This window comes from Bos grunniens, chromosome 28 (assembly GCF_055505025.1).
Source record: "Bos grunniens cultivar Pamir isolate PY7600 chromosome 28, Bosgru_T2T1.0, whole genome shotgun sequence".
NCBI lineage: Eukaryota > Metazoa > Chordata > Mammalia > Artiodactyla > Bovidae > Bos > Bos grunniens.
Genome location: NC_141192.1, coordinates 32,954,436 through 33,026,524, shown reverse-complemented (window position 1 = coordinate 33,026,524; position 72,089 = coordinate 32,954,436). Strand labels below are relative to the sequence as shown.

Genomic DNA, 72,089 nt, shown 5'->3' with positions numbered 1-72,089 from the left:
TAAGCACATAGCAGACTTTAGAAATCTTGTCCCATTATTTCTTTACCTAGGCGCTTGTCTAAGATCAAAATTTTCACCAGATCCTCTCCCCTAGTATCTTTAGCACATGCTCATTGTTTTCCCCATCCTTGTTCTTTCCATATTCATTAATTCACATTTCCCTGTGCCTAATCCCATTTTCACTTCCTTTGAAGTAAAAGGAAGTAGTAGTTATGTTGTCTTACCTTACTAACCCTCCTAGTAGTTATGTTGTCTTACCCTGTAATTTTTGCTTTTAATTTTGATACCTCATTATGACCTAACAATAAAAAGGATGTATGGTTATCAACTGTCTCCAAAATATTATCTTGTTATAAAGGGAGTACTCCTCTCGTCTCGTTCTCGTTCTCGTTCTCGTCTCGTTCAAAAGCAGAGACATTACTTTGCCAACAAAGGTCCGTCTAGTCAAGGCTATGGTTTTTCCTGTGGTCATGTATGGATGTGAGAGTTGGACTGTGAAGAAGGCTGAGCGCCAAAGAATTGATGCTTTTGAACTGTGGTGTTGGAGAAGACTCTGGAGAGTCCCTTGGACTGCAAGGAGATCCAACCAGTCCATTCTGAAGGAGATCAGCCCTGGGATTTCTTTGGAAGGAATGATGCTAAAGCTGAAACTCCAGTACTTTGGCCACCTCATGCGAAGAGTTGACTCATTGGAAAAGACTCTGATGCTGGGAGGGATTGGGGGCAGGAGGAGAAGGGGACGACAGAGGATGAGATGGCTGGATGGCATCACTGACTCTATGGACGTGAGTCTGAGTGAACTCTGGGAGTTGGTGATGGACAGGGAGGCCTGGCATGCTGCGATTCATGGGGTCGCAAATAGTCAGACACGACTGAGCGACTGATGTGATCTGATAAAGGGAGTACAGTTCTTTCCATTCATATAGTAATTGCTTCCCTAACTTCTCATTAGTTGAGTAGCCCCTGAGAGCAGCTTTGAGTTACAGGTATGTGTGTTATACCCCACGTAAGAGTGCTATGTGAGGCTTTTCAACACAAATGTAACAATGTATTTTTGTGAATAAGAGTTGGCATGTTAAATGCATCTTCTAGAAAAATAACTAGTGTAATTGTCTTAAGATTTGTCTTCTAAAGTTGATACTGTGTGTTATTTTTGTGAACAGCCTGATGTTTGGGACCTTTTCTCTCAAAATAAACAAGTCCTTATTAAGCCAGGAAAAAAAAAATGTTATTGAAGTATAGTTGATTGACAATCTTGTGTTAATTTCTGCTGTATAGCATGGCGATTCATTATCATAATATACGTACACCCTTTTTCATATTCTTTTCCATTATAGTTTATCACAAGACTTTGATTATAGTTCCCCGTGATATATACTTGTCATTTATCCATTCTATACACAATAGTATCCATCTGATAATCCCAAACTCCCAATCCATCCCTCCCCTACCTCCTCTCTACCATGGTAACCACAAGTCTGTTCTCTATGTCTATGAGTCTGTTTCTTTTTTGTAGATAAGTTAATTTGTGTCATATTTTAGATTCCACCTATAAGTAATATCATATGGTATTTGTTTTTCTCTGTCTGACTTACTTCATTTAGTATGATAATCTCTAGGTCCATTCATGTTGCTGCAAATGGCATTATTTCATTCATTTTTATGGCTGTATACATTTGTATTCATCTTTTTCCATTCATATGTTGATGGACAATTGGGTTGTTTCCTGGTCTTGACTTTGTCAATAGTGCTGGTATAAATATAGGGGTGCATGTATCTCTTTCAATTATAGTTTTGTCTGGTGATATGCCCAGGAGTGGGTTTGCTGGATTGTAAGGCAACTCTATTTTTTAGTTTTTTGAGGAACCTCCATACTGTTTTCCATAGTGGCTGCCCCAGTTTACATTCCCACCAACAGTGTAGGAGGGTTCCCTTTTCTTCATACCCTCTCCAGCATTGGTTATTTGTAGACATTTTAATGATGGCCATTCTGACCAATGTAAGTGTAACGTCATTGTAGTTTTGTTAAATCTTTAATTGTAAGCTCAAGTTGTAATTGCTTTCAAGAAACTATTCTTTACTGCTCTAGCTATATGACTTTAGATGAGTTCTTTATCTTTATATGCCTTAGTGTCCCCTTTGTGAAATGGGGATGAAATAGAACCAGTCTCAAAGGTTGTGAGGATTAAATCAACTAAGTGTTAATTCATATTAAATGTTATTGTTGTTCTCTTCTTTCTTGTCTTCCATTTGCTCCTAGGAGCTCTACTAACAATTACATATGTTGATTTGTGAGTTTCTTTTTCTCACTTGTTTATAATCCTGTTAGATAAGTGCATTAATTTTTCCCTTCCTAATGTTCATGTGTAAGAGAACAATATATTCAGTGATTAACTGATTGATAGAGGAGTTACTTGAGAAATAAACCTTTTTCTGCGATCCTAAAATTAATAAAAATCAGAGATGTGTTAGCCAGAATGTAAAATTCAGTTAAGAAGTATGACTGTTGCAAGAGTAAGACTTCTTTGCAAAATGAGGTAAGTTTAGAATATTGATTTGGGAAAAACTAGGAATTCATTATTAGCATAGATTTAGTATTAAACAACTCTGATAGACCAAAATGGCTGTATCAGCATTCAAAATGAAGCTCTTAAATATTTGATCTTGATGCAAGGATCACCACCTGGCCTACTTATTTCTTGCTGCTGCTGCTGCTGCTAAGTAGCTTCAGTTGTGTCCGACTCTGTGCAACCCCATAGACGGCAGCCCACTAGGCTCCCCCATCCCTGGGATTCTCCAGGCAAGAACACTGGAGTGGGTTGCCATTTCATTCTCCAATGCATAAAAGTGAAAAGTGAAAGTGAAGTCGCTCAGTCAGGTCCGACTCTTAGCGACCCCATGGACTGCAGCCCACCAGGCTCCTCCGTCCATGGGATTTTCCAGGCAAGAGTACTGGAGTGGGGTGACATTGCCTTCTCCAACTTATTTCTTACCTAGCATTAAAGATCACATTTGGAGAAACCAAAGACATGTATCAAACTGCCTGTTTTCTCCCCCTCTCTTTTTTTATTTTTTTAAATATAAATTTATTTATTTTAATTGGAGGTTAATTACTTTACAATATTGTATTGGTTTTGCCATACATCAACATGAATCTGCCATGGGTATACACATGTTCCCCATCCTGAACCCCCCTCCCACCTCTCTCCCCGTACCATCCCCCTGGGTCATCCCAGTGCACCAGCCCTGAGCACCCTGTCCCATGCATCGAACCTGGACTGGCGATTCATTTCATATATGATATTATACATGTTTCAATGCCATTCTCCCAAATCATCCCACCCTCTCCCTCTCCCACAGAGTCCAAAATACTGTTCCATACATCTGTGTCTCTTTTGCTGTCTCGCATACAGGGTTATTGTTACCATCTTTCTAAATTCCATATATATGTGTTAGTATGCTGTATTGGTGTTTTTCTTTCTGGCTTACTTCACTCTGTATAATAGGCTCCAGTTTCATCCACCTCATTAGAACTGATTCAAATGTGTTCTTTTTAATGGCTGAGTAATACTCCATTGTGTATATGTACCACAGCTTTCTTATCCATTCATCTGCTGATGGACATCTAGGTTGCTTCCATGTCCTGGCTATTATAAACAGTGCTGCGATGAACATTGGGGTACACATGTCTCTTTCAATTCTGGTTTCCTCAGTGTATATGCCAAGCAGTGGGATTGCTGGGTCATAAGGCAGTTCTATTTCCAGTTTTTTAAGGAATCTCCACACTGTTCTCCATAGTGGCTGTACTAGTTTGCACTCCCACCAACAGTGTAAGAGGGTCCCCTTTTCTCCACACCCTCTCCAGCATTTATTGCTTGTAGACTTTTGAATAGCAGCCATTCTGACTGGTGTGAAATGGTACCTCATTGTGGTTTTGATTTGCATTTCTCTGATAATGACTGATGTTGAGCATCTTTTCATGTGTTTGTTAGCCATCTGTATGTCTTCTTTGGAGAAATGTCTGTTTAGTTCTTTGGCCCATTTTTTGATTGGGTCATTTATTTTTCTGGAATTGAGCTGCAGGAGTTGCTTGTTTATTTTTGAGATTAGTCCTTTGTCAGTTGCTTCATTTGCTATTATTTTCTCCCATTCTGAAGGCTGTCTTTTCACCTTGCTTATAGTTTCCTTTGTTGTGCAGAAGCTTTTAATTTTAATTAGGTCCCATTTGTTTATTTTTGCTTTTATTTCCAATATTCTGGGAGATGGGTCATAGAGGATACTGCTGTGACTTATGTTGGAGAGTGTTTTGTCTATGTCCTCCTCTAGGAATTTTATAGTTTCTGGTCTTACGTTTAGATCTTTAATCCATTTTGAGTTTATTTTTGTGTATGGTGTTAGAAAGTGTTCTGGTTTCATTCTTTTACAAGTGGTTGACCAGTTTTCCCAGCACCATTTGTTAAAGAGATTGTCTTTTCTCCATTGTATATTCTTGCCTCCTTTGTCAAAGATAAGGTGTCCATAGGTGTGTGGATTTATCTCTGGGCTTTCTATTTTGTTCCATTGGTCTATATTTCTGTCTTTGTACCAGTACCATACTGACAAACCATTAGCCAGACTCATCAAGAAACAAAGAAGAAAAATCAAATCAATGAAATTAGAAATGAAAATGGAGAGATCACAACAAACACAGAAATACAAAGGACCATAAGAGACTACTATCAACAATTATATGCCAATAAAATGGACAACGTGGAAGAAATGGACAAATTCTTAGAAAAGTACAACTTTCCAAAACTGAACCAGGAAGAACTAGAAAATCTTAACAGACCCATCACAAGCACAGAAATTGAAACTGTAATCAGAAATCTTCCAGCAAACAAAAGCCCAGGTCCAGATGGCTTCACAGCTAAATTTTACCAAAAATTTAGAGAAGAGCTAACACCTATCCTACTCAAACTCTTCCAGAAAATGGCAGAGGAATGTAAACTTCCAAACTCATTCTATGAGGCCACCATCACCCTAATACCAAAACCTGACAAAGATGCCACAAAAAAGAAAACTACAGGCCAGTCTCCCCCTTTCTAAGAGTACAAAAGGGTCTTTGACATAGAGAGATAGATTAATCAATAATTAAATAGAACACAACTAATTAAGAGGAATATACATTTTCTTCCTGGACAACCATGTCTGAAGCCAAAAGTTAACTACATTTAAATACAATTAGAAAGCCAATTCAAAACCAATGTTAAATTCATCAGATGTTTTCAATCTTCCTCTGTTCTAGAAAAAGTCTGAAGAGGCCAGAACATTCACGATCAACAATCCAGGCAGCTTATATTCATCAAAAACAAAACACTGATTAAAGAGAGAAATACTTCATGTGAAAAAACACTTACTATGGGTATAAATCCTGTAGGTTCAAGAAAAAGACACTATAAATGTGATTCATGTGAGAAAATTTGAAATATATTTCAGAATTAATGATCAGTAATAGAAACTGTTTAAGAAATGATTGATGAAGGTATTGTATGTGGAAAGTCACTTTTCAATACCAAGCTTAGAGAATTGTCTGCTGAACTTAATGAATATAATAAAAATAGGAAGGATATCAGTCATTATGAATACCTTGCTCATCTTCAAACTTTGGAGCCAGACTCTGGATTTAATGAATCTCGAAAACATTTTTACAAGGCAGGCTCTGATAGCTAAAAGAAATCCAATGCTGGAAAAGTAATGAATATGAAAGAACTTTCATCCAAAAGTCAGTCATCATATATGAGAAAACTCATAGACAAAAGCCCTTTGGAAGCAGTGAACCTGAGGAATCCTGCAGAGTATCAAAAAATTTAAATCAGAGAACACATATAGGAGAGAATCCCTTTGGGTGTGATTCATTCAGTTACTCATCAACCATTATTGTACATTGCATAAATCAAACAAAGGAGACACCCCACGAGTAGCCTCAAAATGTGAATGCCATAATTCAGACAGCACAGCCCACTGAACATCAGAGAGCTCATACAGGACAGGAACCCAGTGAATGTAATGAATGTGAATAAGCATTTAAGATTTCAAACTTTAAATATAAGAACAATGACACAGTGGAGAATCGTTATGAGTTCACTGAGTATAGGATGCCTTATACAACAAGACTCACCTCACCCATACTCAGAGAATGCACATAGGAGAGAAATTCTATGAATGTAATCGATGTTTCAGACTCTTCAACAAAAAACATACATACTTCACAACACATCAGAGGATACACACAGGGAAGAATCCCTATGAATGTTCCAAAAACATTGGAACTTTCAGTGTGAAGTCAGCACTTACTGTGCATCAGAGAACACACACAGGAGAGAAACCTTATGAATGTACTGAATGTGGGATAACTCAGTGACAAGTGGACACTGACTGAACATCAGAGATCACACACAGGAGAGACCCTTTGTGTGTTCTGAATGTGGGAAAACCCTCTATGGAAAGTCAAAACTGATTATACATCAGAGAACATACACTGAAGAGAAATGTTATGAATGTACGGAATGTAGGAAAACCTTAGTGGTAACTCACACCTCGTTGGATGTCAGATAAAACACACAGGAGAGAAGTCCTATGAATATATAGCATGTGGGAAAACATTCAGTCAAAGTCTTCTCTTGTTGAGCATCAGAGAACACACACTGGGGAGAAACCCTTTGAATGTAGTGAGTGTGGGAGAACCTTCAGCAGCAATTCAAATCTCAAACTGCATCAGAGTACACACACAGGAGAGAAGCCCTATGAATGTACTGACTGTGGGAAAGCCTACAGTCACAAATTAAGTCTTAATTATCATTGTGGAACACATACAAGGCAGAAGCCCTGTGAATATGATAAATGGGACACATCGTTCTGCCAGTTTGTTCCCTCCTTGGAAGGAAAGTTATGACCAACCTAGATAGCATATTCAAAAGCAGAGACATTACTTTGCTAACAAAGGTCCGTCTAGTCAAGGCTATGGTTTTTCCTGTGGTCATGTATGGATGTGAGAGTTGGACTATGAAGAAGGCTGAGCACGGAAGGATTGATGCTTTTGAACTGTGGTGTTGGAGAAGACTCTTGAGAGTCCCTTGGACTGCAAAGAGATCCAACCAGCCCATTCTGAAGGAGATCAGCCCTGGGTGTTCTTTGGAAGGAATGATGCTAAAGCTGAAACTCCAGTACTTTGGCCACTTCATGTGAAGAGTTGACTCATTGGAAAAGACTCTGACGCTGGGAGGGATTGGGGGCAGGAGGAGAAGGGGACGACAGATGATGAGATGGCTGGATGGCATCACTGACTCGATGGACATGAGTCTGAGTGAATTCCGGGAGTTGGTGATGGACAGGGAGGCCTGGCATGCTGCAATTCATGGGGTTGCAAAGAGTTGGACATGACTGAGCGACTGAACTGAACTGAAATACCAGGGAATTCCAAAAGGAAAGAAGAACTGTAAGTATAATCTATGTAAGAAATCTTTTTTGGTAGAAGGCAAACCCCATGGTACATCAGATAGCACACCTGGGAGAAAAATAAATAAAAATCAAATTCATAAATCAAACTCATTGTATGTCAAAGAATGGATGAGATGAAACACTGAGCATGAAGGAATCAGAATAATGCAATACATTCTTCAAAATCCACTTCCATAAGTAGGTATAACTAATTTTACATCAGAATGTTAGTCTATGATTAAAACTTTGTAGACAGTTTGAATATGTTTTAGCCTTTGATAAGATTTCAAAAAAGTTCACATCAGAGAATCATTTAGAGGACTCTGAAGATGGAAAAGTATATTACAAAGAAATAGCATAGCATCACAGTTTTAATATAAGATGTAATATGAAATACTTTATAGTATATAAGCCAATATTGTGATATGTATATGAGAATGTTAAGAAAAAGGAAGTCCTATTTTGTATTTTCCTCTTTTAATGCTCTAGTGCAAGAAATAAATAGCCTAATAAATTACCTGGTGTTCTTATATGTAACTATATTTACATCTTAGTTGAGAGAGAGAGAGAAATCTTCACTGTCCTGTCCCTTGCAAGGAAGGACACCTACTAAGAAGCTGATATCAAAAAAAGACATGCTTCTAAGTGGTTTGTCTTTCTGGGTTACCATAAAGTGTCATCTTAACTGATAACAGTATTTAGTAGATACCTTATATTTGAATCCCCTTTGAAGTGTTTGCTCTCTCCACCTAATAGTGAGCTTATAGAGCCTGAAAAACTAATCTGTAGGGAAAATATTGTTCCTAGAAGAAGCTTCCTTTGGCCTTTTTCCTTTTTTGGCTGCACCTGGTCTTAGTTGTGGCACCCGGGATCTTTTTTTTTTTTTTTTCTTTTAGTTTTGGCAAGCAGGAACTTTAGTTGAGTCATGCTAACAGTTGTGGCAAATGGGATCTAATTCCCAAGGGATCAAACCCAGGCCCCCTGCATTGGGAGCTCGTGGTCTTAGCCCCTGGACGGCTAGGCAAGTCCCTCCACTGGCTTTTTAAACAGCTTTATTGAGGTATAATTTGCATACCATAACATTCACTCACTAAGTGTACAATTCAGTGATTTTCAGTAAATTTTCTGTTGTGCAAATATCACTGTAATCCAAATTAGGGACATTTCTATCATCCAGAAATATTCCCTTGAGTAAATATGCTCTCAGTATCCACCCACAGCCAACCATTGATTTGCTTTTTGTCTCTGTAAATAGATGACTTTTCTGAATGTTTCAAACAAATATATGACCCTTTTCATCCAATTTCTTTTATTAGACAAAAATTTTCTAATCTAGATTTGTCTAATCCTTAGGTTTTTTCATCTTATGGAGATCCAATTTCTCTATATCCTGACTACCATTTAGTATTGTCTTTTTATAATAGTCATTCTAGTGAGTGTGAAATGGTATCTCATAGTTTTAATTTGAATTTCCCCAGTAACTAATGATGGTTAGCCCTACAAATGACTAACCATTTGTATATCTTCTCTGGTGAGATGTCTCATGCAAGTCTTTTGCACCTTTTTGAATTGATTTGTTTTACTTGCTTTTGGATATATGCCTACATTTTCTAGTTACAGGTCTTTTATCAGAAATCTGATTTGCATTACATAAAGTACAAACCTCACTGCTTGTTTTTCAGTTCACAAATCACTACAAAATAACAGACATACATCAAGAACAATGATCAGTCATGTCATCTTCAAGGTCTATCTGCCAATCACTGGTTGCCATGCATACATCATACAGACAGCAAAGCATGTAGTTATATTGCCTCCTTATCTCTCAGCAATAAGACATTTGCAAGAACAGTTAACTGCAACAAGGCCAACAAAGATGAAAGAGCAGTAAAGAAATGCAAAGTGACTATATTAGACGTGAAATTCAAATTGAATATATATGGAGTTTGAGAAGAAATAGCTGACTGTGGGAATGTTGATACTTGCTGCCACTGGAGACATTTGAGATCTGTAGCCAGAGGAACTTAGTGAAGGGGAACTTGGTGCTAAATATGAGCTCTACTATTTCATAATAACTAAAAATCTGACCTGTTGTTTTGCTGGTGTTACTCAACTAAACAGTGGTGACTGAAATTCGTGCATATCAAAGCCATGCAAAGTTGGACAATCTGTGTAGACATAGATTTTCATGCATACCTATCAACACAAATTTGTAGATGCTTAAAAGTTTTTCCTGGCAGAGTGGGTCTTCAGATACTTAGGAGAACTCTTATGTAAAGGAGTGTTCCCAAGATTACACATTATCTATGCCCTGAACAGACCAGGGCATTCTATATCATTAAAGACCCAAATTCAGTTCTCTCCTGACTTTATGCTATTTGTTAATCCAGTTTGCATCCATACCAGATTCTAAGCTTCCTGAGAGTAGAAACAGTGTTTTATGTATTTTATATATCCACAGAAACTAGGATGCTTTCACGCCTACAATGTATTTTATGTTTGTGTGTACTTATCTATACGTATATAGTGTAAGGGAGCAAAATTTGCAACCACAAAATGTGTCCTTTGGTATGAGGATTAACTTAAGCTGATTATTTTTAAGAAACAGAAGACTCAGGATGTCTATCTTTTTACATAAAGAATTTAGATACAGGGCCAGTTCCTGGAGTAGAGCTGCCACCAGAGAATCTGCAAAAAATGAAGGCTAGGTATGGTGGGGGAAACTGCAGTCTAGAGATCCCAGCCTACTCTGTGTCCCATTGTCTCTGCAGAGCCCAGCAAACATTTGTTCATCAAACGTTTGCTTTTCCATCTCCAGGTAAATTGCTTTCCTCCCTTTTGAAATCCCAAATCCCTGCCACCAACATCCTCTTTTGTCTTTTGCTGAAGATGGTGTCTAAAGTGAGGGTATGGGGCCATTTTGACAAGTTACTTAGTTTTCCTGGGTCTCGCCTCTGTATACATTTTATTAAATTTTTGTTTGATTTTCTTTTGTTAATCTGTTCCATGTTAATTTATTTTATTTTTATTTAAGTATAATTGATTCACAATATTGTGTTAGTTTCAGATGTACAGAATAGTGATTCAGTATTTTTGCAGATTATACTCCATTACCAGTTATTACAAGATAATGGCTATAAGTCTTTGTGCTATACAGTATATCCTTGTTACTTATCTGTTTTATGCATAGTACCTTGTATATGATAATCCCATACCCTAATTTGTCGCTCTCCTTTTCCCTCTCCCCTTAGTAGAATTGTAAATTGGTGCACCCATCATGTAAAACAGTATGGAGTTTCTTCAAAAACCTAAAAATAGAACTCCCATACTATCCAGCAATTCCGCACCTGGCTGTATACCCAGAAAAAAAAATGAAAACACTAATTCAGAAAAGGTATATGCACCCAGTGTTTATAGCAGCAGTATTTTTAACAGCCAAGACATTGAAGCAACGCATGAGCCCAACAGAAGACTGAATAGGATGTGTGTTACGCAGTCATAGAAAAGAATGAAACTTTGCCATTTGCTACAGCACAGATGGACCTAGAAAATATTTGCTTAGTGAAATAAGTCAGACAGAGAAAGACAAAACTATATGATATCATTTATATGTGGAATCTAAAAAATAATACAAATGATGCATATGCAAAACTGAAACAGATTAACAGATACAGAAAACAAGCTTGACGTAGAGAGTATTATCTTTTGTTAATGTGGTGTATCACATTGATTGATTTGCAAATGTTGAACCATTCTTGTGACCCTAGAATAAATCCAACTTGGTCACACTGTATGATCCTTTTTATATATTGTTGGATTTGGTTTGCTAATATTTTGTAGAGGATTTTTACATTTGTATTCATCAAACAACCTGGCATATAATTTTATTTTTTGTAGTGTCTTTGTCTGGTTTTGCTATCAAGGTAATGGTAGCCTCATAGAATGAATTTAGAAGTGTCTGTCCTCTTCAGTTTATTTATTTATTTTTGATCCTCAAGTTTCTTTTTTTTTTAATTTTTTTAGAATTTATTTTTAATTGGAAGATATTGTTTAACAATGTTGTGTTGGTTTCTGTCATACAGCAGCATATCATCAACATGAATGATAGACATCATGCAAGTATACATATGTTCTCTCCCTCTTGAACCTTCCTCCCATCCCCCTTCCCACCCATCCCTCTAGGCTGTCACAGAGTACTAGTTGAACTCCCTGTGTTATACAGCAACTTCCCACTAGCTGTCAGTTTTGCACATGGAAATCTCTTCAGTTTTTTGTAATAGTTTGAGATAGGTGTATGGTAGAATACCCCTGTGAAGCCTCTTGGTCCTGAACTTTTTGTCCAGGGTGTTTTAAAATTACATATTCAACTTCACTTCTAGTGATTGGTCTGTTCAAATTGTCTGTTTCTTCTTGACTCAGTCTTGGCAGGCTACATGTTTCTAGAAATGTGTCCATTTCTTCTAGATTTTCCAATTTGTTGGCACATAACTGTTTTATAGTATTCTCTTATAATTTTTTTATATCTTTGTGATTTCAAAATTTAAAAGGAAGAGGTAAAACTCTCATGTCAATTTAATTCTTAGACCAGTCAGAAGAATCTGGAATGAAAGAGGAAAATTTCTTCCTCCCTGACAACATTAATACATGAATTAATAAATTAATTGGGAATTTTCACTATGTTTTTCTTTCTCTCACCACAAATAACACAAAACAGGTAGTGTACTAAACATCTTATGTAAACTTTTTCTAATTAACTCAACAGTGAACTTGATGAAGAATTAGTTCCTAAATGTCTTTTCTCTATCTTACAATTGTGATTATTTCAGATTAATCAGATATTTCCTGTTATAAGGATCAACTTCATTTGAGGATGCGACTGTGAACTTCACCTGCTCAGAGGGTCTTGTACAGGGACATAATGCTAGAGAACTACAGCATCCTCATCTCACTGGGCAAGCAGAGTAACAGCATTGGCCTATCCTCTTTTTGTTACCAGAACATATGGATCATTTGTAGAGTTTAATGATATTTGATTTTGGATACCAGGAATATAAGGTGGCTCAATGGTAAAGAATTTGCCTGCCACTGCAGGAGATGTGATTTTGATCCCTGAGTCAGGAAGATCCCCTGGAGGAGGAAATGGCAACCGACTCCAGTATTCTTGGCTGGAAAATCCCATGGACAAAGGAGCCCGCTGGGCTGCTGTCGAAAGTGTCGCGAAGAGTCAGACACGACTTAGTGGCTGCATGGACCAGGAATATTGTTTGTGTTTTCACCTGCCCATTGAAAGATTCCAGTGGATTTTTTCATTGTGCAGCTCCTGAAGCTGGATCTTGGTTTTTCTTCTAAATTCCTGAAGTCAGACAGCTTTCTCTATGTCCCATATCACTTTCTACTCAGGGTATTGCATTACCAAACCAGAGGAGATCATCAAGTTAGAGCAAGAAGCACCATGGATATCAGAGGAAGAATTTACAAGTTAGTGTTACCCAGGTGAGTAATCCAAGGGAAACTAGATCCTTGGTGGTTGTTTTAGGTACAGGCATCTTTGGAGCTTCAACAACAAAAAATCTTTGGAGCATTTTCAACAAATCCTTTAGAAGCTCAATCTATTTGGAAATGACTAAGGATATTTAGCTTACTTGCCTCAGATTCCTGAATTCACCACAAGATATAGTCTCACACATAAATGTTTTCTTTCTGGCTTGGCTTTTTTAGGAGTTTAGTCCCTATTACCTGTACCTTGAGTTTCATTTCTGTCTTGTAATAAGTATTTTATCTTCATTAGTTCTCTTTCCTCTAGCATTCTCCGTTGCCCACATTCCCTCCTATCAAGGACTTCTTTTGTTTTCAGGAGTTAATTAATTAACCAATACTAAATTGAGTATTTGATCCATTCCAATCATGTTCTAAGTGAAAGAGCTACCACAGTGGATGAACTAAGTCTTTTGCTATTAGGGAATTTACATATTTGCAGGAAACAGACACAGGAAGGTGACTGCAAAAAATGGTTTAGAAGAGTGGCAAGAGTAGAAGCAAGGAGATCAGTCGGGAAAAGTGACAGGGCCATGGACCAGGCCTAGGAGGACAGAGTATATATAGTGATGGAGTTCTATATGATGACAGTGAGGTTAACAAAATTAGCATGCAGACTCTAATATACCTCCACTGATCATTTCTTGAAACACTTTCATTCCTCTGATAAATTCTTGGGACAACATCCTTGTCTGCTTGTGTTCCATGTCACATTTACTGCATAATTCTCTGATTGAGCATGTTTTATGGTGAATTCCATTCTTGGTAATTCATCCATTCTTACTCAACCTTTTATTCTCTATTCCTGGTGTTTCTTTCACCTCTTCTATCCATTTTGAAAGGTATGTATGTGAAGGGCCACATAAATATATGTACATTCATTGCCAACTTTCCTCTCCCCTTTTCTACCCCAAAGTAGCTTTGATTAGTTGGTACATTGTCACCCCTTCCCCTCAAATCCTCAGAAAAGTGGAGGAAATGGGAAAATTTATTTGGGAATTTTATCTCAAAAAGATGGTTCTGAAACCAAAGAGATAAATAGAGTGTATTTGTGTATTAGCCCAATTTAAGAATTATTTTCATTTATAACATATGCTTAATTTTTCTTGTCTTTAGAAGAGTTGAAAGTTGATGGCATGATAAAGAGCAAAGAAAACCAAGATAAACATATATGGCAAGGTACATTTATTATTAATAAAAAAGTAATTACAGAGAAAGAGAATATATTAAGAAAGTCATTTTATTTTTACATAGACTATTCCTTCCAGAAAAATGTGGAATAAATATAACCTAGAAGAAATCAGTTTAGAAAATAAGTCAGAGTTAACCACTAATAATAGAAACTATTCAAGAAAGAAATCTGGTGATGCCAATGGATGTGAGAAATTACTTCCTGAAATTAATCATGAGAAAACTCATACTGGGGAGAAACATAATGAATTTAATAAAAATGGGAGCACTTTCTATCTTAATGAGGATTTTATTCAACAAGAGAGGCACAGTGTGGAGCAACTATTTGAATATAATTAGTGCATTAAAGCCTTCCAAAGTAATGCTCTTTTCATTACTCAAGAGGGAACTCACACTAGAGAGAAACTCTGTGATTATGATGATTGTGAGAAAACCATCAGGGATGAGTCAAATCTTATGTTACTTCAGATAATTTACTCAAGGAAGACTCACTATAAACAATGCATCTAAGGAAACCTGTGATAAGTCAGTCTTCTAGAGGAAATGTTGTCCACTTTAGACGGGTGAGAAATACCACGAGTGTAACATATGTGGAAAAAGTCTTCTTCCAGAAGCCAAACCTCACAGTACACCAGAAGGCACACACAGGAGAAAAACCCTATCAGTGTAATGAAGTGGGAAATCTTTTTACCATAAGCCAGCCCTCACTGTACATCAAAGAATTCATACAGGAGAGAGACCCTAAGAATGTACTAAGTGTGGGAAAACCTTCTATCAGAACTCAGCCATCCATCAACATCAAAGAACACACATGGGGAGAGGCCTTATAAATATAGTGAGTGTGGAAAATCTTTCTCCCAAAAGTCAAATTTGACTGTGCATCAGAGGTCTCACATGGGAGAAAAATCTTATAAATGTGATGACTGTGAGAAATCCTTCAGTATAAGGTCAAAACTCACAGTACACGAGAGAATACACTCAGGGGAGAAGCCTACAAATATAGTTAATGTGGAAAATTTATTAAATGAAGTCAACCCTTGGTAAACATCAAAGACTTCACACAGGGGAGAAAATATATGAATGCACTGAATGTAGGAAGACCTTCTGTGGGAAGTCACTTCTTCTTAAACATCAGAGACCTCATACAGGAGAGAAACTTTGTGAATGTGTTGTATGTAGAAAAATAGTCAACACTTACCAAACATCAGAGGATGTTTGGGGAGAAATCCTATGAATGTAACAAGTGTGGCAAAGCTTTCTGCCAAAAGCCACAATTCTTTCAACATCAGAGAATTCATACAGGGGAGAAACCCTATGAATGTCAAGAATGTGGGAGAACATTTTGCCAGAAGGCATCCCTCTAGGTACATCAGAGAACACATACAGGAGAGAAGCCCTTTGATTGTGAAGAGTGTGGAAAATCATTCTATGACCGTTCAACCCACCTTAAACATAAGAAAATTCACTCAGGGGAGAAACCTTATAACGGTAAAGAGTGTGGGAAGACCTTCAGGTACAAACCAACTCTTGTCACACATCAGAGAATACATGCAGGAGAGATACGATGTAAAGATGGGTGTACAAAACATTCCTCCCATAATTCAGAGCCTTTGGTATGATAGAAACTGTATCTGGGAAAGAAACTTTATGCATGTAATGAATGTGGGAAGTCCTTGCACCCGAAGTCAGCGTTCAGTTTACATCAGAAAACCACATGGAAGGAATCCTGGCAGTGTTTTTATATGCAAAAATGCATTTCCCTTTGCTGCTAGACACATTGCTCATCTATATTTCTCAGCCTCTCTCACATCCATATGGGACAATGTGAATGAGATCTGGCGAATGGGATGTGAACATAATGATGTCATTCACCTCCGGGCTCCATGGCAGTCCTTCATGTTCTCTGTTCTCTGTGAGGTAGGAAGGTAGTTGACTTCCATTGAGAGGTCTGTACACATTGTATACTGGTGAACTGACACAAGAGTAGAGACTTCTGTCAAAATCCTGAATTAAACATGTGCACACGGACCAATCAGCGCGACTCTCAGTGGAGTGCTACTCCATTTGGCCAGTTGGAGGATGCAGTACCCGGGGCTTTTGAAGTGGATGGGCTTAGTGACTCCGGTGTGACTAGGACAAATGTGTCATTTCTAGCTTTTGTCCCGAACCAGGGAACGGGTACCATGCCGCACCATCACCACGGCTTCGGGACGAACCTGAGCGTGTGCGACGCCGGGATGGGGTGCGTAGGGGGGCTCCCAAACCCATCGTAGCAGCGCGGGTGGGACTGGGCTGTGGCCCGGGGCGGGGTGGGGCTCCGGGTAGAGCGCACAGCGTAGTCGTTGCAACATCTGCCCTCAGCCAATCACAAGCCTTCCTTCTGGCTTTCCTCTGAAAGTCTTCCTCCCACTGCTCTTTTTCTTTTGCCTCCTTGTTTCCCGCCGGCGTTTAGAGTCCGCTGGTAGGTTACATTTCCGCTTCCGGCGCTGTCCATGCGGGCCTGAGGAAGAGTAGCAGTTGTGAACCCGGTAACGGCCGCGGGCTGGGGGAATCGGCGGCAGTGGGGTCTTCCGGGCTGGGGCTCCAAGAGAGTCGCGAGTCGCGCGCGTGTTAAGGTCCTCCCTCGGTTCTCCTGGACAGTCTGCTCCTGAGGAGCGTCTCTTCCGCGGGCAGACATATTTCGTACCTGCCAGAGAAGTGTTGAATGAAATTCACTCAAGAGAGCCAGGACCAGGAGGGAAGGTGACAAGGTGAGGTGAGAGGTCGTTTCATAGCTGGGTAATCCTAGCAGTGACTTAGACCTGAGCCAGATCTGTTGACTGTAAATTGTGCTTTTCTCATCACCCCCACCCCCACGCCACCACGCCCCACCCAGCCGTAAGAAGGAGAAAGTCATCAGTACAAGTTCGGAACCAAAATATATTCATAGTAAAGAGGAAAAATAATGTCTCTGAAATTCTACACGTGTTTAGTCAAAGCGTTCCTAGAACCCAGCACTCCCAACTCCCTGCTGGTGTTTTTCTGGGTATTTGTCTTTATTTTTTACATTATGCTGGTATATGTGGTCTTTCTGTTGCCTCTGGCGAGTGTCTGTGGGAAGTCTTTGCCAACAATTGTGCAGACTTCTGATGTCCCTATAGAGTATCACAGAACATGGGTTTGGGTTTCCTCCACTAGATCTTAGCTGTAGTCGTCTCCGTGAACAATGTCTAGCTTATTATAGGCCGATGCAAATATGTATTGAACTGAAATAAATTTAGTACCTTAATTGAATTAAGTAACCTCAGCCCCCGCCCCCCAAGCAAGCACCAGATTGTATGCGACCTGTTTTCCTAAAAAAACTCTCCAGTCTAGTGGTTCCTAATTTATGGGCCATGAATTCCTGGGACTCAGAAATCATTGTAAGGGTTTCTGCAAACCCATGTGGTATCCAGGCAACATCCAGAGTCAGTCACATCTCAGCAGGGAGATATTGCCATTTTTTAAAATATATATATACACATGTATTAGAACTTAGAAATGTTGCATATTCAACAGTTGCTAAAAGTAATACTGCTAATATGTTGGAAGATGATCAGATCAGATCAGTCGCTCAGTCGTGGAAGATTATAAAATGATTTTATTTTTCAAAATAAAATATCTTAAAAATATGTAAGTATGAAAGCCATTTCATTAATCCAGTTGATTTTTAAGGCTGAGTTTATAGGGTAACCACTAGTCACATGTGGCTATTTAAATTTAGAGTTGAATTAAGTAAAGTTAAATAAAATTTAAAATTCAATTTCACTAGTTCTCAATACCTACATGTGCCTGGCAGCTACTGTGTTGAAAAATACAGGATATTTAAGACAAAAGTAACCTAAGCAGAGGTAACCAATTTATAGCAAAATAGAAAAAAGTGAAATTGGGGATAATATTAAGCAGTCCCCCCTCCCCACCCCCGTTGAGTAACAGGGGTGGGAAATATGTATCCCTTCATAAAGATTCAAATGAAATTTACTATGTTTCTCTGGGGTTTTATTTTTATTTTTTTTGATTGTAAAATGCTTCTCTTGCCTTCATCCCACTCAGTGTAGGTTAGAGTTACTTGTGAATTGGTAAAAAGCCACTATGGAGACTAAGGACCAGAAGAAACACAGAAAGAAAAACAGTGGGCCCAAAGCTGAAAAGAAGAAGAAACGGCATCTGCAAGATCTCCAACTTGGTGATGAGGAAGATGCCCGGAAGAGAAACCCCAAAGCATTTGCAGTCCAGTCTGCTGTGCGGATGGCGAGATCCTTTCACAGGTATGTTTAACTGGAATCTGAAGGAAATGGCAACCCACTCCAGTGTACTTGCCTGGAGAATCCCAGGGATGGGGGAGCCTGCTGGGCTGCCGTCTATGGGGTCACACAGAGTTGGACACGGCTGAAGCGACTTAGCAGCAGCAGCAGCAGTGGTTCTTCTATTTATTCTTTTTAAATAGTAGGATCCTCTCCAGTTATTTCAGTTCATGAGTCTGTTCCAACTCTGAAGGACATGGAGGTGCAAGCTGTGTTTCTTTTACTGAAATTTAAGAAGTCTTTCCTGTGGAAGCCACTTAGCCTCCAGCATTTGCATACAGATTGGCTTCTTTTGTCCAAGAGAAAAGCTTAAGAATTTATAGAATTTGTAAATTTTAAACAATTTCTATGATAACGGGTACACTTGTGTTACTTTCTGGATATCTTTCATAAAGTTACAGTGTGTAGTATTAAATAGCTTTCATTAATGAGTCCTTATTATAGGTATGTTAAACATTATTGAATTAAATTCTTCTAGTAGGAGAGCCAAATTTAACCCCAAAGCCTCCTCTTTTATTTATTATGGTACACTGCCTCCATGTTTGTCTCTTGTTTTCTTTTTAAACTATTGAAGTCAACTAATAAGGCAAACAGATTTAAGGTGTGTATAGTTTTCAAATCTGTACTATTGAAGTCAGCCTGATATAAGTATATTTACTGAAGTGGTTATTTGGATTGGGACCAGAAGTTAACAATGTATAATTGTATTCACATATTGTCTGTTCTGCTCGCTTTAAAGTCTTTGCTTCTAGGAATAATGCTGTCTATATTGAAAGTGAATTTATTTATTTTTTTAAAAAAACAAATAGGACTCAGGATTTGAAGACAAAAAAGCATCACATTCCAGTGGTTGATCGAACTCCACTAGAGCCCCCACCAATAGTGGTGGTAGTGATGGGGCCTCCAAAAGTTGGAAAGAGCACTTTGATTCAGTGCCTCATTCGGAACTTTACCAGACAGAAGCTGACAGAGATCAGAGGCCCAGTAACAATCGTGTCAGGTAAGAGGTGCTATCACAGACTGGCATGGCAAGTGTTGTCATCTAGGGAACGTGCCTGTCTTTGTTGAACACTTTCTTGACTGGTAAATGTTAAAGTAATACTGTCGCTTCATGTTACTGCTCTTGTACTTTTATTGTGGCTGTAGCTTCAGAAAAGGATAGATTCCCCAAGGTAATAATAATGTAGATTTATACCTTATTCTGACTGCTATATGGATTTGCAAGCTGTGCTCCTCTGAAAGGCTTGGCTGACCTGGGTGGGCTGACTTGGTCACGGTGAGCACCTTCATTTAACAGATAATGAGTACCTGCTTTGCACCAGACACAGCTGCTTGCCCTCATGAAGCCACATTCTTGTGGAAGTGAGTTTTTCATTTCTTTTTCCTGTGAGAACTCATCTGCTCTGGGAAATGGTGACCTTTCTATAAAGTCTGAGGGAAGATGAAACAAATTCCCATGTGACAGTGGTAAAATGTGAAGTCTCTTCTGATAGCAATAATATATTTGGATTAAGGCTTTTCTTTTTCTTTAAGGCATTCCCATGATTATGACTGATTTCTTTTAGTTTAATTTAAAAATAATGATTGCTACAGGAACTTTCTGTTGCACTATGTTTGAGGGTTTTTTCCGCTGTTATGAGAACAGGGAAAACTTTTATAGAGATAGAAGTGTTAATCCACTTCTAAATAGCATGAACATGGCCATCATGAAGCCTACTTATCTGCCCATCCAGTTGGAATTTTACCTGTTTGAGCACTTAATTCATAGGATGGACTTTTGACACTCTTTTAAAGTTAGAGAACATAGCAAGAAAACTAAGATGGAATTTGTTTGATTAGTTTTCTCCCATAAAAATGAATTTCTGATATACTCTTGTGAATGTATAAGGTGCTTTACCAGATGCAATTAAAAAAGAATAACAATTAGAGTTAACAGATTTTTTCCAAGATTTTTTAAAAGTAAAATTTTCATTTTTTCATTTATAGGTAAAAAGCGCAGACTCACCATTATTGAATGTGGCTGTGACATTAACATGATGATTGACCTGGCTAAAGTAGCAGATTTGGTAAGTCACTGGGGACAGCATGGGTTTCTGATGGGGACTTACAGCAATGAGATAGGTTATTTATCCCATGTTGAAGGAAAGAAAGGTTTAAGATTATAGAAAGAATGATGAGTATCATCAGGAATACAAAAGATGTGTTTGAATTGGTGATGATAATGATAATTGTTATAATAAAAATAGAATGTGTGTAATGAAACATATTCGGAAATCTAAAGGCAAAGAAAGGTCAGAGAAAACGTTTAATGAACGTAGCTAATAAAAGCACATTAATGGAACTTCCTTGGTTGTCCAGTGGCTGAAACTCCATGCTCCCAATGCAGGGGGTTCAGATTCAATCCCTGGTCAGAGAATTAGATTCCTCCATGCTGCAACTGAAGATCTTGCGTGTTGCAGCTAAAACCTGGCACAACCAAATAAATAAATATATATATTTTTAAAGCTCATTAAGATATACATACATACATACATACATACAAGTTTATAATAATACCACTTCTTGGACCTTTACTAGGCACTGTGCTAACCGTTTCTACAAATTTAGCTCAGCTAATCCACCAGTATGCCTTTGCAGTAAGTAGGTATTAACTGTAGTTTACATATGATGAAATTGAGGCTCCCAGAAACTAAGCAACTTGTCTCAGGATGGAACCTCTGTTCTTGGTTGTATCAGAAACTCTGTTCTTAAATTATGATCAAATATGGATCTTTTTACCATATTGGGCAAAAAAATCTCATGACAACTTCTGAGTATTTACAATAGAAAAATCTGTGTTTTACTTAGCATAGGGAAATTTTATAGCCTTGATTGCATTTATAGAAATGTTAATTTCTGTTAATTACCTTTAAAACTAGCAAAAATAAAGCCAAAGAGAAAAAAAATTAAACCATATTGATTAGTAAGTGTGGGTTGACAGATACCTTTTTAAAAAAAAAAATTTTTTTGTTTAGCACCTCTGAAGAGCTATTTGGGACAAAGAGCTGCAGATTTTATCCTTTGGCCCAGGAACTCTCCTAAAACATAAAAAGTAATTTAATATAGGTGTTACAGTTATGCCATCTTAATATCAGAGAAATAAATACCATTCAAATTTTGAATATGTAATGCTACCATTAATAAAAATGTGTTATTGCCAATACAAAATAGTATAAACTTATTAAATCTTGTATACTTAAAGTGATTGAAATAGTTCAGCATGTCATTAGTTTCTCTTTTATGTAATGTACACCATATACTAACTTTAAAAGCATACACATATTAAGAAAAGTGCCTTTCATATACATACAAGCTTTTAAAAGGCACACATGCCTTTGATGAGATATTCACATTGCTACAGGGTATGCACAGCGCAGGATTTTTGCTTTCCTTTCTCTGACCCCTCATTCTCAGTCGCCCTCCAATATCTTTCCAGATATGTATATAAACACACATAAAACCCTTTTAAAGCTAATACTATTTATCATACATGCTGTCTGTGCTTTGCTTTTTTTTCACTTAGTATGCCTTGAATGTGTAAAATAAGTACCATAGTTCAACCTCATTCTTTAAATATCCAGTTATGTAGATACTTAAAATATTTATTGATTTATTTATTCCAGCTTAATTTGATTGCTCTGTTCTGGGTTGTCACAGAGCCTCTGAAGTCACAGTGAAGGCACAATGGTATATGGATTTGTGTGCACGTGTATGAACATTGAAGGAGTAATAGTGGCTTCATTTATCTTGAGTTGACAAAGGGTAGTGCTCTTCTCTACCACAGTGATTCCTGAAATAATCATTTGATTTAGTCTAGAGCAGGAATTGGCAAGCTTTTTCTATAAAGGACGACACAGTAGACATCTTAGGCTTTGTGGGTCCCAGTTTCTGTTGTAGTCACTGAGTTGGCGGTTGTAGTGCAAGTGCAGTATAGACTATATAAACCAATCAACCTGCCTGCGCTCCAGTGGAACTTCAGTGATAAAACAAGTGATAGGCCAGATTTGGCTCATGAGCCATAGTTTGGTGGTGGTCTATTTTGGGTAGCCTCCTTAAGAAATTGTGTCTTCTGTTTTTAGGTTTTGATGCTTATAGATGCCAGCTTTGGGTTTGAAATGGAAACATTTGAATTTCTAAACATCTGCCAAGTACATGGCTTTCCTAAAATTATGGGCGTTCTTACTCACCTGGATTCCTTCAAGCATAATAAGCAACTGAAGAAAACGAAGAAGCGACTAAAACATAGGTTCTGGACAGAAGTCTACCCGGTAGGAAAAGAATTAATTATTGAATACTAACACTGTAATCCTTTGAAAATAGAATAAGTAGGAGAGATTAACGAGCGTCTCTACAGGATCACCTCCTTAGTTTCCTTAGTATATCTGTTCATAGTCCCTGAGATATCGCCTTTAGATAGTCTTTGTTCTGGACCTCTTTCTGTGTCATTTGTCTCTGCATCCCTCCTGCACCAGGCAGTGTCTCGCTCTTAGGTATTTTGAATTTGTGATTTAAGAGAATTTATCCAAAGTTTTTCCTTGTTGCAGGACCAGGAACTACAGTGCACACACACTGCCCCTCGTTCCTCTCCCCCATACCACTGTGTCCCATCTGTCATAGAATTTTTCTGTGCCAGGGAGCCTGTGTTCCTCATGTACCATACTCCAGACACATGCCACTGCTTAACTTGAAACTAAATATATTTGCAGTTCTGTCCCTACAAAGCCCTAACAATATGAATCCTGAGAGAAGCCAGAAAAGTTCTGAAAGTGTTGGCACAGTGGGTTGCTATAAGTCTCCCTTTCTTAGAATTGCTTCTTTAAAGGCCTTTATTTTGGTGCTGTATTGACAAGAATTTGATTTTTTGTTTTTCGTAATATTTAGGGTGCGAAGCTATTTTACCTTTCTGGAATGGTACACGGAGAATACCAAAACCAAGAAATTCACAATCTGGGCCGTTTTATTACAGTTATGAAGTTTAGACCTCTTACATGGCAAACTTCTCACCCTTATATCCTGGCAGACAGGTAAAAAGTGAATGTAAACTTTTTCCTTCCTGACTCATGTGTTTCAAAGCTAAAAAAGGTTAGCTTATTTTGTCTTAATTATTAAAGTATGGAGAGAAGTATAGCTGAAGGAAAATATCTACTGTTTTTGTACCATTACTTATAGATACTATGGCTTCAGGAGTAAAAAAAAAGTATGAAATGTTCAAAAAAATGTGAGGATTTTGAAGGCTATAGGGTGTGAGCCCCGTCCTGCTGTTTGAGCCTTAATTCTCAGTGATGCTGTTTTTGGACTGTGGTGCTCCAGTCACTCCGATGTGCCGTGCGCTCTCCTTTCTTCATGATTTTTTCATATTTTTTATCAACCTGGAATACCCTTTCTCCACCTACCAAAATCTAAGCCACACTAAAAAACCCAGATCAAAGCTTATCTTCTCCCTTAAAGGGTTTTTCTGGATTTGTTCTCTACTTTTCCTTAACCCCAGGTACATGTCGTTTCCCATTTCTGGTGTCTCGCTTATGGAATGTGGATCCTGTAGAGCCTAAGAGAGATATAGTCAGGCGTTGCTTCTTTTTCTCTGATAGATGGTGAACTCTGCTCCCTTATTTTTGTATTTTCTATACTTTTCTAAATAATATGTGTAGTGAATTACTGAATGTGAGAATCATTGAAATGTGAAGAGAGTTATAAGAGCTCTGACATTCATTTCTGACATATAATATTGGGTTTGTTTTTCTAGGATGGAAGATTTGACAAACCCAGAAGACATTCGAACAAATACCAAGTGTGACCGGAAGGTGTCTCTTTATGGTTATTTAAGGGGAGCACACTTGAAAAACAAAAGCCAAGTTCACATACCAGGTATCCTTTTGCTGTAAAATATATCTTTAGAACTCTTGGCCTGACTTCAGTTCTCTGTTCAGTGGCTCAGTCATGTTCAACTCTTTGCAACCCCATGGACTACAGCACACCAGGCCTCCCTGTCCATCACCAGCTCCTGGAGCTTGTTCAAACTCATGTCCATTGAGTCGGTGATGCCATCCAACCATCTCATCCTCTGTCGTCCCCTTTTCCTCCTGCCTTTAATCTTTCCCAGCATCAGGGTCTTTTCCAGTGAGTCAGTTCTTCACATCAGGCCAAAATATTATAGCTTCAGCTTCAGCATCAGTCCTTCCAATGAATATTCAGGACTGATTTCCTGTAGAATAGACTGGTTGGATCTCTTTGCAGTCCAAGGGACTCTCAAGAGTCTTCTCTTTTGAACCACAGTTCAAAAGAATCAGTTTTCAAGAAAACTGGAAAATGGCCAAACAAGATAAAGCCATCTTGCTGAAGTTTTAAGAGTAACTCAGGTCTATATTGGTCGCCAGAGGTGTTGAGTTGACCACATTTCCTCTACTTTGATGGTGTTGTTTAGCTGGACAGGCACAGTGCTAGTGTCAGGCTCCGTCCTTGTGGTTGAAGCCTTCTGTCTGTGTCATTTCTGCCACCAGTCACTTGTCAGCAAACGCCGACTTTCTGTGTCTGTCTTCCAGGTGTAGGAGATTTTGCTGTGAGTGACGTCAGTTTCCTCCCAGACCCTTGTGCGCTGCCTGAGCAACAGAAGAAGCGCTGTTTAAATGAGAAGGAGAAGTTGGTGTATGCACCTCTCTCTGGAGTTGGTGGTGTGCTGTATGACAAAGATGCTGTCTATGTGGACCTTGGGGGCAGCCATGGCTTCCAGGAATCGGTGAGAAGGAAGTCATGGGAAGTAATGTAGTCAGCTTTTATTTAACGAAGCTTTTTATCTTTATTCATATCAATGGTAAAGGCCACAGTGCATGTTGTAAATGTTCAGAATATGTAAGTACAACAAGCAGAAAGGGAAAGTCATGTTCTCCATACATCCCTGTTGCCAAGACATACTAGGGATCCCATGTCACCTAGTGTGAGCTTTGGAAGCAGTTTAGTGCCTGTACTTCCCATTTCTCCAGCTCTCTTGGTCATTCTCTTCTTTCTGTTTTTCTCTAAACATGTATTTATTTTGTAAATATAAGTAAATATGTATTTACTTAGTAAATATAAGTAAACATGTATTTACTTAGATTATATTCTAGGTGATTATATGCAGATATCATATACATAGTATTTGTGTGTTAGAGAGACAGAGATAGTATTTGTTAGATGCTGACTGTAAATGCTTTTGCAACTTCTGGGAAGCACCTAAGAATATGTGAATCTGTTTTTCCGCATATTTGCTTCAGGCTTTTCATAGCCATGTTGTATTTCATTGTGTAGATAAACTTTGTTTACTGAAGCAATCATTGGAGGACTATGGGTCTCAGTCCCAGTGTCCCCCTAGTTTGAGCAGTTGAGTGCTATAGTGAGTGCCCTCACACATGCAGCTTTGGTCACTGGGAGGGATCTTGTTATGTAGTAAATTCCTTGAAGTGCAATGTTTATATCAGAAGATAATATATTTTTAAAAACTAGACTCCAGATTTTTATTTCTTTGACTGTTCTGAAATGAGATTTTTCTGTAATTGCTTTCTGTAGCATTGGCAACACAGTATTCAGGTTATTAGATTATTTACTCCATGAACTTTGGAAGAGTTTAATGAGGACAGAGATCAGTTGTAGGCTTTGTTGTAGAAATTCTTTTTTTTGTTTCTTTGAGGCAGTAAGAAAGGTTCTCAGAAACTGTGTTTAAGGTAATTTTGAGAAACTGATTGAAACCAGTGTGTTTTTCTTCAGAATCCTTGCGCGTTCCTCACTTTCCCTTTCTTGGTGACCTTGACAGGAGGAGGTGAGGCCCACTCATGAACTGGTCCAGAGTCTCATTTCCACCCATTCCACTATTGATGCCAAGATGGCTTCAAGTAGAGTGACACTGTTTTCTGATTCCAAACCACTGGGGTCAGAGGATATAGACAACCAAGGGTAAGTGTGCTGTTTTTCTATTCTTAATATTAAAAAAACTAACTTTATTATGTAAGATTATATCATACATCATTTTGCCGTCATAAAACATTTTGGTGGGAATCATTGCTGGTGGTTTGGTCCTGCTTTGCTTTGTATGTGCTTCTGTTTCTGAGGGCTCTTCATTTATGTAACGATACATGGAAATATTTTCTTGAAATTATATGAAGGATTCAGTTTTCACAGACTCAGAATACTTCTCAAACATTACAAAGCCTTTTCCATGGGTTGTTTTTATTTCTTAGGAGTCCTGAAGCCACTTGACTTTAATTGGCCAAAATAACAGGCAGAGTTCAGGTCTCTGTCTAGAAATCACATACCTTGTCTCTAAAATTTTTACCTAGATTGTGTTGTAATATCTCTTGTGGGTTAATTTGGACTAATATCTGACTTATGTGAGTTATTTTCAGTCTGGGTTGGGAATTTGTACATATCTATACATAGTGGGTATTTTGGTTGTATATAAGGCAGAAAGTGAAGAGGAACTAAAAAGCCTCTTGATGAACGTGAAAGAGGAGAGTGAAAAAGTTGGCTTAAAGCTCAACGTTCAGAAAACTAAGATCATGGTATCTGGCCCCATCACTTCATGGGAAATAGATGGGGAAACAATGGAAACAGTGTCAGACTTTATTTTTTGGGGCTCCAAAATGGTGATTGCAGCCATGAAATTAAAAGACGCTTACTCCTTGGAAGGAAAGTTATGACCAACCTAGATAGCATATTCAAAAGCAGAGATATTACTTTGCCAACAAAGGTCCATCTAGTCAAGGCTATGGTTTTTCCAGTGGTCATGTATGGATGTGAGAGTTGGACTGTGAAGAAAGCTGAGCGCCGAAGAATTGATGCTTTTAAACTGTGGTGTTGGAGAAGACTCTTGAGAGTCCCGTGGACTGCAAGGAGATCCAACCAGTCCATTCTGAAGGAGATCAGTCCTGGGTGTTCATTGGAAGGACTGATGCTAAAGCTGAAACTCCAATACTTTGGCCACCTCATGCGAAGAGTTGACTTATTGGAAAACACCCTGATGCTGGGAGGGATTGGGGGCAGGAGGAGAAGGGGACGACAGAGGATCAGATGGCTGGATGGCATCACTGACTTGATAGACATGGGTACTTGATAGAACTCCGGGAGTTGGTGATGGACAGGGAAGCCTGGCGTGCTGCGATTCATGGGGTCGCAAAGAGTCAGACACGACTGAGCGACTGGACTGAACTGAACTGAAGTAATAGTGATTTATGACTGCTAATAAAAATTAGTCTGAAAATGATTGAGATTATCTACTTTATAACTTATTATATATATATATACAAAAACAGGAAAACATTTTTAGAAAAAGATCATCAGCTGCCCTCTAACTCAGTTTAGTTCAGTTCAGTCACTCAGTCGTGTCCAACTCTTTGTGACCCCATGAATCGCAGCACGCCAGGCTTCCCTGTCCATCACCAACTCCCAGAGTTTACTCAAACTCATGTCCATCGAGTCGGTGATGCCATCCAGCCATCTCATCCTCTGTCATCCCCTTCTCCTCCTGCCCCCAGTCCCTCCCAGCATCAGAGTCTTTTCCAATGAGTCAACTCTTCGCATGAGGTGGCCAAAGTACTGGAGTTTCAGCTTTAGCATTAGTCCTTCCAATGAACACCCAGGACTGATCTCCTTTAGGATGGACTGGTTGGATCTCCTTGCAGTCCAAGGGAACCTCAGAGTCTTCTCCAACACCACAGGTATATTGTGGTAGTTAAATTCAGTGCGTCTGCCAGTTTGGAGAAATCCGTTTCCTAATATCTCATAGGAGTTATGATGATTAAACACAGTAGTGCCCATGCACTACTTAGCATGGTGCCTGACAGTTAGGAAGGATCACTAAAAGATCCCTGCTATTATGATCATTATTATTATCTTTTACCATTTTTGAACATTCCTCTAATCATTCTTGTGTACATGGATACTTTAAGATAGTTACAGTTAGTTATAAAACATGTAGAATTCTTGTATCTAATTGTAAGCACTTGCTTTTTCTATACATTCTCTTTATATAGTCATCATTTTGTCATTGATGTATTCTAACTTACCCATTTTCATTTAGTACAATTTTTAATATTTTTCTAATTGATTTTTTTTTCACAGTTTTATATAATGCTGCTACATTAAATAGCTTGATAGTTTTTTATTTCTTACCCCAATTTTGGCATCTTGATTCTTCTTTATCAATTATTATGTTGGTATTTTCAAAATGGCAGTATTTGTCATCTGTTACTGCTTCTATGTTTTTTAGCTGGCATTCTTTGACACAGAACTTTCACCTTTTTATTTTAGTATCACAATTGAATAATGGGGTTTCAAAGGGGAATTTCCCAGCAGTCTAGTGGTTAGGACTTGGTGCTTTTACTGCTGGGGCCTGGGTTTGATCCCTGGTTTGGAAACTAAGATCCGTCAACCTGTGGGGGCAGCCCCCCAAGAAAAAAATCTACTTGTTATTATGCGATTACTATCATTATTGCTTGTAATGCCTTTATTGCCCCTTCAGTCTGTCTTCTGTGTCCTGTTGGCATGTTCCTGTTAGTGCCAGAGCACATCTTGCTTTCTAATAATAGGATATTTCAGGCTGGCTTTGTACTTTCCCTGCCTTGGACCTGGAGTCAGTTATTTCCCTGAGGATCATCTGTTTCAGGCTTGGAAATAATGGTTTTTCTAAAAGATCTGTTAAGCGCCCACTTCCCTTTTGAGCCATTTCTTTATCAAATTAGACTTTTTTTTTTTTTAATGAAAGTTATTTCTCTATTTTCTCTGTAAGTTCTTTTGAAGAGTGGTACTACATAAAAATACATGAGTTTGCATATGACTATAACTATTCCAGTATTTATCAAATCATTCCATTATATGTTGTGTCATTAAAACCATTTCTTGACATTTTTTTCTGTTTCTTTGCATATTTATTGACCTGCCATCTCTGGCGTAGCTGATTATTGTACAAATAGAATTATTTTGCATTTTTTTGTTCATCTAGGCAGTGGATGCCAAAAGAGCAAAAGCAGGTGGATTTGAAAACTGGTCGAGTGCGTCGGAAAGCCATTTTTGGAGATGAAGAAGAAGATGAGTCTGGAGAGAGTGATGATGAAGATGATGAAATGTCTGATGGTGACAGATTGGAAAATAGCTATAGTGATGATGAAACAGAAGAGGGGCAAGATGCTGAAGTGACTGATAAACAGTATATGTCTGGTAAAGGTATAAAACGGCAAAAACTTGAGACGGAAGAAGACTTTGAGGTGGATTTGCCAGCGTTTGCTGACAGTGATGATGACCTTGAGAGGAGCTCAGTGGAAGAAGAAGCAGAGGAAGCTGATGAAAGCAGTGAAGAAGAGGATTCCACTGCAGGGGAAGAGAGGGATATTTTAGAATCTGAGGCTGTTAGAGAAGGTGGTAAGCCAGAACTGTTACAAACTGATGATTCAAGTGATAGTTTGAATATGGAGAAGTCTTTGACAAGGAAAAAAGCAACTTTCACCACTTCAGATTCAGGTCATTGCACAGCTGAAGAGGCATTTGCATCTGAAGATGAACCTGAAGGAAATTCCTCTCTCAGTACAGAGGAGGAGGATTCAGAAAATGAAGAGGCTATTGGGAAAAAGTTTCCAAAACCTTCTCAAGTTGTCAGTAGTCAGAAACTGGGATCAGGGAACTTAATTGATGAGACCAGTGATATAGAAGACTTACTCAAAGAAGAAGAAGATTATAAGGAAGAAAATAACTATTCCACAGAAACTTCAGGTATGCTTAAATTTATTTAACTGCCATTGTAAACTTGGCACTGAAAGGGTTCTACAGATAGAATGTCTACATTTGAGTTTCAGCTGTTTTGGAGATTTTGTTAACTGTTCAAATATTATAACTCATAAAAGGTTTTCAGGATGAATGAGCAATGAGCACGAAGCATAGGGTCAGATAAACAGACTTAACTGGATGTCTGTGTTGTCTTTTCAGGTGCCCTCAAGTGGAAGGAAGACCTTTCCAGGAAGGCAGCTGAGGCCTTTCTGAGGCAGCAGCAAACAACTCCAAACCTTCGAAAGCTTATTTATGGGACAGGTAAAAGAGCTCATTCTAATCTTTTAAACTGTTTTCTGAAAAGGAGATGAGATTGGTTAGAGGATTTCTGTCATACTTTTGACATCCATAAGATATTCCTGGGTGTCATATTTTATATTTGGCAGATGTTTTTAATCTTCAGCTGATGAGGACTGTAAATCAGTCATACAAAGTAGATTTACGGGTTTGCCATAAAACAAAACTTTTGATAAGGATACTCTTCTGTTATGTCATTTTGTACCCCCTGTAGAAAATCCTTCATGGGAATTTTTTGTAGAATTTAGTATCAGAAAAAATTCTCTAAAGGTGTTTTTTTCCCTCTCTGAGAATGAGTGCTCTGTATAACTCATTCTGTTTTTACCTTTTACCCTTCTCTGATCTAATTTGTATATATGTTCTTTATGGAAAGAGCTTGACTCAGTAATGCAAAAGACAAAGTGGTGAACCTGATATTGCAGTTCCTATTTACTATATGATTAGAACAAAGCTGGAGTATATGTGACCTAGGAGCTTTGAATTGGGTTGGTGTTTAATGATTTCTGTTCAAGTTTTGCCTGAGTAATCTTAGTGATTAGAGACTCAATGCTCTTAAAGAGAAACTCTTTATGATATTTGAAAGCTCTGTCTTTAAACGTCCCCTCCCTGCCCCAACCCTCAGTATTCTCCCTCCAGACTACATGCTGAGCAGAAGTTTCCTGGCCTTTCTGTGTCTGTGGCTGATGTGCTTAGGGGCATCACCATATCTACCGCAAAGAGGGAGCCTCAGTGCCAGGTCCTCTAGTGGGTAGATTTGTTCTCACCTTTCTGTCATGGTGATTTCTTCAGTGACAGAGGATAACGAAGAAGAAGATGGTGATAATGGAGAAGAGCTTGGAGGGTTGTTTCGTGTCAGCCAGCCTGCCAGCGAGTGTAAGCACAAGGCTGACTCTTTGGACTGCTCCAGATTTCATGTAGAGGCACCCCATGATTGGGATTTAGAGGAGGTAAGGCTGAATATGAATAGCGTATTTGACTTACAGAGAATTCAGGAATTGTTCTAAAAGATTATATAATTTCAAAATTGCCTACCTGTTATTAGGCTTATTTTTATAACATAACAGAGGACGTTTCTCCAGATATTGGAATGAGTATTTCATGCATCCTAAGCAATACTATGTTCTGAGTTTAGTCAGACCATATACATGTGTTAATGGAACAAAGGAGAATGGTTAGCTCTTAGTGTGGATAGTATTATTAATCTTTATTTTGAAGTGTTGCATGTAGGTTTTCATACATGTGAGATATTTTGTGTTTTATAACTAGGAGATGTATAATATCCTTGAGTTAACATTTAGAATTTCTACTATTTATAAGGAAACAGATATCCATAACACTGGTAAATTTTCATCTCCCACTCATCACTGTCTAGTCACAGAATTCATTCAGTTCTCAGACTTTCAAGGTTTAATCCCATCTTAGACCTCTTGCCTTCTATTTTCTGTTCTGGAATGTTCTGACATTTCTGTGGCTGGCTTCTTTTGATCATTCAGTTTAGTTGAAATGTCAGGGAGGGCCAGTCACTGTCAATTATCTGTTTTAATTTATTTTATATAATCCTTTTTTGGAGGGGGGGCAAAATTTAATACACATTGTAGAAAAACCACATAAAGTAATTGTTTGACTTAATGGCTGACTGGGTGAGTACCTCTGTAGCCACCATGTGTCCATCCTAGTCACAGTCCACTCTTCTCTACGGAAGAGGGATAATAAAATGATCTGTGAAGAACCATCCTGTGTGGCTACTTGTGGCTATTGAGCACTTTAAATGTGGCTACTGAGACAGAAGAACTAAAATTTTGTTTGTTTTGTTTGATCTTAATTAGAATTTAAATAACCACATGTTATAGCTACCCTCTGGACAACACGTCTCACTGTGTTTTTGTTGTTTCTTGTTTGGTATCATATCTAGGAAACCATTGTCAAATCCAGAATCATAAAAATTGACTCCTATGATTTTGGGTTAGAGTTTTATAGTTTAACTCTTACATTTAAGTCTTTGATACATTTTGAATTAATTTTTGAATTTGGTGTGAGATGAGCCCAACTTCTTTCTTTTGCATGTGAATATCTAGCTGTCCTAGCCCCATCTTTTGAAGTCTGTTTTCTCTTCCATTGACTTGTCTTAAAACCCTGGATGAAAATCACTTGACCTTAATACATGGGTTTACTTGTGAATTCTTAATTATATTCCATGTATCTATACAACTATCCTTGTGCCAGTATCATAGTATTTTGATTATCATTTCATTGTAAGTTTTGAAATTAGGAAGTGAATCTCCTGACTTCGTTCTTTTTCAAGAATATTTTTTCTTTACTGCATCCTTTGGATTTTCTGTATGTTAGAATCAACTTTTCCATTTCTACAAAGAAACCAGCTGGGATAAGAATTGCTTTCGATCTGTATTTTGGGTAGTATCAATACCTTAACAATATTGTCTTCTAATGTGTTAACACAGGATGCCTTTCCATTTATTTAAATATTTTCTGTCAATAATGTTTTGTAGTTATCAGAGTGTCAGCTTTGCACCTTTGTTGAATTTATTCCTTGTGTTCTTTTTTTAAAAAAATCCTTACTTACTGGGCTGCATCTGGTCTTGATTACAGCATGTGGGATCTTTGTTGTGGTGTGCAGGCTCTAGAGCACGCGGGCTCAGTGGTTGCAGTGCTGATAGTTTTTCTGTGGATTCCTCAGGGTTTTCCATATGTAAAATCATACCACCTGCAAATAGAAATAGTTATTCTTTCTGAACTGGATTCCTTTTATTTCAATTTCTTGCCTAATGGCCCTGACTAGAACATCTAGTACAATGTTGGATAGAAGTGGTGAGAGGAGACATCCTTATCTTACTCCTGATCTTAGAGGGAAAGTTTTCTCAGTCTTTCATTGTTAAGTATGATGTTAGCTATGGGTTTTTTAAAGGATGCCCTTTATCAGATTTAGGAAGTTCCTGTCTAAGTTGTTGAGTGTTTTTTATCATGGAGGGTCTGTTTTTGAAAATTTATTTGATCCCTGGTTTCCATAAGTCAGTTGTTAAGCTTCATGACAGCAAGGATCTTCTTAGAACAGTTTGTCATTCAGTGCCTGCAAAGCTTCTTGGCATAGAACAGATGTTCAGTAATAATTAGTGAGTGAGTGTAGACATGAAGGGATGAGTGAATGCACAGACTTGCTTTTGCAACCATTGTAATCATACTAGCTTCGAGGCTACTTTTTCTTTTTTTTGGAGGGTGCCACTCCATGTGGCATGTGGGATCTTAGTTACTTGACCAAGGATTGAACCTGTACCCCTTGCAGTAGAAGTGCAGAGTCTTGACCACTGAACTACCAGGGAAGTCCCCCAAAGCTACTCCTAGAGAGTGGGGTTATATATGAAAAACATGAATCATGGTCAAAATGTTATGTGAAGATTTGAGCCCTTGGCAGTGAGGGCCGTGTGCTGTCTTAGGTCAGGTTCCCTAGGAAGCACTCTGAAACACAGAGTTGTGTACAAGTTTTAGTCTATATTTGAGAAGTGCACCTGGCATCCACTGCATGTATATACTGGATGATCTGGCAGATCCGGGACTGGGAGCCTCAGTACTTCTTTGCAGTGTTGTACTGATACAAGACATTTTGTCTTTGTTAGAGTATTGGCTAGAGGAATTAGGTTTTCAAACAGCCACGATAAGTACAGATTAATGAATTGTTAAATGTCTGATTGTTTACTTATGAAGTCACTAGGCAGATAGTATTTCCCTATCCACTGTTAATGCTATGATATATATGTTTTTATCTCTGTTATTATACTATCTACATCAAAGTTTGGAATGAAAATATCCATAGAATTAAAATGAATATATCTATAGAAGTATCTTGAAAAATATTTAAAGGCAAATTGTCAGCTACTGTTTCTAAAAGTGGTTATTTATTGAATGATTGGAGCCTGTCAACTGAGTGCTGACTTTTCTGTATAAGGTTATGAACAGTATCAGAGATTGCTTTGTGACTGGGAAGTGGGAAGAGGATAAAGATGCAGCCAAGATCTTAGCAGAAGATGGTAAGTAAAGTACTGTATTCTTCAGAGAAGACTGCCTTCTCTATGTCTTATTTTCGTCCATGTCTTTAATAGTCAAGTTGAAGATGCTAGTCAACTGTGAAATGCTTTGGGCATCTCCTTTGCTTGGTTCTGCCTGGATGCGTATTGTGTCTAAGGTGGAAGAGGAGAGTCTCATGGCCAATGGAATTCCCCCTTGCTGATAACCCCTGGGCACCTGCTGTATCTCGGTGGAGGAAAGGAGATTCAAGCTCTTTGGGAAAGTGAGCACTTTCCTTCATCACTTACTGTCAGTGGGATTCCTGATTTATCTGGATTGCTGGTGAGATCTAGTTCAGTCTGAGGCAAGAATGAGCCTGTCTGGGCTGCCTTCTCTTGCTGCTTGGCAGTTGGGAAACACTGGCATTAAGTTGCTTTTCTGTGGGTTGTGGTATAGGGAGACACAGGCCACTATGTCATTCCTCTGCTCCTGGGGACTCTCACCAACCCATCTTTGTCTTTCCACCTTTGAGAGTTCTTTGGTTATCCCTTGTGCTCTTGCATCATTTCTGGAGTTGATGGTTATACACAGTCAGGAGGAACAGAGGAAATATGTCTATACCATCTTTTCCAGATTAGAAAGCCTTGGTGATTATTTTCATTGTAACTATATAAACAAGAGAATTAAAATCTTCATGATACTGAATCTTCCTTTCCAAACACATGGTAGTCGATTTGTTCAGTAGATAATACCTTCTCATTGAGCCATGTTGAAGAAGTTGGTTAAGGAACTTAGAGCAGTGCTTAGTATGTGAAGCACTTAAAAGCATCAGATAAGGTTATTCCATGTGTCCTTTAAAAAGCATATTAAAACTTTCAGCATTTTTTGAATGAAGTTCCAGCACATTTCTTGTTTAGATTAGTCCTAAGTATTTTATCCTTTTTTATTTTTATTACAAATGAAATCTTCCCATCTTTTGTATCTCTTCTGGTCCTTTTCCTTTATGTTACATGAAAATATTTTGATACCTTTCTAAATGATGCCTCCCAAAGTTTAACTTCTCTGTTTCTTTTAAGGGTAGGATCCATAACTAAACTAGAGCTCTAAAAATGAACGAATGAACACTTCTTCTGGGCTCGATATCCTTTTGGTTACTACTGTTACTCTCAATGCTGTGTTTTATGTAATCTGAGATTTTCCCTGGGCTTCCCTGGTGGTTCAGTGGTGAAGAATCCATCTGCTAATGCAGGAGATTTGGTCTTGATCCCTGAGTTGAGAAGATCTTCTGGAGAAGGAAATGGCAACCCACTCCAGTAGTCTTGCCTGGGAAATCCCATGGACAGAAGAGCCTTGCGGGCTACAGTCCATGGGGTCACAGAAGAGTCAGACACAATTTAGTGACTAAAGAATAACACAACAACAAGATTTTCCCTAGGTATATCATATGGTTGTACTGTGTTAATCTTATATTGAGACTCCTTCACATGTGTTGTTATCATGACAGGGATTTTCAAGTCACTCTTTGAACTTTTGGTTTGGGGACTGATGTACATGGCCATGCTTGCTACCTCTGTATGCTTCTCTACTCCAGAATATCTATCACTAATCCTGGGAAAATAGCTCTTGGCTAAGTGGGATTTTGAAGTAAAATATGGAAAAGTGGATTAAGTTCATTTACTTAACCTAAATAGGTGATGAAATACAAAATTTGACAAGAAAAAGAAGGCTGTGTAAATGCAGGATTCTTTAGGGGTAGGTAGCTATACGAACAATGAAAATGAAGTTTGAGATGCAGAGCAACTAAACACTCTTACTGCTAGGTGGTGCTAGAGTGTCACACGCAGGGGAGTCATTTGAATGTTCTTTTCCCAGAGGAACTCTATGGTGACTTTGAAGACCTGGAAACCGGGGACGTGCACAAAGGAAAACCAGGCCCAGATACTCAGGTATGACTTGGCCGTGGCTCGCTGTCAGCCACTGGCCCTGCCTTGATCTATGGTCGGTATGTTCTGCAGGAGGCCCCATATTGAGAAACACAAATCTTGCTTATCTGTGTAGATTACAGACTGGATGAATTTCTTCCTAAAAGTGAAGTGGGTGAGAACAGAGTAAAAAATGTTGGTTTATTTGTTATCCTTGATTCCTTGAGTTTTTTGAGTGGTACTTATTATCTCTTCTTGTTATGATTCTTCAGTCATTGAAAGTTTTAGCTCCTGGGTCACTGTAATTTGTCATCATTTTCCTCTTCTTACACTAAGTGCTGTTTTAAAAAAACGAATTCCCTGTTCTCCCTAGTATTTTTAGAGCAGTTCCTGGGAGCATTTGGGTTGGGGATGCTTGCTGTTACTTTTATTCATGTTTGGCAGTCCCAGCCATATTAAGGAATTGCAGTTCATTGTAATGGAGTTGTCTAAATGTCTCTTGTTGCAGTGCATGTTATTTAGAGCCAAAGGCTTTGTTTTATTTTGTTTTCATGATGAGCATAACTATGATTTTTGCAGCTCAAATAGAACTCTTAAAATCTGCCTTAGTATTTAATATGTAAAGAAAAGGTCTCCACAAATTTTCACAACATTTACTCTTCTGGAAATTTAAGATTGAAGATGTGGAGGAAGAAGTTAAAGAAGAAATTGATCCCAGTGCAGAGGAAAGTGCCAAGAAAAAGCATTTAGATAAAAAGAGAAAATTGAAGGAGATGTTTGATGCAGAATATGATGAAGGAGAAAGCACATACTTTGATGATCTTAAAGGAGAAATGCAGAAACAAGCACAGGTGAGAAAACTCAGTTCCTATCAGCCTCATTTCAAGGTTGTAGTAGTGATGTGAATATGTAACTTTGTTTAGGTCTCTGCTCCGTGACCGGCATCTGGGCCTCTTGTTTGCACTTCTAGGTCGAGATGCAGATGAGTGTGTTTATTCATGCAGTCATCTAATTATGTCTTCAGTCAGACATTCACCAGAATTATATCCGTATCTATTTTGTACCAAGCATTATATGTTGAGGAGGCAGAAATGGCTGAGACATGGCCTCCATTCTTGAGGATCTCACAATGTGGTGATTTGAGACAGTGTGTTTTGATTACTGCTCCCTGGAGTGATGATTGAATATTTTGAATGGGCATGTGATTCTTGGCCTTGTGTGGCTTAGGCACATACCAGTGCTCTCCAGGGAAGATTTTCTGAAAACCCTCCTTGATCAGAGTTCAAAGGATACTATGAATGTAAGGTCAGATACAGAGGTAAAGGGAGGATGTAGAATGCTGGAGATGGTCCTTCTCTGCTGTCTAGGGATGCTGAGCAGGCTGTTTGAGTTGATGAACTCTAAAGTTAGAGACACAAAAGTGTACATAGTTGATGGTGTTTAAGTTATGCTTTGACAGATGGGACCACCAAGAATCCCTGTAAACTGGAGCACACCTTAATATGTCTTAAGCAGATTAAGTATATGATGATTTATTAGGGATTTTTCTGGTGGTCCAGTGGTTAAGAATCCGTCTTCCAGGGCAGGGGTTGCAGGTTTGCTCCCTGGTCAGGGATCAAAAATCCCACATGCCACAGGGGAACTAAGCCTGCATGCTGCAACTAAGACCCAGTGCAGCCATATAAATAAATATTTTTAAAAGTATGCAATTTCTGAAGATGCAGTTGAAGGATTTGCTCAACCTAGTCCTTTATTTAGTCAAAGAAGTATGGTTAGTCATTAACATAGTGATTCCTACTGGGTATTCACCTTTGATAGAAGTGACTAGGGAAGTGTAAGGCTGCTGCTGCTGCTAAGTCACTTCAGTCGTGTCCGACCCTGTGCGACCCCATAGACGGCAGCCCACCAGGCTCCCCCGTCCCTGGGATTCTCCAGGCAAGAACACTGGAGTGGGTTGCCATTTCCTTCTCCAATGCATGCAAGTGAAAAGTGAAAGTGAAGTCACTCAGTCATGTCCGACTCTTAGCAACCCCATGGACGGCAACCTACCAGGCTCCTCTGTCCATGGGATTTTCCAGGCAAGAGTACTGGAGTGGGGTGCCATTGCCTTCTCCAAAGTGTAAGGCTAGTTCTGTTTAAAATCACCTGGAACATTGTGGGTCATTTATAAAGAACTTTGAATGTGAGATGTACAAGGGGAAATAAGGACTGGGTTGTCATAAGTAAGATAGAAAAGCCTTTCACTGGTGTCAGTCTACCAAGGAAGATGAAGTTGGGATTGGTTAGGTTTGAGATACTTCTTGGACAAGAGGGGTGTCAGGTGGTCAATGAGGAGAGCTGTTGGGGTCCAGGGACTGAGATGTGCTGTCCTCAGCATCTGGGTGCTTTTTAAAGTTATGAGATGGGTGGAGTGACCTGGGGAGTGAGTGTAGGGGCAGGAAAGGAGAAGACTGAGACTGACCCCAGGTACTCTGTGTGGCTGGGCAGAGAGGATGAAGCAGCAGTGGGGACTGAGCAGCACTCAGGAGATAGAAGAGCTCTAAGAGGACATGAGGTACACTGGAAACCACTGTAGATGGAAGTGATAAATTGTTTCAGATCCTGCTGATGTATTAATTTTGGGGAAGACAGAATTGACCACTAGATTGTGAGGCCTTTAGTGACTTTGACAAGCATTTCAATGGAGTGTTGGTTAAAGTCTAATTTTAGAGCACTTAAGAGGATAGGAGTGGCATAACTGGAACCAGCCTTTAGAACACATCTGTGGAATTTTGCTTCAAAGGTAAGTGGAGAAATGGGGCAATAGTTATAGGAAGTGAAGTCAAAATGTTTTAAGATGAGAGAAATAACAGGCAAGATTTGTTGGAATAAAGTCCAACAAGAGTACATGATCTAGGGTGCAAGTAAAGGTTGGGATTAAATTGAGGCATGGATAGTCTCTTAACAGCTGCCTAGCAGAGCTTCCTGTGATAATGGAATGCCACATGTTGATACTGAGCTCTTGAAATATGGCTACTGTGAATGACAACTTAAATTTTATTTAGTTTTGATTAATTTCAATTTAAATAGCCATGTGTTCCTACCATATTGAATAGTGCAGAGCTACAAGGCTGAATATGGGTATAAACCCTGGTAGAAGGGCTAATTGGAAGTTCTTTTACATTGCTTAAATTTTGAGTGAATTAGGAGACAGTCAACAGTTGAGAATGGAGATGAGGAAGGAGATACTGATTGATGAAACGAGAAGTGTGAAATAATTGGAGAGTAAAAAGAGAATGTGTGGATGGAAAAGTTCAGGGTGTGTGTCAACCAACATTAAGGGCTTCCTTCAGAGTTGTTTGTATTTGCTGTGCTATAGCTTGGAGCACCAGAGAAGACAGTTGGGACATATCCTCAGCAAACTATAAAGATAAAACATACACTATTTTTAACTAGTATAAAGCCTAAGTAATTCTGTTCATGATTGCTTTATTTAGAAATTGGCTTTTTTTTTAATGTTAATCTTACATTTAGTAAAGATAACAGCCTTGTGGATTTTTAATTGTTTTCTTTTTCCCCCTCTCACATATATAGCTTAACCGAGCAGAATTTGAAGATCAAGATGATGAAGCCAGAGTTCAGTATGAGGGTTTTCGACCTGGGATGTATGTCCGAATTGAGATAGAAAATGTCCCCTGTGAATTTGTGCTTAACTTTGACCCTCATTACCCAATTATTTTGGGTGGTCTGGGCAATAGTGAGGGCAATGTTGGATATGTACAGGTAGGTACCCTTTGCTGCATACTTAACAGCTGAGGTTCTTTGGTCATACTTGAGGCAATAATCATACTGAAATCTCTTCTCCCCTCAGATGCGTCTGAAGAAACATCGTTGGTATAAGAAAATCCTCAAGTCCCGAGATCCAATCATTTTTTCTGTAGGGTGGAGGAGGTTTCAAACCATCCCACTTTATTATATTGAAGACCACAATGGAAGACAGAGGCTTCTAAAATATACCCCACAGCACATGCATTGTGGAGCAACCTTTTGGGGTAAAAACAGATTAGAATAGACTTCTTTATAGGTTAATTTAGACCTTTTAGGATTGATCATTGTAGTTTTGCTTTTTTCCTTTTATGAAATCACAATTCATAAGATTTTTCTGGGGTTGGAGTATATATGTGAAACAGAATCCAGGATGTGTGGTTCACTGTATTTTTTATTTTTTTCTGTTTCCTTTAAGGTCCTATCACTCCACAGGGTACTGGGTTCTTGGCAGTACAGTCTGTCAGTGGCAGTATGGTAAGTATCTTGGTTGTTTTATTTTATAGATTGTGTTTGAGAAATAATGTCTTCATTATGAATATGTACTGAAACTTTAAGTTGAAAATTACTCATTTTTGGTATTTATAGTCTTCAGGGAATGGCAACCCACACCAATATTCTTGCTGGAAAAATCCCATAGACAGAGGAGCCTGGTGGGCTATTGTCTATGGGGTCGCAAAGAGTTGGACATGACTGAGTGACTAACACAGTCTTCTCTTTACTTTCAATTTTCCTTCGTCTTTTTAATAAGTAAGGTGTGGGAGCAGAGAAGAGGGAAGTAGAATTATAATGGTACTGATAATGTTTTATATTTTTATGTTTTTACGGACATATTTTTCTAAAATTACTTAAGCAGTGCTCACCATGAGCTAACCACTCTACTGGGTTCTGACTTCCACTGGATACCAGCTAGACATTAGACTACCCCTAATGATGCTGGAAAAGAAATGCGAAAAAGCAAAATGGCTGTCTGAGGAGGCCTTACAAATAGCTGTGAAAAGAAGAGAAGCAAAAAGCAAAGGAGAAAAGGAAAGATATAAGCATCTAAATGCAGAGTTCCAAAGAATAGCAAGAAGAGATAAGAAAGCCTTCCTCAGCTATCAATGCAAAGAAATAGAGGAAAACAACAGAATGGGAAAGACTAGAGATCTCTTCAAGAAAATTAGAGATACCAAGGGAACATTTCATGCAAAGATGGGCTCGATAAAGGATAGAAATGATATCAACCTAACAGAAGCAGTAGATATTAAGAAGAGGTGGCAGGAATACACAGAAGAACTGTACAAAAAAAGATCTTCTTGACCAAGATGATCACGATGGTGTGATCACTCACCTAGAGCCAGACATCCTGGAATGTGAAGTCAAGTGGGCCTTAGAAAGCATCACTACAAACAAAGCTAGTGGAGGTGATGGCATTCCAGTTGAGCTATTTCAAATCCTGAAAGATGATGCTGTGAAAGTGCTTCACTCAATATGCCAGCAAATTTGGAAAACTCAGTAGCGGCCACAGGACTGGAAAAGATCAGTTTTCATTCCAATCCAAAGAAAGGCAATGCCAAAGAATGCTCAAACTACCGCACAATTGCACTCATCTCACACGCTAGTAAAGTAATGCTCAAAATTCTCCAAGCCAGGCTTCAGCAATACATGAACCCTGAACTTCCAGATATTCAAGCTGGTTTTAGAAAAGGCAGAGGAACCAGAGACCAAATTGCCAACATCCGCTGGATCATAGAAACAGCAAGAGAGTTCCAGAAAAACATCTATTTCTGCTTTATTGACTATGCCAAAGCCTTTGACTGTGTGGATCACAATCAACTGTGGAAAATTCTTCAAGAGATGGGAATACCAGACCACCTGACCTGCCTCTTGAGAAACCTATATGCCAGTCAGGAAGCAACAGTTAGAACTGGACATGGAACAACAGACTGGTTCCAAATAGGAAAAGGAGTAGTCAAGGCTGTATATTGTCACCCTGCTTATTTCACTTATATGCAGAGTACATCATGAGAAATGCTGGGCTGGAAGAAGCACAAGCTGGAATCAAGATTGCTGGGAGAAATATCAATAACCTCAGATATGCAGATGACACCACCCTTATGGCAGAAAATGAGGAACTAAAAAGCCTCTTGATGAAAGTGAAAGTGGAGAGTGAAAAAGCTGGCTTACTGCTCAACATTCAGAAAACGAAGATCATGGCATCTGGTCCCATCATTTCATGGTAAATAGTTGGGGAAACAGCGGAAACAGTGTCAGGCTTTATTTTTTTGGGCTCCAAAATCACTGAAGATGGTGACTGCAGCCGTGAAATTAAAAGACGCTTACTCCTTGGAAGAAAAGTTATGACCAACCTTGATAGCATATTGAAAAGCAGAGACATTACTTTGCCAACAAAGGTCCATCTAGTCAAGGCTATGGTTTTTCCAGTGATCATGTATGGATGTGAGAGTTGCACTGTGAAGAAAGCTGAGTGCTGAAGAATTGATGCTTTTAAACTGTGGTGTTGGAGAAGACTCTTGAGAGTCCCTTGGACTGCAAGGAGATTCAACCAGTCCATTCTGAAGGAGATCAGCCCTGGGATTTCTTTGGAAGAACTGATTCTAAAGCTGAAACTCCAGTACTTTGGCCACCTCATGTGAAGAGTTGACTCATTGGAAAAGACTCTGATGCTGGGAGGGATTGGGGGCAGGAGGAGAAGGGGACGACAGAGGATGAGATGGCTGGATGGCGTCACTAACTTGATGGACGTGAGTCTGGGTAAACTGGGAGTTGGTGATGGACAGGGAAGCCTGGCGTGCTGCGATTCATGAGGTCGCAAAGAGTCGGACATGACTGAGCGACTGAACTTAATGATGCTGGTTTAGCCTTCATTTGACCAATCAGAGCAGGTTTTTGGCCTCATTTAACAGCAAAGAAAACAGAATAATGGGCAAATGTAATCCATCCTAAATGTCAAAAAATTTAATTTTTCAGCCATTGTAGCCAAATTTTCATATTCCCTTTCATTTATTCATATTTGTGAAACTATATTACTATGAAATCACCCTGAGTAAAATGCTCAAGATATCATCAGTTTTGGCTTATGTGTATTATAATTTCAGATAACTTTTGTTAAAATACTGGTTTGTATGTTCACATATTCTTTTTCTTAGGTGACTGTAAGTGAATTGCACTTCAGTAATTTATTGCATTACAGAGAATGTAGTTTTTCTCTTGTTGATATTATTCCTGTATTCAAATTTTGGGGGTTCCTTTTTAGCCTGATTTCCGGATAGCTGCCACAGGAGTTGTCCTTGATCTGGATAAATCTATAAAAATTGTAAAGAAATTGAAACTAACTGGTTTTCCATATAAAATTTTCAAGAACACTTCATTCATTAAGGTCTGTATATCTCTTTATATATTCAAATATTTTTAATGTATATATTGTTAAAGGAGGCATGAAATACTTCTCATTTAGGTCTAAGAGATCTAATGCTTTCAGAAAAGTATTTGAAATCTTCTCTAAACTTGGTTTTTTATATTTTTAGTTTACTCCTTTATATTATTCTCTATGTTACTTAAATGTGCTCAGAAATCTTAAGGTGAAATAAAATAGAGATATTTAATAATTAAGGCTGTTACTTATTATTTCCCTGTGAGATTGTCACAGAGCCAATATTGAAAATATGTAATCTCATTCACTAGGTTTTGTTTCCTACCTTTTTGGTTTGTGTTGAGAGAGGGGGAAAATCATGGGTTTGTCAAACAGATCAGTAGAAAAATAGACAAAGCAGTTCTCAAAATACTTGATTGGCAGGGGTATGGAGAAATGGATGTTATGTCAAGCAGTAAGTATAACATGAGAGGGTAGTTTGAGCAACATTTATTGAAAATTTCATTAGTGGGTTGTTTCCATTAAAAATATAGAGTTAAGATGATCATAAAATGTTCTTAAGGTAATATACAACCATCAGCATTTATTTGTCTAGCTTTATTTTTGAAGTGTGTACATGTAAGTAATAGGATATGAGCTGTAGTCCAGCCCCGTGAGATGACAGCAAAGGCCATCTAGGCTAGTTCAGCCAGTAAACATCATTCGCTCCTTTCTTCTACACAGATAGCAGTAATGAGCATATGTACGAGCTCACGATAGTCTTAGTGTTATTTCAGGAAAAGAGAGTTGTACTCCTGTTGACCTAGTAATTCTACTTTTGAGGAGAAATACATTTTGATTATTTTATTACCCTTCAATGAATTATTGTCTGTTTTTTAACCAAGGATATATTTATGAACTAAGAGATAAAATATCTGACTTTGTGTCTATATACTTTTTAAATATTTTTATATATATATCTATAGGGAATGTTTAATTCTGCCTTGGAAGTGGCCAAATTTGAAGGTGCTGTGATTCGAACGGTCAGTGGAATAAGGGGACAGATCAAGAAGGCGCTCCGGGCTCCAGAAGGAGCTTTCCGGGCCACGTTTGAGGATAAATTGCTGATGAGTGGTAAATCTCCTTTGTGGTGTGTTCTTAACAGCATGTTACTGTTCTGTATTGATTTCTAGCCAGTGTGAATTTAGGTGGGAGTTTAGATCTGTAGAAACAGAGGAGTCGGGACTTTCCTGGTGCTCTAGTGGGTAAGACTTTGCCTTCTAATGTGGTGGGTGTGGGTTCAGTCCCTGGTGGGTTAGCTAAGATCCCACATACCTCATGGCCAAGAAACCAAAACATGAAACACAAGTAATATTGTATCAAACTCAGTTAAGACTTTAAAACGGTACACATCAAAAGAAAAGAAAAACAGGAGTCAGCTGTAGTTCTCCCCGCTTGGAACATCTTGCACACTGCGCCCAGCAACAACCAGAGAACTTATATACTATTCAAAAGTAGTTCACTTGGCACAGTCTCTCTTCAAATACTATGCAACCAGCTAGAGAAGTTTGGAGTATTTTGTTTTTTTGTGTGTGTACTAACATGGATATGAATCGTCTCCTCAAAACAGTAATGTAAATACACTCTCTTTCCAGATATTGTCTTCATGAGAACTTGGTATCCTGTCTCCATTCCAGCCTTCTATAACCCAGTAACATCTTTGTTAAAACCAGTTGGCGAGAAAGACACCTGGTCAGGAATGCGGACAACTGGTCAACTCCGGCTTGCCCATGGCATCAAACTAAAAGCCAACAAGGATTCTCTCTATAAGGTATAGTCGCGCATGTGTTCTGTAGATGTGTGTCATTCAGAAGCTTTGTATGTAATGGTTTTTTGTGGTTTGAATTTTCAAGTAGAAAGTCTAACATTAAACTTGAGTGAATCTGTTTATGTTCATAGACTTATTTTGGAAGGAACACAGAAAAAGTGGTAGAAGTGGTTTTCTCTGTATTGGAAAGGAGACTTAAACTTTTCACTGTATATACCTCATTTGAACTATTTTTCTTGGCACTAAGCACATATATTACTCCTAAAAACATTAATATACTTATTCTCATTGAAACAATGTGGAAGGTTATTTTTGAAGGTTTTAATAAACTTTTTTTTGAAGTGTTAACATACATACAGCTTCCCTGATAGCTCAGTTGGTAAAGAATCCACCTGCAATGCAGAAATCATTGCAGGTTCAATTCCTGGGTTAATGAGATCCACTGGAGAAGGGATAGGCTACCCACTCTAGTATTCTTGGGCTTCGCTTGTGGCTCATCTGGTAAAGAATCTGCCTGCAGCGTGGGAGACCTGGGTTCGATCCCTGGGTTGAGAAGATCCCCTGGAGAAGGGAAAGGCTACCCACTTCCGTATTCTGGCCTGGAGAATTCAATGGACTATAGTCCTTGGGGTCGCAAAGAGTCAGACACAACTGAGCGACTTTCACTTTCACTTTCAACATACATACAGAGAGGAGGTACACAAATAATAAGTGTATACAGCTCAATGAATTTTTTTTTTTGCTTTCTTTTTAAACTGGAGGATAAGTGCTTTACGGTATTGTGTTGGTTTCTGCTGCACAACATTGTGAATCAACCCTAAGTATACATATGTCTCCTCCTTCTTCAACCTTCTCCCATCCCCACCCCATCCTACCCTTTAAATCTTAAGTTCTCAGTCCCTGCCTGAATTTCCATTTTCATTCAGGTTTTAGTCTCTGAGAATGTCCATTATTTTGTTCACAGCTTAACAAGGCATTTGAAAAGATTTGTTTGTGTTAATGGTGGATATTTAATTGTTTTGTAATAAGTGGATAATTCAGGGTTTTGGTTTATCATTCTGCTAGAAACAGTTTTCCAGGCATTAGTTTTTCTGTAAAATAGTTAATAAAATTTGAGTCATGTTGCCATGAATTGCTCTTAAAATATACTTGACACAGTACCTGTTGTCCAGTTTGTGGAGCTTACTTATTTTTGAGAAGGATATTTCTCTGAATTCTTTCATTCTAAAATATTTTGGTTTTTAAACAGAGAATATTGAGTATTATTGTGGGCAATGTCTTTAACAATAAATTTAAAGATACTGCAGAAATATTCTCTATGTAGTCTACTTTAGTAAAGGTTTAGGGCAAAACTGTCAGCTTACTAACTACTTTTGAGGCAGTTAAGGATTTTTGTCATCTCAATTTAAGTATAGAATTTGGTTAGCTTGAAAATTGAATGTAGAGAGAGTTTTGCCTTCATTTGTCATTTAAATCTCGCTTTTTTAAATCAGCCTTTTATTAGAAACACAATAAACTTCTTAATGAGAATCAGGGGTGGGGGCACTTTGGCTCTTCATTGGAGGAATAAATGTGTCCTTAAATCCAGAGAGGCTGATAGTCAAGATGAAAAGCTAGATTATTCTTGTCAGGCTAGAAAAAGCCATCTCAGTGCTCCAAAGATAAGGCCTGAATTTGCCATTAACAGAAAAGTTGGATCTTTTCATCAAATCTATTAAGATCCCATTGCCCATACTGTAGAAATTTGCACAGTTGATTTCTTGGAAGAATTATAAATATGTATTCTATATATATTCTATATATTCCTTTGTTTTTCCTGTAGCTGTGCATGCTCACAGAAGCGATTTATATTTGATTGATGATTGAGTCCTCATTTCTCATGGTCAGCAAACTGTGGTATTACTGATTTGTGGAAAAATCAATCCATTGAGAAGATTTCATGCAAATTTTAAGTGTGCATAGATCATAATTTAAATATGTCATAGTCTTTGTTTTCTTTTTCTTTTTCAGCCAATTGTGAGGCAAAAGAAACATTTTAACTCACTGCACATTCCAAAAGCCTTGCAGAAGGCCCTGCCATTTAAGAGCAAGCCCAAGACCCAGGCAAAGGCAGGCAAGACTCCAAAGGACAGAGTGAGACCAGCCGTCATACGGGAGCCTCATGAAAGGAAGGTACTGTCAATGGATGGCTTCCAGTACTTTGCATTTAGATGTGAAAATCATGCTGTCAGTAACACACTTGGCGTTCTTACTGCATTCTCACTTTACATGAGGAAAGGATAAGGGTCAGACACTCAGGGCACTAGATCTGGAAGTTAGAAGAAAGGCCAGAATCCATTTCCCTTCTTTTGTTTAGTCATGCTCTGCCTTATGCATTTTAATGGGGAATAAGAAGCACACAGCTGGCACATCACTCTATCAGCTGTACAGAGTATCCATAGAGTGATTAACAAAGGTGGTTTTGTGGTCAAGGCTGTTATATAAGTATTTTGCTAAGTCAGTATGCTCCTACTTATATTTCCATGCAAATTATAATTCCCTAGTTCAGGATCCGTTTTCACTAGATTAATATTCATTTGGATAATGAATTGATTCTCATTTTGATACAGTCAGCTGCAGTGTTTAAGATCCCTGAAACTTAGAACAAAGGCATGCTATAACTGTAAGAATATTTTGATGCTCAGTGGGTTTTGTCCTTGTCAGATCCTTGCACTGCTGGATGCTCTGAGTACAGTGCACAGTGAGAAGATGAAGAAAGCCAAGGAGCAGCGACATCTCCACAACAAAGAACACTTCAAAATGAAGCAGAAGGAGGAAGAAGAGAAACTGAAGCGACAGAAGGACCTCAGGAAGAAGCTCTACCGAATTCAGGGTCAGAAAGAAAGAAGAAATCAGAAGTCCAGTCTAAAGGGGCCTGAGGAGCAGTTGAAGTGAGCTGCAGACAGATAGACTGTCATTTGAACCCGCAGTGATGAATGTTTTCGCATTGTAAGTGACAGGTCAGGGGACTGGACAAGCCTGTTTGTCGGGGCATTACCCAGACTGTGCCTTCGAGAGGAGAAATGAGACTGCTCAAAGGACGCCTGTTCATTCTCAACATCTAGGTATCCTGCTCATAGGACATCTAGGTTATGGCAAGATAAAGCTACATAATTTATGGTTTTCTAGATCCCCTCACATTCCTCTTAACCTGTCTCGGTTTAATTTTGTGCTACAAAAGTATTAAAATATTTTCTTGTTAATTTTGCCTGAGTAGTTTTCATTAAGGATGAATACTTGATAATTGCTTTTTCAGTCAACTTCATGATGCGTTTTCCAGGAGGGAAAAAATGTTAACTTGAATCCTTGGCATTAAGGTAAAATTTTAGAGACGGATATGTACTTTTTGTTTTTTTGTGTGTTACATGTTGTGTTCTTTGATCATTGATCCTAATGGACATTTTACGTCTTCACGTTTTGCAAGTTAGTGTTAGCTGTGCATACTCAATCACTTCAGTCGTGTCCAACTCTTTGTGACCCTATGGGTGGTAGCCCACAAGGCTCATCTGTTCGTGGGAATCTCCAGGCAAGAATACTGGAGTGGGTTGCCATACCCTCCTCCAGAGGATCTTCCTGGCTTGCGGATCAAACCCACATCTCTTACGTCTCCTGTATTGGCAGGCAGGTTCTTTACCACTAGTGCCACTTGGGAAGACAATAGTAGCTAGTTAACACTAAATACTCATTTAATGTTTTAGACCAGGGATGATGTATATCTGTGGAGATAGTTAGGTATACTGTCTGAAGTTCATATTGGTAAACCCTCTAGGTCTAAAACATAACTGAGAGACAACACCACCTACCTGGGAGTGAGCGGAATCATCCAGGGATAGGGAAGGATCAAGATGAAACAGCCAGGTCTCAGTGCAGTGTTCCTGCCATTAGTTAAGCGTCTCCACATACGTCAAAGAACATCATCAAGTCCAATCCCCATGTTCAGGCCAGGGCCGAAGAAGCCCAAGTGATCCTGCTAAGACATCCACTCATCTAAAAGTTGAACAGGTCCAGCTAAGCCAGGCTGTGCACAGAAGCCAGACACATAACTTACATAAACAAAGAGGACAGCCTGTCCTTCCCAGTGTCCTAGACTGCTACATGCAGACTTTACCATCACAGTGCTAGATGCAGGGAGGGGCTTGGTGGGGCTCCTGGCTCTGCCACTCTTTATGGTGTGACTCTGGAAGATGATGCTGTGAAAGTGCTGCACTCAATATACCAGCAAACTGGGAAAATTCAGCAGTAGCCACAGGACTGGAAAAGGTCAGTTTTTATTCCAGTCCCAAAGAAGGGCAATGCCAAAGAATCCTCAAACTACCACACGATTGCATTCATCTCACACACTAGTAAAGTAATGCTCAAAATCCTCCAAGCCAGGCTTCAACAGTACATGAATTGTGAACTTCCAGATGTTCAAGCTGGATTTAGAAAAGCCAGAGGAACCAGAGATCAAATTGCCAACATCCACTGGATCATCAGAAAAGCAAGAGAGTTCCAGAAGAACATCTGCTTTATTGACTATACCAAAGCCTTTGACTGTGTGGATCACAATAAACTGGAAAATTCTTTAAGAAATGGGAATCTAGACCACCTGACCTGCCTCTTGAGAAATCTGTATGCAGGTCAGGAAGCAACAGTTAGAACTGGACATGGAACAACAGACTGGTTCCAAATAGAAAAAGGAGTATGTCAAGGCTGTATACTGTCCCCTGCTTATCTAACTTATATGCAGAATACATCATGAGAAACGCTGGGCTGGAAGAAGCATAAGCTGGAATCAAGATTGCCAGGAGAAATATCAATTACCTCAGATATGCAGATGACACCACCCTTATGACAGAAAGTGAAGAAGAACTAAAGAGCCTCTTGATGAAAGTGAAAGTGGAGAGTGAAAAAGTTGGCTTAAAACTCAACATTCAGAAAACTAAGATCATGGCATCAGGTCCCATCACTTCATGGCAAACAGATGGGGAAACAGTGACAGACTATTTTGGGGGTGCTCCAAAATCACTGCAGATGGTGACTGCAGCCATGAAATTAAAAGATGCTTGCTCCTTGGAAGAAAAGTTACGACCAACCTAGACAACCTAGTCAAAGCTATGTTTTTTCCAGTAGTCATGTATGGATGTGAGAGTTGGACCATAAAGAAAGCTGAGCGCTGAAAAATTAATACTTTTGAACTGTGGTGTTGGAGAAGACTCTTGAGAGTCCCCTGGACTGCAAGAAGATCCAACCAGTCCATCCTAAAGGAAATCAGTCCTGAATATTCATTGGAAAGACTGATGCTGAAGCTGAAACTCCAATACTTTGGCCACCTGATGCAAAGAACTGACTAATTTGAAAAGACCCTGATGCTGGGAAAGGTTGAAGGTGGGAGGAGAAGGGGACAACAGGATGAGACAGTTGGATGGCATCAGCAACTGGATTGACATGAGTTTGAGTAAACTCTGAGAGTTGGTGATGGACAGGGAGGCCTGGCATGCTGCAGTCCATGGGGTCACAAAGAGTCAGACACGGCTGAGTGACTGAACTGAACTGGGCAAATTCCCAAGTTATCTCTGAGTTTCAAGTTTCTTATCTGTAATATGGGGGTAATAAACTAATCTTGCAGTTTGTGAGGCTTTAATGAGACCTAATGCAAAATGACTGGCACAGAACAGATTTTTAAATTTTTTGTTTCTCCTGGTCCTATTTTAAAGAGTTGTATAGGATCCAAGAGTTTTAACACTTACATAGATTTTAACACATTATATATATATGTTCATGTAACCACCACTGTCAAGATACCAGAGTCCCTTCTCCAGAGCACTTCCTCATACTGTGTAGCCCAAGCCTTCCTCACTTCCAACCCCCATTAACTGCTGATGAGTTTTTCATCACTACAACTTGTCATTTCAAGAATATGTAAGTAAAACAACAAGAGTATGTAATCTTTAGAAATTGGCATTATGTCTTTGAGACTCATCCCAATTGTCCTGTGTATCAGTGGTGTATTCTTTTTGTTTACTAAATAGTTACCAGCTGTACAGACAGACCACAGTTGGTTATCCATTCTCCAGTGAAAGGCCTTGTGGTTGTTTCCAGTTTGGGGCAATTATGAATATAGCTGCTATAAATATCTGTATAGAGGTTTTTGTGTGAACATGTTTTCATTACTCCAGGGTTAAAAAATAACCCAGGAGAAGCACTTCTGGGTCATATGGTTTAAAAGAACTGTCAAACTGTTTTCTGGAGGGGTTGTACCATTTTGCATTCCCACCAGCTAATGGATATGTAGTGGTATCTCACTGTGGTTTTAATTTGCATTTCCCTAATGACCAATAATGTGGAGCATCTTTTCATATGCTTACTAGCCTTTCATGTACTGTGTCTGTCCTCTCTGGTGATATGTTTTATTTTCAAGTCTTTTGCCTACTATTTATTTGGATCATTATTGTTGATTTTGAGAGTTCTTTGTATATTTTGGAAGAAGTCCTTTGTCACATATATGATTTGCTAATACTTTCTTCTAATCTACTGCTGTTTTTTCATTTTCTTAAGAGTATCTTTAACAAAATTTAAAAGATTTGTCAAGCCTAATTTATTAATTTTCTCTTCTATGGATTGTGAATTTGGTGTCCTCACTAAGAATTCTTTTCCTAGCCCCAGGTCAAGAAGATATTCTTGTATGTTTTCTTCTAAAAGCTTTATAGCTTTATGCTTTTCATTTTGAGTTAATTTTTATATAGATCTGAGATTTAGATTGGAGTCCTTTTTTTTTTTAACTTAAATTGTTCTAATACCATTTATTGAAAGGCTATCCTTTCTCCATTGAAATACCTTTGCATCTTTGTCAAAAATCAGTTGGGCGTATTTGTGAGGGTATATTCTGGGCTGTATTCTCTTTGATTGATGCATCCATCACTTTTCCACAGTATCTTGATTATTGTAGCTTTATATTAGGTCTGAAAACTAAGAAGTGTGATTCCTCTATTTTTTGAAAATTGTTGCTGCTGTTCTAGGGCCTTTCCCTTTTGATATAAATTTTAATAAGCTTGCCTACATTTACCAAAGAATCCTGCTGTGATTTTCACGGCTTTTGATCTATAGATCAACTTGGAAAGAACTGAAATCAATATAGAGTCCCACAGTCCATGGCATATCTCTCTGTTTATTTAGGACTTTTTTTGGTTTCAAATTGTTTGCTGCTAGTTTTTAGAAAAATGATTGGTTTTTGTGTGTTAAACTTACATTCTGTGACTGTAATGCGCCCAGTTAGTCTAGATCTTTTTGTGGGGAAGAGAGCAGATTTCTTGGGATTTTATACTTAGACTATCGTGTTTTCTGCAAGTAGAGAGGGTTTTTATTCCTTCCTTTATAACTGTGAAACTGATGTGTTGCGGTGGCTAGGACTTTCAGGGTAATGTGAAATTGAAGTATTGAAAGTGGACATTCTTGCTTTGGTCCCATTGTAGATACACTTTCTCAGTTTGAGGAAATTCCTTTCTATGCCTGGTTTAGCTGGGAATCTTTATCATGAATGAATGTTGTAAGGGATATGGTTCTGTAAAGTTCTTACGTCTATTTGATTATGGTATCAGGATAATGCTGGCCTTATGAGATGATTTGGAAAATGTTCCCTCTCCTTTTACATTCTTGGATTGAGGGTAGAATTGTTATTTCTTCTTTAAATGTTTGGTAGAATCTGTCAGTGAGGGAATTCCTCAGTGATCCAGTAGTTAAGACTCCATGCTACCAAGGCAGGGGAAATGGGTTCAATACCTGATTGAAGAACTAAGATCCTGCAAGCCGTGAACTGTGACCAGAAAGATTTTATTTTAATGTTTATTTAACAATGAATTTAATATATTTAATAGTTATAGGACTACTCATTATTTCATCCTAAGTGAATTTTCATAGGTTATGAAATGGAATTGATTTATTTCACCTAAATTGTCAAAATTATGGGTATAGAGTTATTTGTGTGTCCCTTGTGTGTATGCTCATTCAGTTGTGTCTGACTTTGTGACCCCAAGGACTGTAACCCACCAGACTCCGCTGTCCATGGAATTCTCCAGGCAAGAATACTGGAGTGGGTTGCCATTTCCTTCTCCAGGGGATCTTCCCTATCCAAGGATCAAATCCGCATCTCCTGCATTGGCAGGTGGATTCTTTACCACAGCACCGCCTGAGAAGCCCCCTGTATGAATCTCTTTATCCTTTTACTATCTTTTGTGTCTGTAGTGACATCACCTCTTTCATTCCTAATATTGGTCATTTGTGTCTTCTCTACTTTTGTTCTTTGTCAGTATTCCTAGAAGTTTATTAATTTTTATTTCAAAGAATGAGCTTCTGGTTTCATTGATTTTTCTCTATTCTTTTCCTGTTTTTAATTTCATTGGTTTCTGCTCTTTATTATTTCTTTTCTTATGCTTGCTTTGATTTTATTATGTTCTTTTTTCCTAATGTCTTAAGATTGAAGCTTAGATTAATGATTTGAGACTTTTCTCTTTTCCTAAAATAAGCATTTAATGGCATACATGTCCTGCAGAGTGCTACAGCCTTCTATGGGTTGTGGCCAGTGTCAGTTCCATTTACAAACAAAGCCCTTGCAGTGTTATTTGGGTCAGTCTCACATGTGCATTACCTATAGCCTGTGTGGGCCTGGGACATTGATCTAGTTCTTTGACCCTTCTCAGAGTCAATGATATGCTGCTTAGAGTCAGATCTATGCGTGCATAGCTCAGGAGGGAGCCCAGGAGCTCATTAACAACTTTGAGGGGTCACTGTCCTGAACTCTTCCCACTCCATGACTTCCTGGTACTTTCCCCGTTTCCTTTTCAGCCCTCAGTCTAAACACTGCAGCTTCCATACCACGTCTGTGCCCAAATCCAGAGTCAAGCAAAGGACCAAGAGAGTAAGAAAACAATGATTAAAACAACACCAACAGAACTCCTTCCAACCTGGATCAAAAAAGGGCGTGCTTATGGGCTGCAGGGGGCTGGGCAGGAGAAAACGGAGTAGAGAAGAGGAGAGATTTCTTGCACTCTCTCTGGGTTTTAGGAGACTCTTGTTCCTCAGCCTGAAGGCTTTCTTGAGTGGTCTCTGTTTGCGCCTACATCCACCTCGAGGTTTAGGCTGCCTCGCTTGGGTGAGGATAGCTGTGAGGTACCAGGAAAGGGAAAATGGTAAAACTCACCACCAGCTCAGTGTTACTTTGAATTATGGTCTCCTGTCCCAGTTCTCCTGCTGTTGTTTTATTTGACTTTCAGTTCAATTCAGTCGCTCAGTCGTGTCCGACTCTGTGACCCCATGAATTGCAGCACGCCAGGCCTCCCTGTCCATCACCAGCTCCTGGAGTTCACTCAAACTCACGTCCATCGAGTCAGTGATGCCATCCAGCCATCTCATCCTCTGTCGTCCCCTTCTCCTCCGGCCCCCAATCCCTCCCAGCATCACAGTCTTTTCCAATGAGTCAGCTCTTCGCATGACGTGGCCAAAGTACTGGAGTTTCAGCTTCAGCATCATTCCCTCCAAAGAAATCCCAGGGCTGATCTCCTTCAGAATGGGCTGGTTGGATCTTCCCGCAGTCCAGGGACTCTCAAGAGTCTTCTCCAACATCACAGTTCAAAAGCATCAATTCTTCGGCCCTCAGCCTTCTTCACAGTCCAACTCTCACATCCATACATGACCGCTGGAAAAACCATAGCCTTGACTAGACGGACCTTTGTTGGCAAAGTAATGTCTCTGCTTTTGAATATGCTATCTAGGTTGGTCATAACTTTCCTTCCAAGGAGTAAGCTTGGCTGCAGTCACCATCTGCAGTGATTTTGGAGCCCCAAAAAATTAAGTCTGACACTGTTTTCACTGTTTCCCCATCTATTTGCCATGAAGTGATGGGACCAGATGCCATGATCTTAGTTTTCTGAATGTTGAGTTTTAAGCCAACTTTTTCACTCTCCACTTTCACTTTCATCAAGAGGCTTTTCAGTTCCTCTTCACTTTCTGCCGTAAGGGTGGTGTCATCTGCATATCTGAGGTGATTGATATTTCTCCCGGCAATCTTGATTCCAGCTTATGCTTCTTCCAGCCCAGCGTTTCTCATGATGTAGTCTGCATATAAGTTAGATAAGCAGGGGACAGTATACAGCCTTGACATACTCCTTTTCCTATTTGGAACCAGTCTGTTGTTCCATGTCCAGTTCTAACAGTTGCTTCCTGACCTACATACAGATTTCTCAAGAGGCAGGTCAGGTGGTCTGGTATTCCCATCTCTTTTCAGAGTTTTCCACAGTTTATTGTGATCCACACAGTCAAAGGCTTTGGCATAGTCAATAAAGCAGAAATAGATTCTTTTCTGGAACTCTCTTGCTTTTTCTATGATCCAGCGGATGTTGGCAATTTGATCTCTGGTTCCTCTGCCTTTTCTAAAACCAGCTTGAACATCTGGAAGATCACGGTTCATGTATTGCTGAAGCCTGGCTTGGAAAATTTTGAGCATTACTTTACTAGCGTGTGAGATGAGTGCAATTGTGCAGTAGTTTGAGCACTCTTTGGCATTGCCTTTCTTTGGGATCAGAATGAAAACTGACCTTTTCCAGTCCTGTGGCCACTGATGAGTTTTCCAAATTTGCTGGCATATTGAGTGCAGCACTTTCACAGCATCATCTTTCAGGATTTGAAATAGCTCAGCTGGGATTCCATCACCTCCACTAGCTTTGTTCATAGTGATGCTTTCTAAGGCCCACTTGACTTCACGTTCCAAGATGTCAAATAGCTCCTCTATGCATTCCATTCAAGTTTTTACACTTGCATTTCTGTGGAAGAGTGAAATGTACTTACTGAATGTTTTTTCCTGATCTGAAGTCCCCTTTTGTTTTTCCCTTTAAAACAAATTCCTATAAATAAGATTCTGAGGCCACTTTTTAAAAATTGCTTTTTATTTTGAAATAATTATAGATTCACAGGAATTTGCCCAAAAATTTGCAGGGAGTTTTCCTTGGGGCATTTACCCAGCTTCCTCCAGTGCTAACATCTGGCAGAACTGTAGTACAATATCAAAATCAGGAAAACTGACCTTGGTACAAATCCACAGTTTTTCAGATCTCATGAGTCATTTATGTACTAATTTATGTGTGTTATCCTGTGTGATAGCATGTGTGTAGCTTTAATGATCACAGTCATACATAACTGTGACATCACTGGAAGGCTTCCTCATGCTACCACTTTAAAGTCACACACCCCTCACCCATCCCTAACCTCCAACAACTATTAATCTGTTTTCTATCTCTATAGTTATGTTACTTCACAACTTTATGGAATCATATAATATGTGTCCTTTTAAAATCAGCTTATTTCACTCAGCATAATTTCCTTGAGTTCATGCAAGTTGTTGCAAGTGTCAATAGTCTCGTCCTTTAAAAAACATTTTTAATTATTTATTTTTGGCTGTGCTGGGTCTTTACTGCCGCCAGGACTTTTCTCTAGCTGCAGCGAGTGGGGGCTACTCTAGTTGCAATATGTGGGCTTCTCATTGCAGAGCATGGGTTCTAGGCACGCGGGCTCAGAGTTGCAGTGTGTGGGCTTAGTTGCTCCACAGCATGTGGAATCTTTCCAGACCAGGGATCAAACCCACGTCTCCTGCATTAGCAGGCAGATTCTTTACCACTGAGCCCCAGGGAAGCTCAATCTCTTTCTTCTTAATGCTGCATGGTATTTCATAATATTTATTATGTTCTACAGTTTGTTCAGCATTCCACATTGAAGGACATGTGCATAGTTTCTGAAAAGTGAAAGTGAAAGTTCAAGTCGCTCAGTCATATCCGACTCTTTGCAACCCCATGGACTTTACAGAATACTGGAGTGGGTAGCCTTTCCCTTCTCCAGGGGATTTTCCCAACCCAGGTATTGAACCCAGGTCCCCTGCATTGCAGGCGGATTCTTTACCAACTGAGCTATTAGGGAATCCCTAGTTTTTTACTATTACAAATAAAACCGCTCTGAACATACATGCATAAGATTCTGTGTAAAAATAAGTTGTCATTTCTCCAGTAAAATGCCCAACATTGCATTTTCTGGGCCAAATGATAAGTCTGTTTTTAGTTTTCAAAGGAACTTCCAAACTATTTTCCAGAGTGGTGGTGCCATTTTACAGACTCACCAGCAATGTACGAACACTCTGGCTCTCTGCATTCTTGCAAGCATTTAGTGTTAGTGCTTTTTTAAAGCCATTCTAATGGGTGTGTAGTCATAATTCATTGTGGTTCTAATTTGCACTTCCCTAATGACTAATGATGTTGCCCATATGTTCATGTGTTTATTTGCCATCTATATAGCCTCTTTGGTCAAATATCTGTTTAAATCTTTAGTACATTTTCAATTTTGTTTAATGTTGACTTCTGAGAATATTTTTTTTAATAAATTCTAGACATCTTAAGTTCTTTGTTAGGTATGCAATTTGCAAGTATTTTATCCCATCTGTAATTTGTCTTTTCATCATCTGAACAGGATGTTTTGCAGAGCAAAAAAAAATTTTAATTCTGATGAAGTGTGGTCCAATCTATCAACTTCTCCTTTCATGGATTGTACTTTTGGTGTCAAGGTTTCGGAACTCTTTGTCTAGTCTCTCCTCTCTCCACCCCCCATTTCTGCCTGTGCCTTGATCGCAGACTTCTCAGCCTCCAGAACTGTAACAAAGAAGCTTCTGTTGTTTAAGCCACCCAGTTTAATGGCATTTATTTAGCCCAAATGGACTAAGACAATGGGAGAAACCCAGGAGCTCAGTACAGTGCCATCTCTCAAGTCTCCTTCTTCCTGCCAGTCTGCCTTCCTCTTTCCACCTTACAAATCCTTTTATGATTGAAGGGATTTCCAATGCATTTAGTCATATTTAGAGGGAAGGAGTAGGAACAGGCGAGTCTATACCATCTTGTCATGGAATGCCCAATCTTTCAAGTGTTTGGAATGTGTTCCATTCAATGTCTGTCCCTTGGGATGGCTGTAACAGTTCATAACCCCACCAGTAATGTTTGCATGCATCCATTTGCTTCATCCATGCAAAAGCATCTGATGTTGAGATCTTGGTTTTAAATTTTGCTTCTTGTTCCTATATTAGGAACACCTATATTAGATGATTAATTAATATGGGCTGCTAACTCTAGTCTATGAACCCAAACCTTCGAGAAATCACAAATGAAATAACTGATAGAGCCCAGAACAAAGGTGAAAATGCAAGACAAATCCAGAGGAGGCAGAGCCAAGCGGGGTAAGGGGGGAGGGGAGACATTCCAGTTTGGAAGCTGCTGCTCAGCTACCTAGGACCAGGCCAGAGCAGCATCTCTCCTACTTGTACCACCCTGGGGTCCCTGCCTGCCCAGCATTGCTCTTGTGAGGAGCAGATTCTGTGCCAGACACAGGCAAGACCAGAGCAGCCTGGAACCTACCTGGAGTGAGTGCCACCCCACCTGGGCAGATCAGCTGGTTGTCCCACGGCACCTCCCCATCCCCAGGCACAATGCAGGTTGACAGCCCCAGGACAAAGACGACAACCAGGCTAGAAGAGAGGGAGGTTCCCTAAGGCCAGAGTGGCCTTGCAGGGATGAACAAAACAGGGGATGCTGAGCCAGCCCATCTCGCCCTGTGCTCTGCCCTGAGGAGCATCCTGCCCGCCTTCCCTAACCGACCTGGAAGGTGCGGCCTAGGGCAAAGGCTGCCGGCTCCTCCTCCCAAGTGTACTCAACCGGCTATGTTGGCTGACCTTCATCAGGGAAAGTGAGTGGCTTGGACTTCCATGGTGGGCCAGTGGTTAAGATGCCATGCCTACACTGCAAGAGCAGTGGTTAAGGGAGCGTGGGTTCAATCCCTGTCAGGAAACTAAGATCCTACATGTCTTATGGTGTAGCCAAAAACAAACAAAAAACCCAACCAAACAAGTGAGACAAAATAAAACAAACAGAAATAAAAGAGAAAAAAAAATGGCTGTAGGGAAAAATGAGACATGTGAGAAGAGTAAACATCAGTAAACATCAGTTCACAAACTGAATACCAGAGGGAGCAGATAGACAGAAAAGACAGGAAAAGCATTTACATGTGACTAATAAATACCCTCAGTAGGGTACTGGAAATACGAGGCTAGATGAGGCAGTTATGAAGAAGAACCAGCTGGGGATAAAGCGTGTAAACAATGAAGAAATTATGAACTTAATGGGAAGGTTAAAGGGGAGAAGAACAAATGAATGAACGGGGAGGAACCAACGAGATGGAGAGTTAAGGGAGGATGGAAGTGAGAAGGGAAAGTGTTCCTATTTATCTATTAATAATATGAGTGCCAGAGGGAGAGGGAAAGATCAACAGATAAGAGGAAATATTTGAAAAATAACAGAATTTTCCCATTTCCGATTCCTGCCAGTGACACTTGTGCTCAATGCTTTTAATTTTTGCCAGTCTGGTGGGTACAAGAAATATTCCATTATCATTTAAATTTGCATTTTTATTAGATATCTAGAGGGCTTTAGCATCTCTTCAAGTGTTTATCAGCCATTCTCATATCTTCTGTAATTTGTGCATATTCTTTGCTTGTCTTTCTGTTGGTCCATATTGACTTTGTAAAAGCTCCTAAGGTATTCTGGATATAAACTATGTGTTTATATCCAGTTTATAAATCTTATAAATATTTTTTCTCCAGTATAACACTTGTCTGTTGAGAAGTCCATGATGCCTTTCCTTGTAAAGAGGTTTTAAATGTTGATATGATCAAATCTGGTGTTTTTGTTTTTGGCTTTGAGGTTTTATGTCCTGTCTGAGTGAGTCATTCTTACCTCTTTAATTACAAAAATGACCCTCTATTTTAAATATCCTCTTATTTTTTCAAAAAATATTTCTGTATGTTTTCTAAATTTTTAATTTTTATTCTTTAGCTTAAAATATTAATAATTATTAAAGTATTTTTCTTTTCAATTTCATATTTATCAGGTGATTATTGGTTTTATTTTGACTAATTTATTTACATTTAGTTTAATTATTTTGAAGTAATATATGAACATAGATTGTAAACATTCCAGCAATATAGGAATAGCATAAAAGGAATGGTTTCTCTTTAACTTCCTTCCAAACTCTCTGCCTCACAGTTAACCATGTACTCTGTCTGATGTGTATCTTCCTGATCTCTAATTTTAGACACTTATATTCATGTATATTTATTTTCTTCCATGGAAGCTCTCTATTTTCACTACTGTATGTGTCTGGAAGATCTTTTATATCACTGCAGCCTGTGTGTGTGTGTGTGTGTGTGTGTGTGTGTGTGTGTGTGATCCTTGTTCAGTCTGTTAATCCTGTAGAGAGAACTGGGAGCTTCCCATTCTCTCCTGTGTTCTGGTAACATCCGTAACAGCAATCCCTTGTCTCTGGAGGTTGAGGGAGCCCTCCTTCATTACCTTTTCAGTTATGTTTATTGTTCTTTTCGGGCTTCCCAGGTGGCCCTACTGGTAATGAACCCACCTGCCAATGCAGGAGATAATAAGAGACACCAGTTTGATCCCTGGGTTTGGAAGATCCCCTAGAGAAGGAAATGGCAACCCACTCCAGTGTTCTTGCCTGGAGAATCCCATGAACAGAGGAGCCTTGTGGGCTACAGTCCATAGGGTCTCATAGAATCGAACACGATTGAACCAACTAGCCTGCACACACGTCCACATTGTTCTTTTCAGGTTTTCTGCCTCTTGTTAGGCCTATTTTGGTGATTTATATATTTCAGGAAAATCTTCCACTTGAAACCAATCAGAGTGAAGCTGTCCCTACCATCTTCTTGTGGTTTAAAACATCTCCTTCATATCTGCAGTTGTGTCCCTTTTTTTAACCTCTTATTTTCAGCTTCATACTTTTTCCCCTTTTTCTTTTGATTTTTCAGAGCTCTGCCTATTTTAATGGTCTTTTCAAAGAACTGGCTTTTGGTTTTACTTATCAAATCTACTTTTATTGTTGTTTTAAAATTAAATTAGTTTATGTCTTATTTCAGCCTTTTTTTTTTTTTTTTAAAGCTTGCCTATATCTTTCCTATATTTAAGAATACCTATCGATACTCAGGGCTTACCCAGTGGCTCAGCAGTAAAGAATCTGCCTGCAATGCAGAAGTTGTAGGAGATACGGGTTTGATCCCTGGATAGGGAAGATCACTTGGAGGAGGGCATGGAAACCCACTCCAGTATTCTTGTCTGGAGAGTCCCATGGACAAAGGAGTCTGGCAGGCAACAGTCCATAGAGTCACAAAGAGTCGGACATGACTGAAGTGACTTAGCAGGCAAGCATGTATACTTAAAGCTAAGAAATGTCCCCTTATTTGTACATATACTATAGGTTTTGATAGATCATGCTCTTATTGTACTGATCTTTCTTCACTTACAATGGGGTTACATCCTGATAAACCCATTGTAAGTAGAAAATATCATAAGTTGAAAATGCATTTAATACACATAATCTACTAAACATCGTAGCTTAGCCTGGCCTACCTTAAATGTGCTCAGGACACTCAGGTTAGCTATAGTTGGGCAAAACCATCTAATATAAAGCATATTTTGTAAGAAAGTTGTTGATAGCTCATGTAATTTACTGAAAGTGAAAAACAGAACAGTTGTCTGGGTACAGAATGGTTCTAAGTTATCAGTCATTTATCCTTGTGATCGTGTGCCTGACTGGGAGCCTCAGTTCCACATCACGAGACAATACTGTACCACACTTCCCTAGCCCAGGAAAAGATCAAAACTCAAAAGCTGAAGTATGGTTCTACTGAATGCGTATCACTTTCACCATATTATGAAGTTGAAAAATCGTTAAAACATTTTTAGTCAGGGACCATCTGTAAAGAGTTTTTCATTTTAGCTCTTATTTTCTTTTCAACACAAGCTGCCTTTCTCTTACCCCAACCCCCCCCTTTATTCTGTTTACTACAAATTCATTTGTGGATATGGATTTCTCTCTACTTCACAATTTTTTTGAACTCCATATTTTATATAAATACCTTATGGCTATTGAGATCCAACATTTTATAATTCCCGTTGTGGAAATTAATTGGGGTTCCAAAATGCATTTCTAATGTTCTTATTGTCCGTAATTGTACTGCACCCTGGCGACAGAATGTGATCTGTGAGAGATGCTGACAGCTCCTTGCTCATCGGGCACAGCATCAGTGTTTCCAAATGCTCTACAGGAGCTTGACAAGAACATATGTTCTCTGCTGGGTTCAAATCTTTCTGTAAAAGCACATTAGAGATATTCCAATCTGTTCTCTTGTTTTGTAATAGCCTCATTTGTTTTGTTTGCTGAAATCTCTCAAGCTAGTGAGACTTTTAATGTATCCAGGATGTTTCTCTGCTTAGGCTGAAGTAGAGTAGAGAGGGCCCAGATGCCTGTCGTCCAGGACTGGCACCTTTTCATTTGCTCTCGTTGCATCTTGCCAGGTAAGCACTCCCCTGTCTCAGAGCGTAGTGAGCACAGTGGCCGGGTGGGGTGCATTTCCCTTGGGTTGGGGGCAGTCCCACCTGTGCTGTTGCAGCTGAGACACTGCCCACTCCCCTGCCTCATGATAGATCTTGTCGGTCAGCTGGCTCCCACCTGGCCTGGGATCCTGGCCAGCCCACAGTGTGGACATGGTCCCAGCAGGGATGGAGAAGAACTTAGGTTCCTTTGAGAGAACCAGGGTCTCCCCAGGCTGCTGCTGCTCTGATATCAGGATGTCTGGGAAGCCCCATACCTCTTCCCCAGTGGGCGGTCCTCTTCCTGTGGTGGCTTTCAGGGTGTCCCTCTCACAGCCTGTCTCTCTTGTACTCTGTCTTGCCCTGCTCTTTCACTGCTTATCCTCTGCTCTCCCAAACTGACTCACATCTTCCATGAGGTTTATGAAAACCAACTCCCACACAGTGCTCTCAGATCAGATCAGTCCACTCAGTCGTATCTGACTCTTCGCGATCCCATGAATCACAGCACGCCAGGCCTCCCTGTCCATCACCAACTCCCGGAGTTCACTGAGACTCACGTCCATCGAGTCAGTGATGCCATCCAGCCATCTCATCCTCTGTCGTCCCCTTCTCCTCTTGCCCCCAATCCCTCCCAGCATCAGAGTCTTTTCCAATGAGTCAACTCTTTGCATGAGGTGGCCAAAGTACTGGAGTTTCAGCTTTAGTATCATTCCTTCCAAAGAAATCCCAGGGCTGATCTCCTTCAGAATGGACTGGTTGGATCTCCTTGCAGTCCAAGGGACTCTTAAGAGTCTTCTCCAACACCACAGTTCAAAAGCATCAATCTTTGGCGCTCAGCTTTCTTCACAGTTCAACTCTCACATCCATACATGACCACAGGAAAAACCATAGCCTTGACTAGACAAACCTTTGCTGGCAAAGTAATGTCTCTGCTTTTGAATATGCTATCTAGGTTGGTCATAACCTTCCTTCCAAGGAGTAAGTGTCTTTTAATTTCTTGGCTGCAGTCACCATCTGCAGTGATTTTGGAGCCCAGAAAAATAAAGTCAGACACTGTTTCCACTGTTTCCCCATCTATTTCCCATGAAGTGATGGGACCGGATGCCATGATCTTCATTTTCTGAATGTTGAGCTTTAAGCCAACTTTTTCAGTCTCCACTTTCACTTTCATCAAGAGGCTTTTGAGTTCCTCTTCACTTTCTGCCATAAGGGTGGTGTCATCTGCATATCTGAGGTTATTGATATTTCTCCTGGCAATCTTGATTCCAGCTTGCGTTTCTTCCAGTCCAGCGTTTCTCATGATGTACTCTGCATATAAGTTAAATAAACAGGGTGACAATATACAGCCTTGACGTACTCCTTTTCCTATTTGGAACCAGTCTGTTGTTCCATGTCCAGTTCTAACTATTGCTTCCTGACCTGCATACAAATTTCTCAAGAGGCAGATCAGGTGGTCTGGTATTCCCATCTCTTTTAGAATTTTCCACAGTTTATTGTGATCCACACAAAGACTTTGGCATAGTCAATAAAGCAGAAATCTATGTTTTTCTGGAACTCTCTTGCTTTTTCCATGATCCAGTGGATGTTGGCAATTTGATCTCTGGTTCCTCTGCCTTTTCTAAAACCAGCTTGAACATCAGGAAGTTCACAGTTCACATATTGCTGAAACCTGGCTTGGAGAATTTTGAGCATTACTTTACTAGCGTGTGAAATGAGTGCAATTGTGCGGTAGTTTGAGCATTCTTTGGCATTGCCTTTCTTTGGGATTGGAATGAAAACTGACCTTTTCCAGTCCTGTGGCCACTGCTGAGTTTTCCAAATTTGCTGGCATATTGAGTGCAGCACTTTCACAGCATCATCTTTCAGGATTTGGAATAGCTCAACTGGAATCCTATCACCTCCACTAGCTTTGTTTGTAGTGATGCTTTCCACTTGACTTCACATTCCAGGATGTCTGGCTCTAGGTCAGTGATCACACCATCGTGATTATCTGGGTCGTGAAGATCTTTTTTGTACAGTTCTTCTGTGTATTCTTGCCATCTCTTCTTAATATCTTCTGCTTCTATTAGGTCCATACCATTTCTGTCCTTTATCAAGCCCATCTTTGCATGAAATGTTCCTTTGGTATCTCTGATTTTCTTGAAGAGATCTCTAGTCTTTCCCATTCTGTTGGTCATAACTCCTCTATTTCCTCTATTTCTTTGCATTGATCGCTGAAGAAGGCTTTCTTATCTCTTCTTACTATTCTTTGGAACTCTGCATTCAGATGCTTATATCTTTCCTGTTCTCCTTTGCTTTTCACTTCTCTTCTTTTCACAGCTGTTTGTAAGGCCTCCCCAGACAGCCATTTTGCTTTTTTGCATTTCTTTTCCATGGGGATGGTCTTGATCCCTGTCTCCTGTAGAATGTCACGAACCTCATTCCATAGTTCATCAGGCACTCTATCTATCAGATCTAGGCCCTTCAATCTATTTCTCACTTCCACTGTATAATCATAAGGGATTTGATTTAGGTCATACCTGAATGGTCTAGTGGTTTCCCTACTTTCTTCAATTTGAGTCTGAATTTGGCAATAAGGAGTTTCTGGTCTGAGCCACAGTCAGCTACTGGTCTTGTTTTTGCTGACTGTATAGAGCTTCTCCTTCTTTGGCTGCAAAGAATATAATCAATCTGATTTCGGTGTTGACCATCTGGTGATGTCCATGTGTAGAGTCTTCTCTTGTGTTGTTGGAAGAGGGTGTTTGTTATGACCAGTGCATTTTCTTGGCAAAACTCTATTAGTCTTTGCCCTGCTTCATTCCATATTCCAAGGCCAAATTTGCCTGTTACTCCAGATGTTTCTTGACTTCCTACTTTTGCATTCCAGTCCCCTATAATGAAAAGGACATCTTTTTTGGGTGTTAGTTCTAAAAGGTCTTGTAGGTCTTCATAGAACCGTTCAACTTCAGCTTCTTCAGCATTGCTGGTTGGGGCATAGACTTGGATTACTGTGATATTGAATGGTTTGCCTTGGAAACGAACAGAGATCATTCTGTCGTTTTTGAGATTGCATCCAAGTACTGCATTTCGGAATCTTTTGTTGACCATGATGGCTACTCCATTTCTTCTGAGGGATTCCTGCCCGCAGTAGTAGATATAATGGTTATCTGAGTTAAATTCACCCATTCCAGTCCATTTCAGTTCACTGATTCCTAGAATGTCGACATTCACTCTTGCCATCTCTTGTTTGACCACTTCCAATTCATGGACCTGACATTCCAGGTTCCTATGCAGTATTGCTCTTTACAGCATCGGACCTTGCTTCTATCACCAGTCACATCCACAGCTGGGTATTCTTTTTGCTTTGGCTCCATCCCTGCTCTAGCAGGTGCTAAGAGTGCGCAGTTCCTTAAAGCAGGGACTCAAACAGATATTTGCACATCCGTGTTCTCAGCAGCATTATTCCCAATAACCAAAACTTAGAAGAAACCTAATTGTCCATCAGTGTATGAATGGATGAACAAAACGTGGTGCATACATGCAATGTAATATTATTCAGCCTTTAAAAAGGAAGGAAATTCCAATATATGCTATAAGATGGATGAACCTTGAAGATATTATGCTTAGTAAAACAAGCCAGACACAAACGGACAAATATTATGTTATTTCACTTATATGAGATATCCAGAAAAGACAAAATCGAAGGGATAAAAAATAGGACAGTGGTTGCCAGGGGCTGGGGGAAGGGAGGACCAGAGTTGTTTTATGGGTTGGGAGTTTCACTTAGGGAAGATGAAAAAATTCTGGAGATGGTGGTGACATTTGCACAACATTGTGAATGTACTTAATACCACTGAACTGGACACTTAAAAATGGTTAAAATGCAAGTTTTATGTTATGCAGATTTTATCACATTTCTTTTTTTAAGGCCTGGATTTTGGAACCTGTCTGTCTGCCTTGGGTGTTAAGTCACTGGGTCTTAGGCAGGTTACTAAACCTCTTTGTTCCTCAGTCCTCATCTGTAAAATGGAAATCCTAGTATTTTAAGCATGATTCTGGGGGCTAACACTGGCAGAGTTGTTCGATCGGCCCCGCCCAGTGTTAGCAATGGCTACTGCCACCTTCCCTGGCTGCCTCCTTGGGGGTGGGGATTGCAAGAAGAAACTCATTTTATCGTCTGGTTTATTCCCAGTCTTCTTCCAGGAGAGCTTAGCCAGGTTTGCCCTCCCGCCCAATCCTCAGCACCCCTCCTCATCCTGCCCTACTTGTTCCTTGACCTCTAATAACATCCGTTCATGCTCAGCTCTAAAGAGGCCGCCACCAGCCCCTGACCACTGACGTCCGGGTTCTCAGTGAGCTCAGCGCAGGCGTTCATGTGATGTCTCCTAACACTTCATTGCATGTTTGTTGAGACACCTGCTTCTGCCACTGAATGTTAAGATCCTGGACAAGGTCCTCAGCTGTGACTGACCGAGGTCATGGGGCCCTCCTGGATCCTCCGCTACCACAGTCAGCTGGCTGGGCTCGGCGTTGCGGGCCCCACCTGGGAACTGATCACAAGGTTACGTTCTTTGCTGCCCTAACATCCGGCCCTGCCGCCCGTCAGCAAATGCTGTGGGGCTGGACTGGACACTGTCTCCTCTTCTGGGGCGTCACTTTGCCCAACTGTGATATGAACCAACAAGGCTATCGTAGCACAGATACCGTGTGCCTGCCTTCCTGATAGTGAGCTGTGTCTAACCGGTGTAAGCGGAGCAGAGCCATCCAGGTGCAAAAGATTGTGCACAAGTGTCCGTGCGTGTGCGTGCATGTGTGTCACGTGTACGTGCGGGTAAGCGTGCACAGGTGTGTGTTCAGACAGAGGACGGCCCGAGCTGCCAGCAGAGCGGAAGACTTTCTTTCTCTTCAGACCCTGGAGGATAAGAGGAGGAGGACTGTTTCCAACGTCTTGGGTGAGTAAATTCGCCGCTCCCGGGGCTTGGGCTCCGCTCCCCGGCCTTGGGCTCCGCTCCCCAGCGCTCGTCCAGGGAACTACACGCAGAGGCCAGGAGGGGGCGCCCCAGACAAGCAAATGCAGAGCGACGGCCGGTGGGCCTCCGGCGGATGGCGAGGGAGCGAGCAGCGGGTGACGTTGATCCTGGCCTACCGCAATTGGTGAGAGTAATAATTATGACTGTTCAGGACAGTTAGTGCTAATTTAGCGCTTATGCTCCCAGGCACTGGGCTGACCGCATAATGTGCATTGTCTCATTTTATTTTGCCAAAATTTGGAACTCTGTATTTTTTACATCAGATGTTAAACACCCCGCTCAGGATTGAGCTAAAAGTATAGAGACCTGAGTTCTGCCACTCAGTAGTTGTGTGACTTTGGACACATCTTTGAGCCTGAGATTCTTCTACATAAAATAGATTTTTTTTTTAGCCTGTGTGTGTACATACACAGGTGTGTGCAGGTGTGTGCAAGAGTGTGCATGCACACATGTGTTTTCATGGATGTGTCTGTGTGAGTGTGTGTTTGCACATATACATTAAGGCTGTGTGAGCTGGACTTGGAGAAGTCAAGCGAAGCCAGGAAGGCAGTTAACACGGGGCATTTGGTGCCCAGGAGAGATGCCGTGGTCCAGATGCATCCCCGGTGTCGTGTTTTGGGGAGAGGCTCAGAACCTGCTTACAGGAAGAAAAGAGGAGCACTGGTGACTGGATCAGGACAGTCCCGTACTTCAGGGGAGGTGAAGAGAGAGTGACTGAGAAGACGGAGACAGTGGTTGGAGAAGGGAGTGGAAAGAGGGGGCACTGAGAAATGCACACGCTGCCAGGAGGGCATCCTGGCCCCTGGGCTGAGGCTGTCCCTTGGGAAGGAGGCTGCAGTAGGAACTATGCTCACAGCTTGGAGTAGAAGCCCTCGAGGGAGGCCCACAGAGTGTGAACAAGTGGGCATAAGGTGATGTTGCCACTTCATGGCACCACAGGAGAGGTGAAGCAGGAGGCAAAGCAGGAGAGAGATGGGTTAATCTACAAAGGTAGTTGAGACAGGTAGTTAATCCAACTCATAAACTCACTCCTTACACTATGGTTTAACAAAGATTCCAGATGGTTTAAACCTTTAAATGTAAAAAAGAGAGGAAAATTTAAACAGAAGACTTGAGAGCGTGTGGTTAATTCGAAGATGAGTGCAGGAAGCAGGTGTGAGGGAGTGGAGAGGAGACGGGTAGAGGAGATGCTGACCTCGGGCCTCTGAGGCTGCCAGCTTGGTGGCGCGGTGCGGGTGTGGTGAGGGGGTGGGGACCGTGGGGGTGGGACTCCTCCTGCCACTGCTGCCTCGGGAGTTCCTCCGAGGTCTGGATGCCTCTCACGTACAGGCTCCCTGAGTCAGGAAGGACAAGTGCTAGGGAAGACACAGTATTTGACATCACAGGGTCCACCGAGACCTTCCAGGGCACAAGCAGCACCTGCTTCCACAGGTTTGGGGAAGAGAAAAGTCCTGACCCGCCAAGACCATGGCCTGAGGACCTACTTGTACTTGCTTAGACCCTTCCATACCCACTCCAGTGTTCTTGCCTGGAGAATCCCAGGGATGGGGGCGCCTGATGGGCTGCCGTCTATGGGGCTGCACAGAGTCGGACACGACTGCCGTGACTTAGCAGCAGCAGACCCTTCCATGCTTTTTTTCAGGTCTGCATATATTTCCATGGTTGCAGTCATGGAATGGTGCACTACTAAGCAGTCTGGACTTACGCACTTAGCTTTATTTATTTTTATCATTCATTTATTTGGCCATGAAATTTTGGGGTTCTAGTTCCTTGATCAGGGATTGAACCTAGGCCCTTGGAAGTGAGAGCTCAGAGTCTTAGCTACTGGACTGCCAGGGAATTCCCAATCTACTTAATATGAGTATCTGGATCTCTGTCCTGATATTGCCATTGCTGAGACCTCCCCCGTGGCTAGACACTCAGGTTGCTGCCATCATTATGCTCTTCCCACTATAAGGGTTCTGCCCTGGGGCTTCTGTGCGGCTGGCTGGCATGGACTTTCCAAGGTGGACCACACTGTGAACTGCCTTGTTATTTCCATCCTCACCATCATTGTCAGCACTGATGGAGAACTTTCTGTGCACAAAGCCCAATTTCAGGTGCTTTATAGGAATTTAGTCTCAGCTGTTATCTGAGAAGCAGAGGCACAGTTGTCACCTGATTTACTGATGAGGTGCTGGAGCTTGCGGAGGTTAAGGAACAAGACCAAAGGCCTACCATTTTCATCTGCTTTGTCCCCAGACCAGCCCTTCTCCCTCTGCCTACTCCCCTTCCCAGCATAACAGAGACACCACCAGGAATCTTGCTGGGTCCATCCAGCCGGGTCAAGGGGTTTCGTCAGCCCCTCGGTCCCTGGGCTGCCCTGAGATATGGAGCTGACCGGGCTCTCCTAGCTCTGGGAAGGTGGACTGTAGTGTGTATCTTGCCACCAGAACCTCCCCTGTATGCACACACACACACCCATGCCCTCTTGTCTCCGAACCTTGAAGTATACCCTCCCTTGCCCATCCCTGCCTGTCCTTTAAAGCCATATTCCAAACCCATCTCAGCCATATCTGGCCCTGTTTTCTTCCCTTCCTCCGCCACTGAACATTCATTGGGCGCTTAGTGAATGTCAGGGCCTCCCCTGTTAGGTGCAGCCACCGAGTGCAATCTATGTGCCAAGCCTGAGCTCCTCTGAGAGGCCCGTGATGGCCACCCCTGTGCTCGTCAGCAGGCCCATGTCCTGGTTTCTAGGTGTTGTTCCTTAATCCCTGTATTTGTCTGTTTGTCCAGCAAATCAATGTGGAGAAACTCTCATGTGTACTTTCTCATCGTGGTCAGGACATCGGACTATAGCTGACCTAAGAACTATTATAAAAAGTACTCTTAGAGAAGAAACCAGGAGGCATCGTTATAAGACATTGGCCTTGGGTGTATCCCTTGGGTGTGGTTGGGTTAGTAGGAGTTGTGTCTCCAGGGTACTGGATCTGCAAAATGAAGAATCAGGCTTTGAGATCATCCCCTCATCCCCACCCCAGCCACTAACTCCAGTGGGAATGGTCCTGTCTTTTCTTTCTAATAACAATCAACTTAACAGCCACTTGGAGCTTCCCTGGTGGCTCTCAAGGTAAAGAATCCACCTGCAATGTAGGAGACCCCAGTTCGATCCCTGGGTCAGAAGGAAGGGAATGGCAGTCCACTCCAGTATTCTTAACTGGAGATTTCCATGGACAGAGGAGCCTGGTGGGCTGTAGTCCTTGAGGTTACAAAGAGTCGGACATGACGAGCGTCTAACACCCAACATCCACTGTCATATACTAGGTGTTTTCCCTGGGCCAGGCTCTGTGTTTAGTGCTTTACATACATTCTGTTATTTGGAATCTCAAAACCACCCTATACTTGCCCCAAGTATAGGATAATGAGCTTAGAGAGGTTAAGAGTTAATTAAGTCCCTTAGCCAGTAGGTGGCAGCACTGCAGTTGGTCTCACCCCTGGAGCTCTTAGGCTTGCATCCAGAGCCCTGCATGGTATAATCTCTTTTTAGCAGTCTTGACAAGCAGCTGTGATTGGTCCTGCCCTACTGAGGTTCAGGCAGGCTGGAGTGAGGACCATCGAGCTGAAAGACCTGGAAAGAGAGTCCAGAGCTCATGCCCTTGAGCAGGGGGCCCTGGTGTGAGCCAGTGAACTCAGATCCATGCCCACCTGCTGCACACAGTTTTCTTAGGCAGCCCTCCTTACCTGTAAAACTAGGGGGACCTGTGATGTGGGGCTGCTGGGCAGGTAACTGGGCCTTCCAATGTCAGGTGTCTGCACACGTGGTCACGGGAAAGGCTGCCTCCTGGGGCTTGGCATCCAGTGCTGGCTGGCCCTGTGATATCCTTGATCCCCAGTCAGGTGGCCCCCCAGCCGCCCCACCCTGGGTCCCAAGCACTGGCCTTCCTCTCTCCTGCTCTGTCTGGTCCTGGTTACCCTAAATTGGCCACGAGTGAGCAGTAGCCCTTCTGGAAGCCACGTCCTCCAGAGAGATTTGATTATGTCCTGGTGG

At 40.2% G+C, this 72,089-nt stretch overlaps 1 protein-coding gene and 3 pseudogenes across 6 annotated transcripts; all 4 read left to right on the top strand.

Moving 5' to 3' along the window:
* LOC147343108 (heterogeneous nuclear ribonucleoproteins C1/C2 pseudogene) overlaps positions 1-87 on the top strand; it is a 1,029-nt pseudogene extending 942 nt beyond the window's left edge.
* Positions 88-5,508: 5,421 nt separating this feature from the next.
* LOC147343107 (uncharacterized) lies at positions 5,509-6,931 on the top strand (annotated as a pseudogene).
* A 7,771-nt stretch (positions 6,932-14,702) lies between these two features.
* On the top strand, positions 14,703-15,436 carry LOC147343106 (uncharacterized; annotated as a pseudogene).
* Positions 15,437-16,690: 1,254 nt separating this feature from the next.
* On the top strand, positions 16,691-48,812 carry BMS1 (BMS1 ribosome biogenesis factor). Of its 6 annotated transcripts, none has more exons than XM_086381473.1 (23): positions 16,691-16,730; positions 18,279-18,488; positions 19,334-19,524; positions 20,511-20,590; positions 22,643-22,831; positions 23,445-23,587; positions 24,307-24,428; positions 25,103-25,296; positions 26,347-26,486; positions 29,530-30,293; positions 30,507-30,608; positions 31,434-31,591; positions 34,603-34,684; positions 36,534-36,607; positions 37,258-37,434; positions 40,157-40,345; positions 40,434-40,614; positions 40,806-40,864; positions 43,647-43,769; positions 44,729-44,876; positions 45,398-45,573; positions 47,581-47,742; positions 48,274-48,812. In XM_086381473.1, the coding sequence occupies exons 2-23, from the start codon at positions 18,313-18,315 to the stop codon at positions 48,502-48,504; spliced, it is 3,861 nt and encodes a 1,286-aa protein (XP_086237599.1). In that variant the 5' UTR covers positions 16,691-16,730; positions 18,279-18,312; the 3' UTR covers positions 48,505-48,812. The 6 variants fall into 6 exon arrangements, with proteins under 6 accessions (XP_086237599.1, XP_086237597.1, XP_086237595.1 ...); XM_086381471.1 differs by having other exon boundaries at positions 18,274-18,488; XM_086381469.1 differs by having other exon boundaries at positions 16,691-16,952.
* Positions 48,813-72,089: the final 23,277 nt, after the last annotated feature.

Coding starts and splice junctions, on each gene's coding strand:
- BMS1 (XM_086381473.1), top strand. CDS start 18,313: ATGGAGACTAAGGACCAGAAGAAACACAGAAAGAAAAACAGTGGGCCC. Junction 26,487..29,529: donor GAGGATATAGACAACCAAGG/GTAAGTGTGCTG, acceptor TTGTTCATCTAG/GCAGTGGATGCCAAAAGAGC. Junction 37,435..40,156: donor AAATGCAGAAACAAGCACAG/GTGAGAAAACTC, acceptor TCACATATATAG/CTTAACCGAGCAGAATTTGA.